The sequence below is a fragment of the Triticum aestivum genome, chromosome 5B (assembly GCF_018294505.1).
Source record: "Triticum aestivum cultivar Chinese Spring chromosome 5B, IWGSC CS RefSeq v2.1, whole genome shotgun sequence".
NCBI lineage: Eukaryota > Viridiplantae > Streptophyta > Magnoliopsida > Poales > Poaceae > Triticum > Triticum aestivum.
In genome coordinates this window covers 529,416,621-529,488,709 of record NC_057807.1, presented here as the reverse complement: position 1 = coordinate 529,488,709, position 72,089 = coordinate 529,416,621, and the positions used below count along the sequence as shown (strand labels likewise).

Here is a 72,089-nt window from a genome sequence, read left to right as displayed (position 1 = left end):
GTTACTGCGCATCGACCAGATTGTTGACTCCACAGCTGGATGTGACCTGTTATCATTCCTTGACGCCTACTCGAGATACCACCAGATCTTCATGATGAAAGAAGACGAGGAAAAGACAGCATTCATCACCCATGTGGTACGTACTGCTTTTTATGGATGCCTTTCGGGTTGAAGAGTGCTGGCTCGACCTTTGCAAGAGCAGTCCAAATTGGTTTGGAACCCCAGCTACATAGAAATATGGAATCTTATATGGACAACATAGTGGTCAAAACCAAGGACAAAGCAATGCTTGTGCAAGATCTGGAGGAAACATTCGGGAACCTGCGCAAGATCAACCTCAAATTGAACCCTAAGAAGTGTGTCTTCGGCGTTCTGTCCGGCAAGCTTTGCGGGTTCTTTGTGTCCCAGTGTGGGATTGAAGCAAACCCAGATAAGATCAAGGCCATCAAGCAGATTGAGGCACCCAGACGGATCAAGGATGTGCGCCGGCTCACTGGTTGCGTTGCCGCCATGAGCCGGTTCATCTCCAAGTCCGCGGAGCGTGCCCTCCCTTTTTTCAAGATCTTGAAGAAGGCAGGGCCAGTGGAGTGGACCCCAGAAGCCGAGGCAGCGCTACAGGATTTGAAGAAATACCGCTCCTCTACCCAAGTGCTGGTTGTGCCCAGACCACAAGAACCGTTGATGCTTTACCTAGCGGCAACAAACCAAGTGGTTAGCGCCGCACTAGTGGCGCAGAGAGAGGTCGACGAGAAGGCAGCAACAGCGGCAGAGCCAGCAGAAGGCAAACCAAAACCCTCTCCGACAGGGCTCGATCCCGGCAAGATTGAGTCCCCGGCAGGAGCCGGCGCGAGCACGACAGGACCCACACAACCGGGTGAAGAGGCGCAGAAAAAGAAAATGGAGCAGCACCCAGTGTACTTCATCAGCTCCCTCTTGCAAGGGGCTAGGTCGAGGTACTCAGGTGTGCAAAAGCTACTCTTCGGCCTCCTTATGGCTTCGAGGAAGCTGCATCACTACTTCCAAGCGCACGAGGTCACGATGGTCACCAGCCTCCCATTGCAACGGATACTACACAACCCAGATGCAACAGGGAGGATCGTGGAATGGGCCCTAGAGCTGTCTAGTTTCGGCTTAAAGTTTGAAAGTACCTTGATGATTCAGAGCAGAGTCTTGGCAGAGTTTGTTGCGGAATGGACCTCGACGCCCGATGAAGAGGTGCAAGAGACCACTCTCCCCAGCAGGGAAACGAGCCACAACTGGATCATGTACTTTGACGGTGCCTTCTCACTGCAAGGTGCCAGTGCTGGTGTGCTGCTTGTCGCACCCACCGGAGAGCACCTCAAGTATGTTTTCCAGATGCACTTTCCCCGGGAGATGTCGACCAACAACACCGTCGAGTACGAGGGTTTGCTTGCCGGTCTCAGGATCGCGGCAGACCTCGGAGTTAAGAAGCTCATCGTCAGGGGCGACTCACAGCTCGTCGTCAGGTAGATCAACAAAGATTATCAAAGCCCATTGATGGAAGCTTACGTTGATGAGGTGAGGAAACTGGAGGAGAGCTTTGACTGTATACAAGCAGAGCATGTCCCTCGGGCAGAGAACGACGTCGCCGACTACCTGTCAAAGCGCACTGCCCTCAAGCTACCTGTGGAACCAGGTACCTTTGTGCTTCAGTTAACCCAGCCATCCATTGAGCCGGCGACCGAGCAGAGCAAGCGGAGGAAGCTAGGCCCCAACAAGTACTTCCCCACCGAGCTCCCCGGAGCCGCTAGTGAAGATGTTGCCGTGGATGCCGAACCTGCCGCGGGGCAAGCGACTCCGGTAGGACCTCGGGTCATGGCCGTGGAGACGGTCGCTCCCGCGGCAGAAGAGATGCCTTTGGTCCTTGCCGTCGAGCCACAGGCTCCGGCATGGGCACAACACACCATCCGATTCCTTCAAAAATGGGAGCTTCCTGAGGAGCAGGAAGAGGCAGAAAGAGTAGCCCACCGGTCTACTCTGTACCAATTCATTGATAGCGTATTGTACATAAGAAGGCCGAACGGGGTGAAATTGATGTGCATCTCTCGGGAGGAAGGACTAAAGCTGTTGGCAGAGATACATGGAGGCATATGTGGCTCCCACATAGGGTCGAGGGCCCTTGCCGGCAAGGCTTTCCGGCAAGATTTCTTCTGGCCCACCGCCCTCCCGGATGCGACGGCACTAGTAACCAAGTGTGAAGCATGCCAGTTCCATTTGAAGAAGCTTCATCAACCAACTCAAGCCCTTCAAACTATCCCTCTCTCCTGGCCCTTCTCGGTCTGGGGGCTCGACATCTTGGGCCCTTTCCCCCGTGCAGTCGGGGGCTTTGAGTACTTGTACGTCGCAATCGACAAGTTCACAAAGTGGCCGGAAGTGGAAGCAGTGAGGAAGGTGATAGCACAGTCAGCCATCAAGTTTTTCAAGGGACTAGTGTGCCGTTTTGGGGTACCCAACAAGATCATCACCGATAATGGCACACGGTTCACGAGCCACGCCTTCATGCAATATGTTGAGGATCTCGGCAGCAGGGTCTATTTTGCTTCCGTGGCACATCCACGGAGCAACGGCCAAGCAGAGAGGGCGAATGCTGAAGTCCTGCGAGGCTTAAAGAAGAAGACTTTTGACAGGATGCGCAAGAGTGGAAGGCGCTGGATTGATGAGCTGCCGGCGGTTCTTTGGTCGATCAGAACGACGCCAAATCGAGCCACCGGCCAGACACCCTTTGCCCTGGTATATGGGCCAGAGGCAGTTCTCCCCACGGAACTCATATACGGGTCACCTCGAGTGCTCGCTTATGATGATCTTGAGCAAGAGCAATTGGGGCAAGATGACGCAACGCTCCTTGAGGAAGATTGTCTCCGGGCAGCTATGAGAGCAGCACGCTACCAGCAAGCTTTGCGCCCCTACCATAGTCGCAAGGTTGATGCCCGGAGCCTTGAGGAAGGCGGCCTTGTTCTTCGGCGCGTTCAGTCGGCCAAGAATTCCAACAAGTTGACGCCAAAGTGGGAAGGCCCTTATCGGGTAACGTGTGTCACCAGGCCCGGCGTAGTCCGGCTGGAGACCGAAGATGCCATTCCAGTGAGCAACTCATGAAACATCGAGCATCTTCGCAAGTTTTACCCATAAGGCGCGGCTGCCGGGCCTCCCAGCAAGCAACCCTTTTGTACAAGCCTTGCCGGCAAGGCATGTAACCCTTTGTACAAAGCCAAGCGCAGACCCTGAGCATAAATAAATGAAGCGCTAGCGCCCTAAGTTATAGCATGCATGCCAGGTCGAGTCTCTTCCTCGGTTAGGGTTGATAGTGCTTAGCAGCGGCTAACCCCTAGCTTAGAGGTCGAGTGCACGTTTCTCTGTTCTTCTCTATCTTCTTTGGCTCGCAGGGCACGTAAGCATTCTTGTCAAGCTATTTTGGAAGAAGGGAACAGACCGGCGTCCGAGCCCCGGCAAGCCTAAAGTTGTCGGGGGCTACAACAACAAGGATCCCTCCGCGGCAAGCCAAGGTCACAGGGGGATGCAGATCCAGATAAGTTCTCTATCCCCCATCATGCATTTCATTATGGACTGGGATGCGTGAAACCTCGTCCTGTCCCTGGGCTACCGTGCTCCCCCTTTTCGGCACCCAAAGGTTATCCCCTGGGTCTGAATTTGGTCGTAGCCATGGCATCAAAGAAAAGGGGCGAGGAGCCTAAGCCCACCACATCCCTGCCTCCGTCGAAAGCGTGAGAAAGGTCGAGCAAGGTGGGGGGACGGCAAGGCATGTTGTCGGGCTAAAAAACGTTTATCTTAAGGATGACAAGGACTCACCCCTTGTCGTGGGATCCTCCCACGAACGAAAATCCCAGCAAACATCCCTTTTTCATTAAAAAATATCCCGTACAGGTACAGTCCATATGAAATGCAAAACATGAAAAAGGAGGATTACAAGTTCTAAAACTAGCAAAGGCCCGAAGGCTTACAAGACTAAAAAGATATAAGGTGCCCGTAATCCCTCTCTTGTCCCTCTCCTCAGGAAATGGAACAAGAAAGCAGAAGGGCAAAAGGGGCTCCTAGGTGAGCTACGACTGGCAGAAGACACCAAGAGGACCGTCCGAGGGCTTGATGGAGATGGCGGCGCTGGAGGCAGAGCTCGAAGACGAGGCGGCAGGACGTCAACACGCGATGAAGGCGTCGGTGCCCGCGTACCCCGACTTGACGGGCTTGCTGCCAGCCCTCTTCCTCTTCTGCAGCCTCCCTACGCCAGCCGCCCAAGGAGACGACCCCGAGAAGTTCAAGGAGCCGGCAACATGGATGATGGGGTCGCCGGTGCCACCCAGAGCGGCGCCCGACACCTAGTCGGACCCGTCATCCTACCGCCCGATGCCCTCGTTGTCGTTGCCGTTGTCTTCCTCGCCACTCTCGCTTAAGGAGAAATCTTCATCATCGGAGGAGCTCTCCACGCAGCACCTCACGTGGGTCCCAAAGTGCCCGAAGATCTTGACGGAGAGGGGGCCACCCTCCATTAGTTTGAAATGGAGGGCGAGCCCATCCGTCAAGCTGTGGAGGCGAGTGAAAGTCTTCCACCCTCGGTGAAGGTACATGACATGAGGGGCGGGGAACTCGACATTGACCCAGGTGCGGCTGTTCCCGCAACCCCTCATGTGCAGCCGCAGCGCCTGCGGCGGATCCAGCTCCATCTTCCGCGCAAATGGAGTCGGGAGGCAAAGGCGACGACACGGTGGATGGCGCAGCCTAACAAAGAATTCACAGGGGTTGTCCCCAGCATGGCCCTCCATCGGAGGAGGGGTTGCTGGGGGAGGCGAGGCTGACCGGCCGCCCCGTCCTCCTCTCCCTTGGGCACCACGACGGCCTCGACCTCGCCCCTCCCCCTTCCTCTAGCAGCCGGCTCCGCCGGTATGAGATCTTGGGGAGGAGCAATGCGCTGCCTAGCCGAAACCCTCGCCGCCACTGATGAAGCATCACCACGCCCCCTCGCCATGGTAGAAGAAGAAAGAAAGCAGGAATGGGGAGAGGCAGATGGCAGAAGGATGAGGGGCACCGTTCCGCCCGCTCCCCTCTTTATAAAGAGGCGGGGGTGAGGCTCGGCCGCCCCCTCTCGACCAATCCAGCTTCTCAAAGTGACAGCAAGCAGGGACATCGACCGCCCTCCCCGCTCCATTGAAGGCATGTCGGAATAGACCCGCACGCGCGCGACTACCCACGTCCCCTGCGCCTGTCATTCGCTCCGCGTTATGCATGCAGCGAACACGGCGCAAGGGGCGGGCATAGTGGGACGCGTGGAACGATGGTTCCCGAGCAAGGGCAGTAAATGGGAGGCGGCCCCACGGTCTCGAAGAGACATGCAAGCCGCCTCTTTACTGTCCATTGAAAGGTGACGCCAGCATGCCCACGTCATGTGCACGCACGACCCCCACATCACGCGTTCCATGCAAGTCTTAGGGAAGCGTAGCGGATAGAACAGTGGACGCGGTAAGAATCTGCCCCAACTGCCCGTGCATCGTTCTGGGCCTGGCCCAACAATGTGCTGCGCTTATGTATGGCCCAGGCTCGGGGGCTCCTGTCGGTGTACAAAAGTAGGGGCCCTGCTTTTTACCCCTTTACTTATGCACGGGCAGTCAGAGCCTCCCGCCACAGCCACGCATAGACATGGCAAAGAAGGGAAGCCGGAGAAGAAGCCAAAGCCACAAGGTAAACAGAGCAACAACAAGGACCAAGGCCATGAAGACCGAATGGGCGGAGCAGGTTCCCCCGGCAAGGACCCTTGCCGGGGCAGCCTCAGTAGCCCCGGCAAGACCCTTGCCGGGGCAGCTCGCCCACACCAGCTGAGCGAGCCACCCTTGAGCCCACCAATGCTAGACAAATGCATTGGAGGGGCTCGGGAGGCACCCCCATGGTGGTATGCAGATCTTTGTGAAAACATAGGATGCTCAAGGTCAAATGGGGATAGGAAGGCAACCATCCTCACCAAAGAATTCCACGAGACCCCCAACAAGATCCTTGTCGGGGAAGTTAGCATGCCACGGCAAGGCCCTTGCCGGGCTACCCGGCAAGACCCTTGCCAGGCCACCCGACGAGACCCTCGCCAAGCGCACCGACAGGGCCACTGCCAGGCCCGCACCGCCAAGCCTTCACCGCCATTCGCATATAGCCGCCGACCCAGCCAGCTGGGCAGGCACCTGCGTGGCAACATGGAACCCTTCGAGGAGGCTTCGCCACCGTGCCACCTCAGCTGCTTGCCTACCTACATGGCACAGCATGCACTGGTGGCCAGGGCGCGTGTCGAAGCGAGGTGGAGCGATGACGGATGGGATGGGTCTTGCTCCCGTCCCCAATAAAACAAAGGGACACCTAAGCCTCGCATTAAATGCATCTTGTCCTGTAACACCAGCGATAAGCTCGCAACGCTGTAGCACTTTCCACCTCCTGTGTGCCACTGTGGCAACCCCTTTCATCTATAAAGGGAGGCCCATGACACACTAAGAAGGGATTCGTCTTTTCGAACCTCGGAGCACCTAGAGCTAGTTCGAGAACCCAAGAACACTAATACATCCACCAAAGCAGGATCGTAGGGTTTTACGCATCTTTGCGGCCCGAACCTGGGTAAATCCCCCTTGTGTTGTCTACTAGTCCTGCTCTCCTCACGATCCCCGTGCCCCGCAACCATAGAAGGGATTCCAGTGATCCCATAGGTGTCCTTTCCCACCGACAATTGTATAGAAAGAAAGTGTCATTTCCAACTTTTACATAGGTTTCGATCTTTTACATGGAATACAATCTGCCTACTTGCTTTGTGTCGCACTACCAACACTCCACCCTTGAAGCTAAACATTATGCCACTCATAATTCCTTAGTTTATTTGTTCAAATACGAATTTCATATGATTCTAATGTTCCTACTTCAGTTTTGAAATGTGTGTTTGTCAGTTATAGAGACATAAGGGGTTTGTATTTCTGTTTGTGGTCTGGTCAGCACGGTTGGGGGGTGAACTTTGCATATGCAGGGGTTTATAGGGAGACACTCTTCGATTTGAATCCGCAATGCATTCCATAGATAATCTGACTACTTTTTATGTTTTCATGAATCTTAGATTCTGAACAGCATCATAATGATTATGAGCTTGCGCGCATGAAAAGAATAAAGCAGAACAATGCCATGGCTGTCAAACTTGGCATTAAGGGACTGAAATCAAGTCTGGATGCAATGCAATGCAAATGCTCTCCACCTACAGATTCATGCTCAGAATATGATCCTAACAGTGATTCTGAGCTAGAGGGACACCTAAGTCAATGTAGCTCCCTAGTGGAGGAGTCAGAGGAAAATGCCCTATCTTATTCACCCATCAAGGTGCTTGCTCTAACTTTCCAAGGTTACATTGGTCGCACATATCTTGCAACTGATGCTTTGCATTGCTTCTACTATGTTTTTTTGACAGTGTTTGCTTCTACTATGTTGAACTGCCATTAGCTTAGTTTACACATCGTGTATGTGAATACGCCCTGCCTATCCATTTTCAGTACATATTCCATCTGTCATCATACCATATTTATCCATTCAAATGTTGTTCTTGTGTATCAGACGTTCAAAAGGAAGAGGGTGATTGCTGATCTTGGAGGAGCACAAGCAAAGTATTTGGAAAAGGTAGTGGCACCTGATAAATCAAATAGCCCATTAGGTGTAGTTGCAATATCACCTGACCCACAAAACACCCCAACTCTAGCAGACTCTAGCCCTACTACACTGGTCATTTCTGATGCCCCAACTCAGAAGAACCCAACTGCAACAAACAGTATGATTATGCCAATTGACATAGCACCAGCTCTACGACGCAAAACCCCCATTCCAACAAAGAGTACACCAAATCCAGTTGCCAAATCCCTTTTCGAAATAGAGAGAGCCCCAATTGCAGCCAATAGGACCGCTGTTCCATTTCTTCCCAGTTTAGAAGATGAAGCTTATGTTGTTGTGAGGAACTTTGTGCGCATCTTTCCTTCATGGAAAGATTATACTGCAAACACAGAACAATTTCCAGTCTTCCTCCGCAACTTATGCGTAAGTAATGTACTAATGTTATTCAATGTCATTATTGCATAAGTTTCTGCTGACAGAAGACACAAGATTTCATTCTTTTAAACAGACAGGAGCAAACTGGATTGTGAAGACGAGCAAGGGTTGGTTGCGCTTTTCAAGCACTCGTTGATGAAGTATCGTTCCTACCTGAGGCAAGCGCACTTCGATGGCAAGCCTCTGAACGAAATTTTTGTAAAGTCTCCGGTGCTACATTTATCCGACGGTGACTGGAATAATCTTGTTATACATTGGTCTCAGCTGCAGCGTAAGGTACTGTCTATGATATCACATCACAACTTGAACTACATTTCTGCATTTGCCTTAATGTCTCACTTGTACGAAAACTGTTAGCAGAAGAACATTCTGTTGGAAATATGCCCTAGAGGCAATAATAAAAGTATTATTATTATATTTCCTTGTTCATGATAATTGTCTTTTATTCATGCTATAACTGTATTATCCGGAAATCGTAATACACGTGTGAATACATAGACCACAATATGTCCCTAGTGAGCCTCTAGTTGACTAGCTCGTTGTGATCAACAGATAGTCATGGTTTCCTGGCTATGGACATTGGATGTCGTTGATAACGGGATCACATCATTAGGAGAATGATGTGATGGACAAGACCCAATCCTAAGCTTAGCACAAAGATCGTGTAGTTCGTTTGCTAGAGCTTTGCCAATGTCAAGTATCTCTTCCTTTGACCATGAGATCGTGTAACTCCTGGATACCGTAGGAATGCTTTGGGTGTATCAAACGTCACAACGTAACTGGGTGACTATAAAGGTGCACAACAGGTATCTCCGAAAGTATCTATTGTTTTATGCGGATCGAGACTGGGATTTGTCACTCCGTGTAAACGGAGAGGTATCTCTGGGCCCACTCGGTAGGACATCATCATATGCGCAATGTGACCAAGGAGTTGATCACGGGATGATGTGTTACGGAACGAGTAAAGTGACTTGCCGGTAACGAGATTGAACAAGGTATTGGATACCGACGATCGAATCTCGGGCAAGTAAAATACCGCTAGACAAAGGGAATTGTATACGGGATCGATTGAGTCCTTGACATCGTGGTTCATCCGATGAGATCATCGTGGAACATGTGGGAGCCAACATGGGTATCCAGATCCCGCTGTTGGTTATTGACCGGAGAACGTCTCGGTCATGTCTGCATGTCTCCCGAACCCGTAGGGTCTACACACTTAAGGTTCGATGACGCTAGGGTTATAAAGGAAGCTTGTATGTGGTAACCGAATGTTGTTCGGAGTCCCGGATGAGATCCCGGATGTCACGAGGAGTTCCGGAATGGTCCGGAGGTAAAGATTTATATATATGAAGTCCTGTTTCGGCCATCGGGACAAGTTTCGGGGTCATCGGTATTGTACCGGGACCACCGGAAGGGTCCCGGGGGCCCACCGGGTGGGGCCACCTGCCCCGGGGGGCCACATGGGCTGTAGGGGGTGCGCCTTGGCCTACATGGGCCAAGGGCACCAGCCCCTAGAGGCCCATGCGCCAAGATAAAGGAAAAAGGGGAGAGTCCTAAAGGGGGAAGGCACCTCCGAGGTGCCTTGGGGAGGATGGACTCCTCCCCCCTCCTTAGCCGCACCCCTTTCTTGGAGTAAGGGGCAAGGCTGCGCCTCCCCCCTCTCCCCTGCCCCTATATATAGTGGAGGGGAGGGAGGGCATCCACACCTGAGCCCTTGGCGCCTCCCTCCCTCCCGTGACACCTCCTCCTCTCCCGTAGGTGCTTGGCGAAGCCCTGCAGGATTGCCACGCTCCTCCATCACCACCACGCCGTTGTGCTGCTGTTGGATGGAGTCTTCCTCAACCTCTCCCTCTCTCCTTGCTGGATCAAGGCGTGGGAGACGTCACCGGGCTGTACGTGTGTTGAACGCGGAGGTGCCGTCCGTTCGGCACTTGATCATCGGTGATCTGAATCACGACGAGTACGACTCCATCAACCCCGTTCACTTGAACGCTTCCGCTTAGCGATCTACAAGGGTATGTAGATGCACTCTTCCTTTCTACTCGTTGCTGGTCTCTCCATAGATAGATCTTGGTGTTACGTAGGAAAATTTTTGAATTTCTGCTACGTTCCCCAACAATGGCATCATGAGCTAGGTCTATTGCGTAGATTCTTTGCACGAGTAGAACACAAAGTAGTTGTGGGCGTTGATGTTGTTCAATATGCTTACCGTTACTAGTCCAATCTTGTTTCGACGGTATTGTGGGATGAAGCGGCCCGGACCGACCTTACACGTACTCTTACGTGAGACAGGTTCCACCGATTGACATGCACTTGGTGCATAAGGTGGCTAGCGGGTGCCAGTCTCTCCCACTTTAGTCGGAACGGATTCGATGAAAAGGGTCCTTATGAAGGGTAAATAGCAATTGGCATATCACGTTGTGGTCTTGCGTAGGTAAGAAACGTTCTTGCTAGAAACCCATAGCAGCCACGTAAAACATGCAACAACAATTAGAGGACGTCTAACTTGTTTTTGCAGGGTATGCTATGTGATGTGATATGGCCAAAAGGATGTGATGAATGATATATGTGATGTATGAGATTGATCATGTTCTTGTAATAGGATTCACGACTTGCATGTCGATGAGTATGACAACCGGCAGGAGCCATAGGAGTTGTCTTTATTTTTTGTATGACCTGCGTGTCATTGAAGAACGCCATGTAACTTACTTTACTTTATTGCTAAACGCGTTAGCCATAGAAGTAGAAGTAGTCGTTGGCGTGACAACTTCATGAAGACACGATGATGGAGATCATGATGATGGAGATCATGGTGTCATGCCGGTGACAAGATGATCATGGAGCCCCGAAGATGAAGATCAAAAGGAGCAAAATGATATTGGCCATATCATGTCACTATTTGATTGCATGTGATGTTTATCATGTTTATGCATCTTGTTTACTTAGGACGACGGTAGTAAATAAGATGATCCCTTACAAAATTTCAAGAAGTGTTCTCCCCTAACTGTGCACCGTTGCTACAGTTCGTCGCTTCTAAGCACCACGTGATGATCGGGTGTGATGGATTCTTACGTTCACATACAACGGGTGTAAGACAGTTTTACACAGCGAAAACACTTAGGGTTAACTTGACGAGCCTAGCATGTGCAGACATGGCCTCGGAACACGGAGACCGAAAGGTCGAGCATGAGTCGTATAGTAGATACGATCAACATGAAGATGTTCACCAACGTTAACTAGTCCGTCTCACGTGATGATCGGACACGGCCTAGTTGACTCGGATCATGTAATCACTTAGATGACTAGAGGGATGTCTATCTGAGTGGGAGTTCATAAGATGAACTTAATTATCTTGAACATAGTCAAAAGACCCTTTTGCAAATTATGTCGTAGCTCGCGCTTTAGTTCTACTGTTTTAGATATGTTCCTAGAGAAAATATAGTTGAAAGTTGATAGTAGCGATTATGCGATCAGTAGAAAGCTTATGTCCTTAATGCACTGCTCAGTGTGCTGAACCCCAAACGTCGTTTGTGGATGTTTCGAACATCGAACATACACGTTTTGATAACTACGTGATAGTTCAGTTAAACGGTTTAGAGTTGAGGCACTAAAGACGTTTTCGAAACGTCGCGGAACATATGAGATGTTTCGAGGGCTGAAATTGAGATTTCAGGCTCGTGCCCACGTCAAGAGGTATAAGACCTCCGACGATTTTCTTAGCCTGCAAACTAAGGAGAGAAGCTCAATTGTTGAGCTTGTGCTCAGATTGTCTGAGTGCAACAATCACTTGAATCAAGTGGGAGTTGATCTTCTAGATGAAATAGTGATAGTTCCTCCGAAGTTATTACCACCAAGCTGCTAGAGCTTCGTGATGAACTATAATATATCATGGACATATATGATGATCCTTGAGGTATTCGCGTTGTTTGACGTCGCGAAAGTAGAAATCAAGAAGGAGCATCAATTGTTGATGGTTGGTGAAACCACTAGTTTCAAGAAGGGCAAGGGAACAAAGGGATACTTCATGAAACGGCAATTCAGCTGCTGCTCTAGTGAAGAAACCCAAGGTTGAACCCAAACCCGAGACTAAGTGCTTCTGTAATAAGGGGAACAACCACTGGAGCAGCATTACCCTAGATACTTGGTAGATGAGAAGGCTGGCAAGGTCGATAGAAGTATATTGGATATACATTATGTTAATGTGTACTTTACTAGTACTCCTAGTAGCACCAGGGTATTGGATACCGGTTCGGTTGCTAAGTGTTAGTAACTCGAAATAAAAGCTACGGCATAAACGGAGACTAGCTAAAAGTGAGCTGACGATATGTGTTGGAAGTGTTTCCAAGGTTGATGTGATCAAGCATCGCACGCTCCCTCTACCACCGAGATTGGTGTTTGCGTTGAGCATAGACATGATTGGATTATGTCTATCGCAATACGGTTATTCATTTAAAGAGAATAATGGTTACTCTATTTATTTGAATAATACCTTCGATGGTCTTGCACCTAAATAAATGGTTTATTGAATCTCGATCGTAGTGATACACATTTTCATGCCAAAAAAAATATAAGATAGTAATGATAGTACCACTTACTTGTGGCACTGCCATGTAAGTCATAATGGTATAAAACGCATGAAGAAGCTCCATGTTGATGGATCTTTGGACTCACTCGTTTTTGAAAAGTTTGAGACATGCGAACCATGTCTATTGGTGTATATGCATGAAGAAACTCCATGCAAATGGACCGTTTGAACTCACTTGATTTTGAATCACTTGAGATATGCAAATCATACCACATGGGCAAGATGACTGAAAATCCTCGGTTTCAGTAAGATGGAACAAGATAGCAACTTGTTGGAATTAACACATTTTGATGTGTCCAATCCAATGAGTGTTGAGGCATGCAGTGAATATCGTTATGATCTTACTTCATAGATGATTCGAGTAGATGTTGAGAATATTTACTTGATGAAACACAAGTCTGAATCATTGAATGGTTCAAGTAATTTCAGAGTGAAGTAAAAGATCATTGTGACAAGAGGATAAAATGTCTATGATATGATCATAGAGATGAATATCTGAGTTACGAGTTTTGGCACACAATTAAGACATTGTGGAAATTGTTTCGCAATTAATACCGCCTGGAACACCATAGTGTGATGGTGTGTCCGAACATCATAGTTGCACCCTATTGGATATGGTGCGTACCATGATGTCTCTTATCGAATTACCACTATCGTTCATGGGTTAGGCATTAGAGACAACCACATTCACTTTAAATAGGGCACCACGTAATTCCGTTGAGATGACACCGTATGAATTATGGTTTAGAGAAACCTAAGTTGTCGTTTCTTAAAAGTTTGGGGCTGCGACGCTTATGTGAAAAAGTTTCAGGATTAAGCTCGAACCCAAAGTGGATAAAATGCATCTTCATAGGACACCCAAAACAGTTGGGTATACCTCCTAATTCAGATCCGAAAGCAATATGGATTGTTTCTTGAATCGGGTCCTTTCTCGAGGAAAGGTTTCTCTCGAAAGAGTTGAGTGGGAGGATGGTGGAGACTTGATGAGGTTATTGAACCGTCTCTTCAACTAGTGTGTGGCAGGGCACAGGAAGTTGTTCCTATGGCACCTACACCAATTGAAGTGGAAGCTTATGATATTGATCATGAAACTTCGGATCAAGTCACTACCAAACCTCGTAGGACGACAAGGACACGTACTACTTCGGAGTGGTAAGGTAATCCTGTCTTGGAAGTCATGTTGCTGGACAACGATGAACCTACGAGCTATGGAGAAACGAAGGTGGGCCCGGATTCCGATAAATGGCTCGAGGCCATAAAATCCGAGAATGGATCCATGGACTTTGGTGGACTTTCCCGATGATCGGCAAGCCATTAAGATAAATGGATCTTTAAGAAGAAGACGAACGTGGACGGTAATGTCACCGTCCATGAAGCTCGACTTGTGGCGAAGAGTTTTTTCACAAGTTCAAGGAGTTGACTACGATGAGATTTTCTCATCCGTAGCGATGCTTAAGTCCGTCGGAATCATGTTAGCATTAGCTGTATTTATGAAATCTGGCAGATGGATGTCAAAACGAGTTTCCTTACCGGTTTTCATAAGGAAAGGTTGTATGTAATACAATCAGAAAGGTTTTGTCGATCCTAAGGATGCTAAAAGGTATGCTAGCTCCAGCGATCCTTATAAGGACTGGAGTGAGCATCTCGGAGTTGGAATGTATGCTTTGATGATGATCAAAGATTTTGGGTTTGTACAAAGTTTATGAGAAACTTGTATTTCCAAAGAAGTGAGTGGGAGCACTATAGAATTTCTGATAAGTATATGTTGTTGACATATTGTTATGGATCAGAAATGACGTAGAATTTCTAGAAAGCATACAGGGTTATTTGGAAAGTGTTTTTCAATAGAAAACCTGGATTAAACTACTTGAACATTGAGCATCATGATCTATAAGGATAGATCAAAATGCTTAATAATACTTTCAAATGAGCACATACCTTGACATGATCTTGAAGGTGTTCAAGATGGATCAGTCAAAGAAGGAGTTCTTGCCTGAGTTGTAAGGTACGAAGTTAAGACTTAAAGCTCGACCACGGCAGAATAGAGAGAAAGGACGAAGGTCGTCCCCTATGCTTAAGACGTAGGCTCTTCAGTATGCTATGCTGTGTACCGCACCTGAAGTGTGCCTTGCCATGAGTCAGTCAAGGGGTACAAGAGTGATCCAAGAATGGCTCACAGGACAGCGGTCAAAGTTATCCTTAGTAACTAGTGGACTAAGGAATTTTCTCGATTATGGAGGTGGTAAAAGAGTTCATCGTAAAGGTTACGTCGATGCAAGCTTAACACCTATCCGGATAGCTCTATCGGATACGTACAATGGAGCAATAATTTAGAATAGCTCCAAGTAGAACAGTTGTTTGGAATAGCTCCAAATAGAGCGTGGTAGCTGCATCTAGGAGATGACATAGAGATTTGTAAAGCACACACGGATCTGAAAGGTTCAGACCTGTTGACTAAAACCTCTCTCACAAGCAACATGATCAAACATAAAACTCATTGAGTGTCAATCACATAGTGATGTGAACTAGACTACTGACTCTAGTAAACTCTTGGGTATTAGTCACATGGCGATGTGACCTGTGAGTGTTAATCACATGGCGATGTGAACTAGATTATTGACTCTAGTGCAAGTGGGAGACTGTTGGAAATATGCCCTAGAGGCAATAATAAAAGTATTATTATTATATTTCCTTGTTCATGATAATTGTCTTTTATTCATGCTATAACTGTATTATCCGGAAATCGTAATACACGTGTGAATACATAGACCACAATATGTCCCTAGTGAGCCTCTAGTTGACTAGCTCGTTGTGATCAACAGATAGTCATGGTTTCCTGGCTATGGACATTGGATGTCGTTGATAACGGGATCACATCATTAGGAGAATGATGTGATGGACAAGACCCAATCCTAAGCTTAGCACAAAGATCGTGTAGTTCGTTTGCTAGAGCTTTGCCAATGTCAAGTATCTCTTCCTTTGACCATGAGATCGTGTAACTCCTGGATACCGTAGGAATGCTTTGGGTGTATCAAACGTCACAACGTAACTGGGTGACTATAAAGGTGCACAACAGGTATCTCCGAAAGTATCTATTGTTTTATGCGGATCGAGACTGGGATTTGTCACTCCGTGTAAACGGAGAGGTATCTCTGGGCCCACTCGGTAGGACATCATCATATGCGCAATGTGACCAATGAGTTGATCATGGGATGATGTGTTACGGAACGAGTAAAGTGACTTGCCGGTAACGATATTGAACAAGGTATTGGATACCGATGATCGAATCTCGGGCAAGTAAAATACCGCTAGACAAAGGGAATTGTATACGGGATCGATTGAGTCCTTGACATCGTGGTTCATCCGATGAGATCATCGTGGAACATGTGGGAGCCAACATGGGTATCCAGATCCCGCTGTTGGTTATTGACCGGAGAACGTCTCGGTCATGTCTGCATGTCTCCCGAACCCGTAGGGTCTACACACTTAAGGTTCGATGACGCTAGGGTTATAAAGGAAGCTTGTATGTGGTAACCGAATGTTGTTCGGAGTCCCGGATGAGATCCCGGATGTCACGAGGAGTTCCGGAATGGTCCGGAGGTAAAGATTTATATATAGGAAGTCCTGTTTCGGCCATCGGGACAAGTTTCGGGGTCATCGGTATTGTACCGGGACCACCGGAAGGGTCCCGGGGGCCCACCGGGTGGGGCCACCTGCCCCGGGGGGCCACATGGGCTGTAGGGGGTGCACCTTGGCCTACATGGGCCAAGGGCACCAGCCCCTAGAGGCCCATGCGCCAAGATAAAGGAAAAAGGGGAGAGTCCTAAAGGGGGAAGGCACCTCCGAGGTGCCTTGGGGAGGATGGACTCCTCCCCCCTCCTTAGCCGCACCCCTTTCTTGGAGTAAGGGGCAAGGCTGCGCCTCCCCCCTCTCCCCTGCCCCTATATATAGTGGAGGGGAGGGAGGGCATCCACACCTGAGCCCCTGGCGCCTCCCTCCCTCCCGTGACACCTCCTCCTCTCCCGTAGGTGCTTGGCGAAGCCCTGCAGGATTGCCACGCTCCTCCATCACCACCACGCCGTTGTGCTGCTGTTGGATGGAGTCTTCCTCAACCTCTCCCTCTCTCCTTGCTGGATCAAGGCGTGGGAGACGTCACCGGGCTGTACGTGTGTTGAACGCGGAGGTGCCGTCCGTTCGGCACTTGATCATCGGTGATCTGAATCACGACGAGTACGACTCCATCAACCCCGTTCACTTGAACGCTTCCGCTTAGCGATCTACAAGGGTATGTAGATGCACTCTTCTTTCTACTTGTTGCTGGTCTCTCCATAGATAGATCTTGGTGTTACGTAGGAAAATTTTTGAATTTCTGCTACGTTCCCCAACACATTCATTCTCAAGGGACCACAGAATCTCGCAATTGTATTGCACACTGCATTGCTCTTGTGAGTACCTCTTGCCATGTATGACCATACTTACTTTCATAGTTGTTTGATTATGTAGCATCACTGCACATGTTAGCCTCGTAATTGTCCATTTGGTGGACATTATAAGATCTGTATGGACTCTTACATAAATTTAGAATCAACCCAATGCTTTTGAAGAGGTTTAGCTCTGCAGTCCTCTTGTAAGGACTGAACGTGGTCTATCACTGTACTTACATTAACAGCTACTCCCTCCGTCCCATAATATAAGAACATTTTGTACAGTACACCAGTGTTCAAAACACTCTTGTATTATGGGAAGAGGGATTGGTTCATTCTGTAGCATTCTACATCTTATCTCCCTCGCCCACCATTTACTAAAAAAGATCAGATCTATATTTAATCTTACCAACAAGTAGAATACACAAACAATGCCAGTGCAGAAGTGTAGCCCATTGCTCTTGTTAGTACATTTTGTCCTGTAACGCTTGTACTTCCAGGGATTGGTAGTTAATTATGTAGCATCAATCTACATCTTATCTTCATTATCCTCTATCCCTTCCAGTATTATCATATCTATAATTACTCTCTATAAAATGTAGAGTACAGGACAGGCAATGCTTATGAAGACGATTTTGTGCTAAAATTCTTGAGTTATCCTTGCCTTGACATGGAGAAGGGCATTATAAAGCCGGTGTTAACTGTTAATGTAAGTCAGTCCTTCTAAAGCCTTTATCCTCAACTGTTGTTTAATTTTCTCATACTCCCTATCGTTTACTGCTGTTTAGTTTGCTGTTTCTACCAAAATACATGTTTGCAAGAACCGTAAGTTCTAGGTTTTACTTGTAAAACCAAATTCCTTATTCATACCATGCACATTACTAAATACTCCCTATATGTATGCTTGTTTTTGTGGATCTATAATCCAGTGTGTGCTGAAGTAGCCCACGTTTGCACCTTGTCATCTCCTGTTTTATCTTACTGATGTGGCTGATGTATGAACAACATGCCATGCACATTAACCAAAATAGATACAATGATTTTCTTTGCCCTTCATCTATGCTTGTTATGTTGACATGGTAATCCAGTAGTGTGGTGAAGCTCCCCGCATTGTGAACAATGCCAAATTATGCTATTGATATTTTGAACTTACTCTTTATTTTCTAATTTGAAATTGGATGGAATTAACAACACAATTATCATCTTTGTTTATACATGTGCAAAACCTGTCATCTCTCTGCTTTGTTTCAGGGTGATATGCCTGATGGCATGCACAAGTCTGCTGTAGGCTGTGAGACAAACCCAACATATATTGCAGCAAAGAAGGCAAAACATCTTGAAGATAGCGAGACAACCCCAAAGTTTTGTCTTGATGCAGTGTTCAAGTTACTTGAGACTAGCAGTCAGACAAGCTCACAGAATTCATTGTCTGAATCAGTTCGACTTCTTCAGTCCCAAGTTCTAGCAGAAAGGTATTCTGCAACTCAACTTCGACTTGAAGTCCTATCTCTAAGAAAGATTGCGGAGAACACCAATGAGAACCTCATCGCTAAACAGCTACACCTGGAAGCTATGACCGATATGCTAGGCCGGCCTCACAGCCGTGCTCAGCAGCTTGCGCAGCAGATCCCCCGCAAGCCTAGCCTTTCTTGAACTGTCTTGGAAGTGGTCTCGGTTCAATATTATTTTGTTACGCTGCAATGGTGCCCAGTTTTTGTAATCTGCTTCTTCGTTGCGCTTTATGATCACTGGTGGCAAACTTCGATGCCCAGTGGATGTAATATACCTTAAATCCTTTATTGTATAGTGTAGGTTTATTCTTAGTTACTATGCCGTAATTTCTCTATTGTATGGAGTAGGTTTGTTCTTAATTCCTACTAGTTACAGCCATCATTCGCTATCTGAAAAAAAAATCAGATGTAGTCGACCGGGCTGAAACATTCGACTCTAACAGGCCAGGTTTTTAGCGGGCCACAATTGGGTCGGCCTGCGTCTTTCTTGAGCCCGAATGATTGGGCCCTTCACACATTGCGCCAGGCCCACAACTTACACCGGCCTATATTTTAGTTGGGCCTTTTGTCGACTCAGCGCTTAGTTTGGCCCAGGTAGTGTTGGGCCATTAACAGGCTGAATATTGTACTGTCCTATTACGGCCCAGATGAAACCACGGGCCTTTAGAAGGCCGAAATGCATGTTGGGCCTCAATTTTCACTAGTCGTCGATGGGCCTTCAGCAAGCTGAAATGTAGACCGAGCCTTTTTGGGCCCAGTTAGCTCATGGGCCGTTACCAGGCCAAAACATATCTCGGGCCTTAGTTGGCCCACTGATATCCTGGGCCTTTAAGAGGACGAAAGCTTAGTACAGGCATCGATGGGCCAAATTACACGATGGGCCTTTAACAGGCCCAAAGTCACGTTGGGCTTAACTGTTGCCAACTTTAGCATGGGCCGTTAGTGGGCCCGATGTCCCGTCGGACCATATATGGCCCATGAATAGCACGGGCCATTCCCAGGCCGAAAGTCAAATCGGGCTAAATGGGCCCATGTCTACATCGGGCCTCTAACAGGCCGAAAGTCACTAGGCTGTAATTGGGCCAAAATATTCGGTGAACAATTAACGGGCCAGATCTGGCTTCGGGCCATAAATGGGCCCAAATATTGGGTGAAAAATTAACGGGCCAGATGTGGCTTCGGGCCGTAAATGGGCCTTTATTAAGCAGGCCGTTATTGGGCTGGCCCACTAGTACCTGATTAAGTACTGTGGGCCTTTGACTAGGCCGGCCTTTTTAACCTATATGGTCCTCTGTTGGGCCCAGCCACATGTCGAAGTATCATAGGCATGTCTCCTCCAATGGACGGGCGACATCTAGCCCACTGACGAGCTGACAGGTGTTCCCTCCGGCCAATCATAATTTTACACGTGGAAATTTCCCATTGGCCCGAGATGTTAACGGGTTATCGGATCCAAAACCTGACCCGATAGCTTAACGCCGTTCCGTTACGGTGGATGCCACGTGTCGGTCACCCTTGACGAAAGCACTTCTGTGACATACGATTTATTGTCATGGAAGTGGAGACTTCCGTGATGATAATTTTGGTAATGTGATGGAACACTTCTACGACAGCAAAGGTATGACTACCTTGATTCTTTCATAAAATCGTCATGGATGTACATGCATGACAAAAAGCGTGACCTACTGTGACAAACACGTATCATCACGGAAGTGTTTTTTTTGTAGTGCATAAAGTGCTCTAGTGCCTGATATAGCACACATGCACTTGGATACACAGTTCAAAGATAAACATTCAGTAGTTCCCACTGGCATAGAAGTACCCCTCCATCCTTTTGCTCATGTATTTTATCCTCTTTGGCCTATTTTATTTCGGCTGGCTACTTGAAGCTTCTGAAGTACTCCTTGGAGAATTGAAGCATGCTGCACATCTTCTTGCAGCAGCAGCAGCACCAGAAGGAGAAGACCTTGCACCAGCACCGGCTGGAGAAGATCTTGCAGCAACACCAGCAGGATAAGACTTTGCTGCTCTAGCAGATGTACCAGCAGTGGATGTACCCCTTCAAGCAGCAGCAGATGAACCCCTTGTAGCCCTAGTAGCAGATGTAGCACTTGTAGCCCTAGGAGTTGTAGCAGATGATAAGCTAGCACCATGCTGCCATGCAGGGGCACTTCTATTTTCCTGTAATTATTATTGTGGAAGTAATGTCAACTATAATTGATGAATGCTAAAACAGAGAAGGAAGTTGAAAAAGAACATACCATGTGTTTTTTCTGCCTAATTTTTAGATCAGGCCACAGTGGCTTTGAACAACTGGTGTATTTGTGTCCCTACAACTTGCAATTCCCACATGTTATAGTAGCCATCCTTGATGTATGCTTTGCTTGAGGTGGCTCAAACTTTCCTTTCTTCCTTTTCTCTTCAGCTGGTCCCTTGTCATCTTTGAACTGAGGTGGGTCAATGTCAGGAGTTGCTGTTTTCACCCAAGCATATGGACCAGGAATTAGGTAAATAATAGGCTTGTAGGACTCAAAGTACATAGGTTTTTTTAAGAACACATTCACATGGTCCTCTGGTAGCTGTTTAGACCTATAGATGGTAGAACAACCATGGTTTCAAAGGAATTCTAGTGATGTCCCATTTCGTACACCCACAGATTTTTAGGTTGGTGTCAACAAAATAGGTCTTGTCCCCACTAGTCACTTGGAAAAGACCTGTTCCAGCTATGCATGATTTGAAATCCCTTGCATATTTCTTGTTCATCTTCAACTTCTTAGCATAGGTTGGAAAATCTCCCATCTTGCAATTTTTCCAACCTCTCTCTTTTGGTGATACCTTACCAGAAACTTGTCCTTGATTCCATCGATCATAGTGACAATTGGATTGTTCCTTACATCAAGTATGTACTTATTAAAAAGTTCACTTAAGTTTTTGACCACCACATCAGTTTTGCAGTTAGTATCCATTGCAAGTCTTGACCAAGCTGTTGGGAAACGTAGCATGCAATTTCAAAAAAAATCCTACGCTCACGCAAGATCTATCAAGGAGATGCATAGCAACGAGAGGGGGCAGTGTGTCCACGTACCCTCATAGATCGAAAGCGGAAGCGTTTACTTAACGCGGTTGATGTAGTCAAACGTCCTCTCGAATCAACCGATCAAGTACCGAACGTACAGCACCTCCGAGCTCTGCACGCGTTCAACTCGATGACGTCCCTCGAACTCTTGATCCAGTAGAGGCATGAAGGAGTCGATGAGTTCCATCAGCAAAACGGCATGATGACGGTGTTGGTGAAGTGATCCACGCACGGCTTCGCCTAAGCACTACGACAATATGACCAGAGGAGTAAACGATGGAGGGGGGCACCGCACACGGCTAAACAATTGATGTGCTTTGGGGTGCCCCCTGCCCCTGTATATAAAGGAGGAGGGGAGGAGGCCGGCCACAAGGGGCGCGCCAAGGAGGGGGAGTCCTACTAGGACTCTACTCCTAGTAGGATTCCCCCCCCCTGTTTTTCCTTCTCATGGAGGGGGAAAAGGGGAAGGGAGAGGGAAGAGGAGAAGGAAAGGGGGCCGCACCCCTCCCCTAGTCCAATTCGGACTCCCCATAGGAGGAGGGCGCGGCCACCCCTTGTGGGCTGCCTTCCCTCTCCCATATGGCCCATGTAGGCCCAATAGTTTCCCGGGGGGTTCTAGTAACCTCTCGGTAGTCCAAAAAATACCCGAACCTTCCTGAAACCATTCCGGTGTCCGAATACTATCATCCAATATATCAATATTTACCTCTCGACCATTTCGAGACCCCTCATCATGTTCGTGATCTCATCCGGGACTCCGAACAACCGTCGGTCACCAAAACACATAACTCATATAATACATATCGTCATCGAACGTTAAGCGTGCGGACCCTACGGGTTCGAGAAATATGTAGACATGACCGATACACCTCTCCAGTCAATAACCATTAGCGGAACCTAGATGCTCATATTGGTTCCCACATATTCTAAGAAGATATTTATCGGTCGAACCGCAATGTCAACATACGTTATTCCCTTTGTCATGGGTATGTTACTTGCCCGAGATTCGATCGTCGGTATCTTAATACCTAGTTCAACCTCGTTACTGGCAAGTATCTTTACTCGTTCCATAGTGCATCATCCCGCAACTAACTCATTAGTCACATTCCTTGAAGGGCTTCATATGATGTGCATTACCGAGAGGGCCTAGAGATACTGCTACGATACTCCGAGTGACAAATCCTAATCACGATCTATGCCAACCCAACAAACACCTTTGGAGATACCTGTAGAGCATCTTTATAATCACCTAGTTACATTGTGACGTTTGATAGCACACAAGGCATTCCTCCGGTGTCCGGGAGTTGCATAATCTCATTGTCAAAGGAATATATATTTGACACGAAGAAAGCAGTACCAATAAAACTGAACGATCATTATGCTAAGCTAATGGATGGGTCTTGTCCATCACATCATTCCACTAATGATGTGAACCCGTTATCAAATGACAACTCATGTCCATGGCTTGGAAACTTAACCATCTTTGATCAACGAGCTAGTCTAGTAGAGGCAAACTAGGGACATGTTGTTTCGCCTATGTATTTACACATGTATAAAGTTTCTAGTTAATACAATTCTAGCATGAATAATAAACATTTATCATGAATAAGGAAATATAAAATAACAAGTTTATTATTGCCTGTAGGGCATATTTCCTTCAGTCTCCCACCTGCACTAGAGTCAATAATCTAGATTACATTGCAATGAATCTAACACCCATGGAGGCTTGGTGTTGATCAATTTTTGCTTGTGGAAGAGGCTTAGTCAATGGGTCTGCAACATTCAGATCCGTATGTATTTTGCAAATCTCTATGTCTCCCTCCTTGACCAAATCTCGAATGGAGTTGAAGCGTCTCTTGATGTGTTTGGTCTTTTTGTGAAATCTGGATTCCTTCACCAAGGCAATTGCTCCAGTATTGTCACAAAAAAAATTATTGGACCCGATGCACTAGGTATTACACCTAGATCGGATATGAACTCCTTCATCTAGACTCCTTCATTTGCTACTTCCGAAGCAACTATGTACTCCACTTTGCAAGTAGATCCTGCCACGACGCTCTGCTTGGAACTACACCAACTGACAACTCCACCATTCAATAAAAAATATGTATCCAGATTGTGACTTAGAGTCATCTGATCAGTGTCAAAGCTACTGTGATGCCCCCGATTCAATCATACACTAATCATACACGCAAATGTGTACGATCAAGATCGGGGACTCATAGGAAGATATCACAACACAACTCTAGACACAAATCAAAAATAATACAAGATTTATATTACAAGCCAGAGGCCTCGAGGGCTCGAATACATAGCTCGATACACAAGAGTCAGCGGAAGCAACAATATCTGAGTACTGACATAAGTTAAACAAGGATGGCTTAAGAAGGCTAGCACAAAAGCAACACGATCAAAGAGGCAAGGCCTCCTGCCTGGGACCTCCTAATTACTCCTAGTCGTTGGTGGTCTCCGCGTAGTAGTATCCATCGGCGGTGGCATCTGGCTCTAGGGATCCACCATCTGGTTGCATCGACCGAAAAGAAAAAAAGGGGGGGAAAGGGGGTAGCAAAGCAATCATGAGTACTCATCCAAATTACTCGCAAGCATCAGATCTATACTAAGTATGCATTGGTATCAAATGGAAGGGTTGCATCTATGGACTGAACTGCAGAATGCCAGAATAGAAGGGAAGTCCTAGCCTATCAAAGACTAGCATCTTCAAGCAGCTCCGAGCATCTTGTAGCATTTAGAAGAGTAAAGGATAGCATTTTAATTAACAAGCATGTTGTAGAAACAACGCCCAGAGATCCTTCCTCGACTCCCTATGAGAAAGCAATCTCGGAGCCACATATCCATCACATGTCTCAAGTATCCATTTCTAGTTATATAAGATCAGGATACAAGTCCGAACGTCTGTTACCGTGGACACGACTATTAATAGGTAATCTTCCCTGCAGGGGTGCACCAAGTTACCCAACACGCTCGATCACTCTGGCCGGACACACCTTTTTGGGGTCAATGCCCGGCCTTGGAAGATCAACACGTCGCAGCCCTACCTAGGCTTAGCAGAGAGGTCCCCGCCGGTCTATATCCTAAGCACTCCGGGGTCTTGGGCCCATCGCCCGCAGCACTTCGGGTCGTTGTGCGCAGGGTGAATACCAGCACCGCCTCGGATGGCCAGCATGATCCGACGGTGTCGCACTACTAAACTAGATGTCTGACAATGTTTCGGCTGATACTGCTACGTCAAGGCCCATAACTATTCTCGCGTGGTGGTTAGTGCGTAATGGCCAAAGGCCAACTCAGAACCAATACCAAACCTGTTAGTGCATTGGGGGCTCGCGGAGACGAATAGAGACTCATGATAATGTGACCCCGTCGCCCCGTCTTGTGGACTTACGGCAAGGGCCCAGACTGCCCGGCCGAGCCACGTGGAACACTCGTGGGTGCTCTCCGGGCCCGCCTGACTTTCACATCAACTCGCGGGTACCCCTCAAGGCCGACCCGACTTCAACAAGGGTCTCAAGTAAATTCAAGATAACCATGTGTCCAAACATCAAGGGGAAAACCCGAGGAATCACCCTCGGTGGATTCCACTCGATGTAATCATCAAGGTGAACGTAAGAGGAACCACCCTCGAGGTTCACACTTGAGGGGTTGCACAACAGAGTCGTATCGGAAGTGGTTAAGGAGGAATCACCCTTGATGACCACGACCGAATAGCTACACTATAGAGATCTCATCAGGAGTGATGTATGAGGTACCACCCTCGGCACTCCATGGTAACTCTGTAGAGTTGAACAACAAAAAGGGCGTGATGTGATGTGAGGTGTCGGGCTCTGGTCGTCGATCACGTTGATCGAGTCATCGATGATGAAGCAGGGGCAACAAGGACAAGGTGGGGGTCACTGATGGATCACTAAGAGAAGAGGGGGAAGAAACAGTAAATACACGCAAACATATGCATAACATGACAATAAGCGATGCTAGAGGTGTTCTAACGCGGTACTATGCGATGCCGGCGAAGGGGCAAAACATCCGGGAATGTTTTCCCGGTTCCGGACGTTTGTCAGGCAGATGAACCGGAGGGGAAAGGTTGCATGTTCACTATGCTAGGGGCATGTGACAGATGAACGAACTACGTATTTGGATTCGTCTCATCGTTCTGAGCAACTTTCATGTACAAAGTATTTTAGTCCGAGTTACCAATGAATTTATATGATTTTTCGAAGTTTTTAAAAGATTTCTGAAATTATTAACAAATCTAAATGGAGTTATTGCGTTAGCATGACATCAGTTGATGTCAGCGGTCAACATTGACCATTGACTGGTCAACTGACATGTGGGTCTCGCTTGTCTTTGACTCATCTAATTAACAGACTTAATTTAACTAACATAGTTGATTAAGCTAATTAAGTATAGTTAATCAAGTTATTTAATTATATTATTAATTAATTAGTTAATTAACATTTATACCTTTTTTGGGTGGACGGGCCCACATGTCATAGGGCCATGGGGCCAACCGGGTTAACGGGCGCGTGGTGTGGGTGTGGGCGCCTGTGCCCGAGGAGGGGTGAACCCGAGCGCATCGGGGCGCTCGCCCCGTGAGCCGGCCGGGCGAGGTCGCCGGCGACGGGGAGGACGGGCGGCGTGCAGCGATGCAACAGCAGCTACGACGGGAGGGCCAGGACGCACGAGCGGTGGGGCACCATAGGCGCGGCGCGGGCACGACTGGGTGGAGCCCGGCGTGGGGTGCAGTGGGGCTGGAGGGCTGCGGCGCCGAGCAGAAGCGGGGCAGCGGCGCAGGACGGGCGCACACCGGGGAGGCAGCACGGGGAGGTGGCCGGCACGCGGAGGTGGGTCACACGGGCACGACAGTGAACGCATGAGCGCGAGGGGGCAGCAAGGGGTCGCAAGCGCCCGCGGTAGAGGCTAGCGGAGGCGGGCGGCAGCACCCGGGTGAGGGCGCTAGGAAGAAGCGGGGAGCGCGGCTGCGGTCGCTTCGTGCGTAGGCACTACTACAAAAAGGGCTATAGATGGAATGGCCACTAATGGCGCACCTGTCATGTGCTGCGCCACTACTATATAGCAGTGGCGCACCATGTGCAGGTGCGCCATTAGTGTGGAAGACACTAATGGCGCACCATGCACACGGTGCGCCACTAGTAAAAAAAATTCTTATTTTTCCAAAGATTCTAATGGCGCATCATGGCAGGGTGTGCCATTACTAGTTTAAACTAGTAATGGCGCACTGTGCCACCGTGCACCATTAGAATATATACTTTTTTTATTTTTTTGCAAAACTTCTAATGGCGCACCAGCAGCAGGTGCACCATTAGTAACCAGGGTTACTAATGGCGCATTTGCAGGTGGTGCGCCATTAGTAACCTGGGACCAACAAGATATTTTGGACAGCCCACCTACCCACTCACTTTCCCCACTTTATTCTCTCCACCTCCTCCTCCAAGCTTGTCTCGGTTGTCTCCTCCTCCTCACCTCATTTGCACCATAGATTCATCCAAATTAAAGTGGTTAAATTACCTTTTTTTGATAGGTAAGTAAGGGAGAAGCTATCTTTATGGTATTCTCCCTCTCCAACAACGTGCACATGCACTTTTTGTGGCCTATAGCTAGATCTATGTATGTTCGTGGTGTTGCATATGTTTGTGGTGTTGCATATATGTTTGTGTTTGCAGGTACCGGTATTTAAAATGCGATAGTTGGCAATATTTTGCCGGAATGTTGATTCATTTCCGTTTCGGCGAGAATTTTGGCACTATGCATTCTTTTTGTTCCTATTTTTAGGGAAAGTCATGGCAAATTTTTTCTTGGTTCTAAAATATCGTTTTGCTCTACCCCGCAGGCGACCATGGTCTGCGCGATGACTGAAGGCATCGTGAATAGGTTTTTGAGCTCCGCGAAGGCCGAGATGCTTCAAAAGAACGAGACGGAGATAAGATGTCCGTGTCGAAGATGCAAGTTGAAGAGCCTTATTGCGGACCCGGATTCCGGGAAGGTGTGGGACCACCTACTCTTGCATCGTTTCATGGATGGCTATCGGTGGCAAGGTGATGAAGATGACTATGAAGTTGTCCATGGGGGTCGGGCGGCAAGAAATGAGCAAGACTCGGGCGGGCGAGAAGACGAAGAATCTCCAAGACATGATCACGACGGTGATGTCGTACATAGTCATCATGTAGAAGATGCAGGACATGATGATGAGGAAGATGCCGGAGCAGACGAAGGGCATGATCATGAAGATGAAGATGCCGGCGGAGCAGACGACGATGGACCATCGATGGGCTAGGTGCAGGACCCTCATGTTCAAGAGCTGCTTCTCAAGCAGACGGATAATGCAAGAGCTGCCGCCCGAGAGAAAGCCAAGCTGGATCAACTGGAGATAGACGCGGTTACTCCATTGTATGAAGGATGCAGGCCCGAGGATACCCGCCTGAAAGTAACGCTCATGGCTCTGGAGAAGAAGGTAAAACACAAAATGACCGACGCATGCTTCGACGAGAACATGTCATTCTGGCGCGAACGTCTTCCCAAGGGGAACAAGTGCCCGACCAGTCTCGAGGAGGTGAAGAAAATCGTGTGTCCTCTGGATTTACCCCACGTGAAATACCATGTGTGCATAAACAATTGCATCATTTATTGGGACAAGCACATGGAGTCTACCATATGTCCAGTGTGCGGCGTCACTCGATACAAGAAGAAGAAGGAAGCTCCTCGAAAAGTGGTGTGGTACTTTTCGATCACTCCTCGTCTGCAGCGGTATTTCGCGGACCCTAAGGTAGCAAAGCTCCTGCGTTGGCACGCGGATAGGGAGGAGAAGAAGCGAGAAGGTGATGCAAATGATCCGGAGATAAATAAAAAAGACAAGATGCTAAGTCACCCTAGGGATGGGAGCCAGTGGCAAGCGTTGAACTTCGAGCACCCAGAATTTGGAAAGGATCCAAGGAACATCGTGCTGGGCGCGAGCACCGATGGAGTCAATCCGTTTGGCAGCCAGAGAAGCACACATAGCACCCGGCCTGCGTTTGTGTGGATGTACAACCGCCCCCTGGTTGTGCATGAAGAGGAAGTACATTCACATGAGTATGCTAATTGAAGGGCCGAAACAACCAGGGAACGACATCAATCTGTATCTGGGGCTGCTGAAAGAGGAGCTAGACACGCTGTGGAAAACGCCAGCCAATATGTGGGACGCCGCACAGAAAGAATATTTCCCTATGAGAGCCACACTGCTCACGATGGTGCACGACTATCTCGGTTACGGATATCTCGCGGGGCAGGTGGTCCATGGATTTTCTGGATGCGTCAGGTGCATGGATGACACAACGTATCGCCAGCTAGATAAAGATCCCGGGTCATTGAAAACCGTGTTCATGGGACATCGAAGGTGGCTTCGCAACGATGACCTGTGGAGGAAACGCAAGGATCTGTTCGATGGTGAAACCGAACCCCGAAGTAGCCCGCGTACGAGGAGCGGCGAGGAAATAGACCAGCTGTTAAAAAATTGGAAAGATTGCCCACTGCCGGGAAAGAAGCAAAAGGCGCCAGAGCCGGGAAAGAAGCGGAAGGCGCCAGAGCCGCTGCTGAAGGTATGGAAAACGAGGTCTGTTTTCTGGGACTTGCCGTACTGGAAGATCCACTGTGTGCCTCACAGCCTTGATGTCATGCATATCACGAAGAATGTGTGCGAGAGTCTGCTTGGTACCCTGCTCAACATGCCAGAGAGGACCAAAGATGGGCCGAAAGCAAGGGCAGACTTGAAATTGATGGGCATCAGGGAGGAGCTTCACGCTAATGATCATGATGATGATGAGGCGAAGGAGGACACGGAAAGTCATTGCAAAGGCAAAAAGGCCAAGAAGACCGGAAATGACTACCCTCTCGCGTGCTTCACTCTAAGTCAGGAGGAGATCGATCAGTTTTTCACCTGCCACGTAGGAGTAAAACTTCCTTATGGTTACGCGGGGAAGATAAGCAGATACCTAGACCCAGCGAAGCAGAAGTTCAGCGGGATGAAGTCTCATGACTCTCACGTGCTAATGACGCAGATACTTCTAGTTGCAATCTGTGGGATCATGGACGCGCACGTCCGTGAAACGCTATTTGGACTATGCAAATTTTTCGACGTCATCTCTCGGAAGTTGGTTGGCGTAAGGCAACTCAGAAGGCTATAGGAAGAGATTGTGGTGATACTATGCGATCTTGAGATGTTCTTCCCGCCCGCATTATTCGACATTATGGTGCATCTACTAGTCCATATCGTGGAGGATATCATCCAACTCGTGCCGACGTTCCTGCACAGCATGATGTCGTTCGAAAGGATGAATGGTGTCATCAAAGGATACGTTCACAACATGTCACGTCCAGAAGGAATAATAGCCAGGGGCTTTCTGACCGAAGAGTGCATCTCCTACTGCACGAATTATCTAGGCATCAAGGACCCCATTGGTCTACCCGTCAATAGGCACCTCGGTAGGCTCGCTGGATGGGGTCACCGTGAGGGTCGTCGCGAAATGCATGTCGACTTCGAGGGTCAACTCGCCGACTTTGAAAGAGCAAACCTAGTCGTGCTACAACACATAGACGTGGTCGATCCTTGGGTGGTAGAGCACAAAACCTTTATTGAGAAGACGTACAATGACCGAGGCCAACAGAGGACGGACGGAGATATAATCAAAGAGCACAACTCATGTTTCACGCGTTGGTTCAAGCAGAAGCTTCTGTCGTACCCTTTACATGAGGATTCTTCCACAGAATAACAACTCATATTCACCTTGTCACAGGGCGCCGAGCACAACCTGATGACCTATGAGGCGTACGATATCAATGGCTACACATTCTACACCGAGGACAAGGACATGATAAGTGATGGTTATCAGAACTCCGGGGTAACGATGGAATCCTACACCGGTAACAACAAGGACAGATACTACGGAAGGATCGAGGAGATCTGGGAGCTGAGCTACGCTGGAGAGAAGGTCTCGATGTTCCATGCCAGATGGGCCAAGAGCGTCATAAAAGAAGACCGGTATTTCACCACCATGGTTATACCCGAAACCAAATCCAAGACCGCGGGCGCAAACGTCACCGTGAAAAACGAGCCATGGGTACTGGCTTCCCAAGTGGACCAATGCTTCTTCATTACCGACCCGCCAAAGCCAGTCGTGTTGTCGTGAGGAGAGGCAAAAGGAAGATCATCGGAATGGATGGAGTCGCCAATGAGCAAGACTTCGACAAGTACGGCGACCCGAAGATGGAACATGACGACCCCGATGAAGTATCAGCATACACCACAAGAAGAAGCAGGACCACCCTACCTAAAGGACGTCCGTTCAAGAGAAGAACTCCATTTACGAAAAATAAGGGCAAGAAGATTGTGAACAGATAGCTAGCTAAGATCGATTGTATTTAAATTGTATCATTCATTTCTCGATTGTATTTCATGGGCACTTTTTGAACTCATGAATGTTTTTAAATTTCATGGACACTCGATCTCGATCCCCCTCCATCTCGATCGCTATCCCACCTTGCCAGATCCGGTCCCCCTCGCCGCCGAGCACCCCCCGCACCATCTCCCCCGCTCCACCGGCCGCCGCCGCCGACCCCCGGCCCGCACCCTCACCCACTCCATCGCCACCGACGACCCCCCGCACCCTCCCCCATATGCATATTTTTTCATATTCATAAATATTTTCAAATAACAAATTTGAACATATTTTTTTAAAAAATATTACTGTTTTTATAAAAAAATATTATTGTTATGATTTAAACAAGTTTGAACATATTTAAACACAAATAAATATCAAACAGCATTTTAAATGCATAAAAATAAAAATTGGGGAGCCTGAGAATCAAACCCAGGACCTCCTAGTGTGTGTGCTGCGTGCTGACCAGTCGGGCTAGTGGGCGGGTTCTGATGTAGATAGGGTTAGGTGGAATATAACCTGACCAGTCGGGCTAGTAGTTAAAACAAAATTCTAATAGCGCACCAAGGGGAGGTGCACCATTAGAATAGTCGTACTTATGGCGCACTAGGGGGAGGTGCGCCATTAGAACCCTCCCCCCACTCCACCTACTGCCCTCGCACTGTGGCCTCCCTCCCTCCCTCGCCAGATTCCCCTCGATCGACCCCAACCATATGCCACCGCCGCAGCCGCCCACACGCCCCCGCCATCCGCCGCCTTCGTCCGCCGCAGCCGCCCACGCGCCCCCGCCGCCTTACTCTCCCCTTCCTCCCCCTCGAGCGCCGCCTCCCTCCCGAGCCCCGCCTCCCCCGCGAGCGCCACCTTCCTCGCCTCCTTCGCCCCAACCGTACACCGCCGCCCCGCCTTGCTCCGTCCCCTCCGTCCGCCGCTCCTGCATGCCCTAGGGTTCCGGCTACAAGGTGGGTGGCAAGCTCGACACGCCGCCTCCTCCTCGACGTGCCGCCTCCTCCTCGACGCGCCGCCTCCTCCTCGATGTGCTGCCTCCTCCTCGAAGTGCCGCCTCCTCCTCGACGCGCCGCCGCCCGCCGCCTCCTCGACGCCAGCGCCCTCCTACGGCAGCCTGCTGTTATCCCACAGGTGATTCCTCACCTCTCCCCCCTTCCCCTCCTTCCCCCTAGGCTACCTCCCGCGAGTACCACAGCCCTCTTCCCCCGTGTTCTAGGGTTAGCAAATTTGAGTGTCCTCTAGTGAGCCTCTCTTCAACTGTTTTTGTTGTTGTTTAGTTCTGAAGATGAGTAGCAAGTATAGTAGGAAGATGATGCATAGTAGGAAGATGATGAGGAGCTACATGTTGTAGTAGTTACATGGCTGTTTGGTGAGACATGCTAGTATGATGTGATGACTCAAAAGGTGATGTAGCACTATCTCCTACTAGATGTGTCCATGGGAATATATATGATGTTTTACAATTTATATTGCTGCATGGGCTTTAATTGATGAATTTTTTCTTATGAAACTGAAAGTATTAACTCCCTCTGTAATTTGTAAGACATCCACTAATTTTCCTAAGTAATTGAGAAGAATTTATATACCAGAACATAATAAGAAACCTAATTAGTACCGTTTCCGTTAGCACACTGGTAAGATATAACTTACAACTTTACAAGTATCTGTAGTCAAGTCTGACATTGCTTTTGCTTATATGCGGTCAATTTCTCAACTTGATAACTAGTAGATTAGTAGTTTATATATTGTCACATTGACTAGGTTTCATACAAAAAAATCCAGGTTACATAAATTTTTAATTTTACATGGAAATATTATATAGTGGTGAAAGGCTCAGCTCTATCTGACTAATGCTATGCAATGTTATAAAATGGCATCCATTTTGGGCTGAAAAAATGTTATTTCATGAGTTGACAAACTATCTGCTAATACTTCTTCATTGTGCGTACACTACTAGGGAAAACGCTGTACACAGAGGTATAGCAGTAGCGTTGGTCAAAGCTCGGCACTAGCGCTACTTAGTAGTAGCGCTTGTTGCAAAACCACGCTACAACAATTATTTTAGCAGCAGCGCGTCTTCACAGAAAAGCGCTACTACTAAAATTCCCTCACTAGTGCCGGTAGGCTAGCAATAGTAGCAGCGCTTCTCCCAGAAGCACGCTACTGCTAAAATATTGTAGCAGCGCGTTTCAGTTGTAGAGCGCTACTGCTATGTAAAAGAAAATAAATAGAAAAATAAGTAGAAAAGTAAGTGAAAATGAAAGAAATAGAAAAAGGAGAAATGAAAAAAAGAAAATGTAAAGAAAACAAAAGAAAAAGAAAAAGAAAACAGAAAGGGTTAGCTGCAGCGCGTTTCTCTGGAACACGCTGTAGCTACCTTAGCTATAGCGTGTTTCGGCAAAACGCGCTACTGCTAGTTTGACTCAAATCCCGGTAGCCCGGGCTCAAAATTTCGCTAAGTCCTTTTCCCCCCCTCTCTACTCCCCCCTGTCCCCCAACTGCTCCATCGCCGCCGTTGCCCTGCCGCCTTCGACCACACCACCACCGCCCGAGGCCGCCTTCGACCACACCGCCGCCGCCCGCCGCCTTCGACCACATCGCCGCCTCCCGAGGCTGCCCCCTCGACCTCACAACCGCCGCCCGAGGCCGTCGTCGACCTCACTGTCGCCTCCCTCGAGCTCGTCGCCGCCGCCCTCGACCTCACCGCTGCTGCCCGAGCTAGAGCCTGCCCTCGCCGCCGACTGTAAGGCTATGCCTCTCCTGTCCCTACCCTCCTATTTCTCTCTGCTAGGGCAATTATATATATGTTGATACTGTGTTGATGTTCATATGAACCCTAGGTGTTCATATGAACCTTAGATTTTTTTAGGGCAGTAGGCATTTTATAGCATTTAGAAAAAATTATTAGCAATTTTTTTAGGAAATTAGCTAGGGCAATTTTTATGAAAATCCTAAACAGTAATTCCATTTAGCTTTAAACTAATAGAGGGTATATAAATAATAGTAGCATTTGTATTTAAATTAACAGAGGGTATAAACAAAAAACACTTAGCTATAAAAAAATATTTTGACTACGGACCTGAATTTGTTCCAAATTTCATTCAAATGAAATTTGAATTATTTGGACTATGGACCTGAATATTTTTGAAGAAATTGGGTGTAGGTACTAAGGTCTTGCTGTGGAAATTCTGGTGAGGTCAAAAGGGTTAGAGAAAATGTAGTTCCTAGACTTTTAGCTTTAGACAAAAAACAAAAGTATTTAGCTATAAATAAAAAACAGTAGCTATGGCATTTAGCTATAAACAAAAAACAAAATTGTTTTTCTTTTCAAAAACTTGGTCAAACAGAACAGTAGCTATATGTCATTGATGTTCATTTGCATATTCCATTATTGTTGATTATATCTTTTCATAGAAGTGGCCATGTTATATGCAAATTCCTCAATAGTGTTTGCTCATGTTATATCTTTTCATTGAAGTTGTTCGATTGTGCCCAAGTGGCTTTGTTGTTTCCAGGGAATGATGCTGAGTGGCCTATGTTTTGCCGGAATGTTGATTCATTTCTGTTCCGGCAAATTTCAAGTTCTCGATTTGTCCACTTTTTAGCAAAGGTCATGCCGAAATTTTCCATGAATTTCGGCATGACTTGTGCTACAAACTAGGACATATCGAGTGCCCGGGATTTGCCGCACCAGGAAGGAGTCAACATTCCTGCAAAACAATAGTCCTTTTTTATGTCATTATTCATTTCATTAGGTCTAGAATTAATTGACTAGATTTAATCACAGGAAACATGGCTAGCAACGATGAAGGACAGGGTTCTGGTGATTGCGACGACGTCTACCGGGCGGTAGACGAATATTTTAGGCTTACCGACGATCAACCGATGTTGTTGCTGGGCCCACCGGTGGCATCGGGGACTGAGACCGACACGCAGACCGGTGCTGAGACTGAGACCGGCGCTGAGATTCAGACCGGCATCGAGACCGACGCTGAGACCGGTGCTTCCTCGGGGAGCGGAGCCGGTGTAGAACAGAAAGCAAAGAGGCAACGGGTTCCTAACAAACTCAGGACTACTAGATTGGTGGTCACGAAGGTGGACGGCGGCAATTTTGAGCCAAAGGCGCCCGAGGAAGCGCGCGCGTGCTACGGCAATCAAATAGGCTGCATCGTACGGACAACCGCCACCATCAACGATGAGAAACTACAGAAGATAGAAAATATGAGGAGCTCCCTCCTAAAGAAGTTTCACCAGATATTCTTGTTCCCGGGTCGGAATGAGAAGGATTATGAAGATCCAGATGACGACCCGGCAATGAAGAAGATAAACAAACACGCCATGACCAAGTTTAGCGACGCGTTGGCCGCCTGGAAAAATCAAGTGAAAACAAAGATCAACGACGGGGAACCCTACTCTGAGATTGTAAAGGATAATCCGACAATCACGGAAGAGCAGTTTCAAATATTCAAGGAGGCTTGTGAGGCCGAAGCTGCCAAAAAAAGTCTAAGTACATGAAGGGCTTCAAAAGAGGAACATTGGGAGCCACCACCTTGGAAGCCGTGGTTACGGAGGAAAGAGGTCCAAATGGGCAAAGATGTTGGTTCACAACCATAATTAGTTATGGAATGTTTGCCACACTTCGAACATTTTAATTTGCATGTTTGAGAATTTTGAATTTTGACTTTGTTTTTAAATTTAAATTTGGATCAAGTGAGGATTAGCAACAGTAATGTGATGACATGGCACCATTAGTGGGGGATTACTGTAGCTTAATTATCCGGGTGTAACAGCTAGCGTCGATGTAACCATTTACGCCAAGATCTTTGTCACCTCCATAAATGAGAAACATATCCCAAGTCCTTTTCAGGTACTTCAGGATGTTCTTAACCACTGTCCAGTGATCCACTCCTGGATTACTTTGGTACCTCCCTGCTAAACTTATAGCAAGGCACATCATGTCTGGTACACAACATAGCATACATGATAGAACCTATGGGTGAAGCATAGGGAATGACTTTCATTTTCTCTCTATCTTCTGCAGTGGTCGGGCATCGAGTCTGACTCAACTTCACACCTTGTAACACAGGCAAGAACCCTTTCTTTGACTGATCCATTTTGAAGTTCTTCAAAACTTTATCAAGGTATGTCCTTTGTGAAAGTCCTATCAAGCGTCTTGATCTAGATGTTGATGCCCAATATATAAGCAGCTTCACCGAGGTCTTTCATTGAAAAACTCTTTTTCAAGAATCCTTTTATGCTATTCAGAAATTCTACATCATTTCCAATCAACAATATGTCATCCACATATAATATTAGAAATGCTATAGAGCTCCCACTCACTTTCTTGTAAATACAGGCTTCTCCAAAAGTCTGTATAAAACCATTTGCTTTGATCACCTCATCAAAGCGTATATTCCAACTCCGAGATGCTTGCACCAGTCCATATATGGATCGCTGGAGCTTGCACACTTTGTTAGCACCTTTAGGATCGACAAAACCTTCTGGTTGCATCATATATAACTCTTCTTCAAGAAATCCATTAAGGAATGCAGCTTTGACATCCATTTGCCAGATTTCATAATCATACAATGCAGCAATTGCTAACATGATTCGAACAGACTTAAGCATCGCTATGGGTGAGAACGTCTCATCGTAGTAAACTCCTTGAACTTGTCGAAAACCCTTTGCAACAAGTCGAGCTTTATAGACAGTAACATTACCATCAGCGTGAGTCTTCTTCTTGAAGATCCATTTAGTCTCTATGGGTCGCCGATCATTGGGCAGATCCACCAAAGTCCACACTTTGTTCTCATACATGGATCCTATCTCAGATTTCATGACCTCAAGCCATTTATTGGAATCTAGGCTCATCATAGCTTCTTCATAGTTTGTAGGTTCGCCATGGTCATAGGATTACCGTACCACTCTGGTGCGGATCATGCTGTGCCAGACCTACGAGGTTCTGTAGCAACTTGATTTGTAGTTTCATGATCTTTATCATTAGCTTCCTCTCTAGTTGGTGTAGGCATCACGGGAACAGATTTCTTAGATGAGCTACTTTCCAAATTGAGAGCAGGTACAATTACCTCATCAAGTTCTACTTTCCTCCCAGTCACTTCTTTTGAGACAAACTCCTTCTCTAGAAAGGTTCCGTTCTTAGCAACAAAAATCTTGCCTTCGAACTTGTGGTAGAAGGTGTACCCAATTATTTCTTTAGGGTATCCTATGAAGACACATTTCTCCAATTTCGGTTCAAGCTTACCGGGCTAAAGGCTTTTGACATAAGCATCGCATCCCCAAACTTTTAGAAGCGACAGCTTAGGTTTGTTGCCAAATCATAGTTCATACGGTGTCGTCTCAACGGACGTTGACGGTGCCCTGTTTAAAGTGAATGCAACTGCCTCTAATGCATAACCCCAAAACCATAGTGGTAAATCGGTAAGAGACATCATAGATCGTACCATGTCCAATAGTGTGCAGTTACGATGTTCGGACACACCATTACGCTGTGGTGTTCTGATAACCCACAAGTATAGGGGATCGCAATAGTTTTCGAGGGTAGAGTATTCAACCCAAATTTATTGATTCGACACAAGGGGAGCCAAATAATATTATCAAGTATTAGCAGTTGAGTTGTCAATTCAACCACGCCTAGATAACTTAGTATCTGCAGCAAAGTATTTAGTAGCAAAGTAGTATGGAAGTAACGGTAACAGTAGCAAAAGTAACAGTGGCAACAGTAAAGTAACTAAGCAAAGAGCAATATGTGAAAAGCTCGTAGGCATTGGATCAGTGATGGATAATTATGTCGGATGCGATTCCTCATGTAATAGTTATAACATAGGGTGACACAGAACTAGCTCCAGTTCATCAATGTAATGTAGGCATGTATTTTGAATATAGTCATACGTGCTTATGGAAAAGAACTTGCATGACATCTTTTGTCCTACCCTCCCGTGGAAGTGGGGTCCTATTGGAAACTAAGGGATATTAAGGCCTCCTTTTAATAGAGTACCGAACCAAAGCATTAACACTTAGTGAATACATGAACTCCTCAAACTACGGTCATCACCGGTAAGTATCCCGATTATTGTCACTTCGGAGATAACGGATCATAACACATAATAGGTGACTATAGACTTGCAAGATAGGATCAAGAACTCAGATATATTCATGAAAACATAATAGGTTCAGATCTGAAATCATGGCACTCGGGCCCTAGTGACAAGCATTAAGCATAGCAAAGTCATAGCAACACCAATCTCAGAACATAGTGGATACTAGGGATCAAATCCTAACAAAACTAACTTAATTACATGGTAAATCTCATCCAACCCATCACCGTCCAGCCAGCCTACGATGGATTTACTCACGCACGGTGGTGAGCATCATGAAATTGGTGATGGAGGATGGTTGATGATGACGACGGCGATGGATGCCCCTCTCTGGAGCCCCAAACGGACTCCAGATCAGCCCTCCCGAGAGAGTTTAGGGCTTGGCGGTGGCTCCGTATCGTAAAACGTGATGAATCCTTCTCTCTAATTTTTTTCTCCCCGAATGTGAATATATGGAGTTGGAGCTGAGGTCGGTGGAGCTTAAGGGGGCCCACGAGGCAAGGGGCGCGCCCTGGGGGGCGCCCCCCACCCTCATGGACAGGGTGTGGGCCCCCTGATGTTTATTCTTTCGCCAATATTTTTTATTAAATCCAAAAAGTTGCTCCGTGGATTTTCAGGTCATTCCGAGAACTTTTATTTTTGCACAAAAATAACACCATGACAATTCTGCTGAAAACAGCGTCAATCCGGGTTAGTTCCATTCAAATCATGCAAGTTAGAGTCCAAAACAAGGGCAAAAGTGTTTGGAAAAGTAGATACGACAGAGATGTATCAACTCCCCCATGCTTAAACCTTTGCTTGTCCTCAAGCAATTCAGTTGATAAACTGAAAGTGATAAAGCAAAACTTTTACAAACTCGGTTGGCTCTTGTTGTTGCAAATATGTAAAGCCAACATTCAAGTTTTCAGCAAAGATTATGAACTAACCATATTCACAATAGCACTTAGGTCTCATGTTTACTCATATCAATGGCATAATCAACTAGCGAGCAATAATAATAAATCTTGGATGACAACACTTTCTGAAAACAATCATAAGATGATATAACAAGATGGTATCTCGCTAGCCCTTTCTGAGACCGCAAAACATAAATGCAGAGTACCTTTAAAAATCAAGGACTGACTAAACATTGTAATTCATGATAAAAGAGAACCAGTCATAGTCATACCCAATATAAATTAATAGTAATGCATGCAAATGACAGCAGCGCTCTCCAGTGGGTGCTTTTTAAATAAGAGGGTGATGACTCAACATAAAAGTAAATAGATAGGCCCTTCATAGAGGGAAGCAGGGTTTTGTAGAGGTGCCAAAGCTCAATTTTGAAACAGAGATAAATAATATTTTGGGTGGCATACTTTCATTGTAAACATAACAACCAAGAGATCTCGATATCTTCCATGCTACGCACATTATAGGCGGTTCCCAAACAGAATGGTAAAGTTTATACTCCCCCAGACCCCCACCACCAACAATCATCAATCCATGGCTTGCCCGAAACAACGGGTGCCTCCAACTAACAACAATCCTAGGGGAGTTTTGTTTGCAATTATTTTGATTTGATTTGAGCATGGGACTGGGCATCCCGGTGACCAGCCATTTTCTCGTGAATGAGGAGCGGAGTCCACTCCTCTTGAGAATAACCTTCCTAGCATGGAAGATACAGACATCCCTAGTTGATACATGAGCTATTCGAGCATACAAAACAGAATTTCATTTGAAGGTTTGGAGTTTGGCACATACAAATTTACTTGGAACGGTAGGTAGATACATCATATAGGAAGGTATGGTGGACTCATATGGAATAACTTTGGGGTTTATGGAGTTTGGATGCACAAGCAGTATTCCCGCTTAGTACAAGTGAAGGCTAGAAAGAGACTGGGAAGCGACCAACTAGAGAGCGACAACAGTCATGAACATGCATTAAAATTAATAGACATTGAGTGCAAGCATGAGTAGGATATAATCCACCATCAACATAAATATCGTGAAGGCTATGTTGATTTTGTTTCAACTACATGTGTGAACATGTGCCAAGTCAAGTCACTCGAATCATTCAAAGGAGGATACAACCCTATCATACCACATCACAACCATTTTAATAGCATGTTGGCACGCAAGGTAAACCATTATAAACTCCTAGCTAATTAAGCATGCCATAAGCAACTATAATCTCTAATTATCATTGCAAACATGTTTATTCATAATAGGATGAATCAGGAACGATGAACTAATCATATTTACAAAAACAAGATAGGTCGAGTTCATACCAGCTTCTCTCATCTCAATCAATCCATCATATATCGTCATTATTTCCTTTCACTTGCACGACCGAACGGTGTTGATAATAATAATAGTGCACGTGCATTGGACTATGCTGGAATATGCAAGTATTTAATTCAAGGGAGAAGACAAGGTAATATGGGCTCTTGGTTAAGTCAAGAATAATCCATATGAGAGCCACTCAACATTTTCATCATGGTCTTCTCCTCTCGACCCCCAAAGAAAATAAAAGAAATGGAACTATTTACACGGGAAAGCTCCCAACAAGCATAAGAAGAACGAGAAATCTTTTTGGGTTTTCTTTTAATTACTTCTACAAACATGGAAAGTAAACTAACTAATTTTTTTGATTTTCTTAAGGTTATTCAAACACACAAGAAGAAAGCAAGAGAATGAAATAAACTAGAATGGATAGTACAATGAAAAAGTATGAGCACCGAAAACTAAGATGGGTGTGTGAACATGAATGTAATGTCGGTGAGAAATACGTACTCCCCCAAGCTTAAGCTTTTGGCCTAAGTTGGTCTATGCCCACGGATCAGAGCTACTCTCTCCGGTGTACCAAGGAGTGTCATCTGAGTGCCACTGGCTGGCGATCTCCTTCGGATCCCACTTATAAAAGGACGGTCGATAAGGGTCAAGTGGTGGTTCCGGCTCAGGCTCTGCAGCTAATGTCTGGCCCCGGTACACATAAACAGCCTCCGGCAAGACGAGAAACGTGCCTGAAGATAAGTCAAACAAAGAGGGTGCAGGTAAGATAATAGTCTCACTGTGAGTTTTATGAAATCTCAAATTATACTTAAGCATCTTCTCATCATTTTTAACAATAAACTCATGCGCTACCATACTCTTATAATCTAGAAAAGTAGGGGGCAGCAGCTTTTCCTCTTTCTCATAATGCCTAATAGGTATCCTAAAGTGTTTAGCAAGGCGTGAAGCATAGATACCCCCAAAGATAGGTATCCTAAAGTGTTTAGCAACAATAGCGCCTAAACTAACAGTGTTATCACGAAATAAAGCATGGCACAAAATAAAAATATCAGGAACACTAAGGTTTCCACAGTTCCCGCGGCCAATTAAGCATATACTAGCAAATATTGCAAAGTAACATAGAACAAGAAAGTGTATGCTAGTAATTCTTGCATCAGAAACCTTCCTTGTTTCCCCTACGGTAATCATATCAATAAATCCATCCACATCTCTACGATGTGGTTCCTCTATGCTGCCCCTGAAGGGTATCTTGCAAACCGCACAAAATTCCCATAGTGACATCTCCCTAACCTCATCATATAAATGAAACTCCACTGAAGGTGGTGATTTCTTAGCATGAAAGTAAAAAATTTGCACGAAAGTATTAGTGAGTAAGAGATACTGTTCGAACTGGTCGTGGAGGAAGTCGGTGAGGCCCGCATTATCAGCCAAGGAATAAAAATCATCATGAATACCCGCTGCTCTCAAGAACTCATCACAAGGCCATTCACATGGCCGAACTTCCGCGATGCGAGGGAGATTGTACTTGGGCTTTTTATTCTCCTTACTTTGTTTATCCTTCGAGCTTTGGCTAGAAGATCCCCTCAAAAATCTCTTCATCATTTTCTGAAAATTCTGAAATTTTTAGTAACTCAAAATAAAAGTAAACCAAACTCAACAAAATTGATAGCAACTACTCCCACAAGTGCTTAGATACTATATCATGCATTTGAACTACTTGGGACCATATAAATTTTACATGCAAGCTCAAGAACAAGGTCACCTTGGCAGCAAAAATTTGCAATGAATAAAACACTAGAACAAAAACTAATTGGGCCATTGGAGGAGTCACATACCAAAGAACAATCCCCCAAAGCAGTTTTGTGAATGGAGCTTTGAGCAAGGAGATCGAAAATGGCAGCAAGATGAGCCGTCGTCACCTCATCTTGCGCCGCCGTCACCTCATCCTCCTCGCTGGACTTGGTACCGGCCTCCTCCTCCGTCCTCCCTCCACTCATAGCTGGCCGACCCCTCCTCGCTCCGCCTTCCTCCTCCATTCTCCCTCCACTCGCCGCCGGCCAGCCTCTCCTCGCTCCGCCTTCCTCCTCCGTCCTACTCTCTTCTCCCTCCTCGAGTCGCCACTCCTTCTCCCTCCTCCCTGCTACATTTTGATTTAGTAGGCTAGTTCATATGCAACATTCTGATTTAGTTGATATGATTCAGTTGATTTAGTAGGCTAGTTGATTTAGTTGATTTAGTTCATATGCAACATTTTGATTTAGTTGATTTAGTAGGCTAGTTGATTTAGTTGATTTAGTAGGCTAGTTGATTTAGTTGATTTAGAACATTTTGATTTAGTTGATTTAGTATGCTAGTGGATTTAGTATGCTAGTTGATTTAGTTGATTTAGTATGCACCATTTTATTGTTATTTTTTCGGCATTAGGTGCCACCGAAATGCTTTGGTATGTGGTACCTTGTCATCTAATATGTTATTAGATCTTAGGATTATAATTGTCCATAAAATTGCTTCTCGCGAAAGAACCAAAAATATCACATGCTACTGTTTTTCTTTCCTATGAAGTGAATCATTAATCCTTTGCTCATATTTCTTTAGGAAAATGGCGCCACCACCACCACCACTATGTCGACTGTGCAAGTCAAGGTGCGCCAGCAGCCTTGCAACTGGCAAGCTGTTTGGCATCTACTTCCAGCTGAGTTTTCGTCATGCGGCGGTAAGAAATTAGATGAAATGTAACAACTATTTTATTTTTAGTGTTGGCATTACTGCATTGTGTCATTTTTCTTTTCTTACACAGACTGTCCCATGCAATGTGAGGTTGAAATTCAACAAGCTGACGGGAGACACTGTGACATTTGAGGCTCCTGGGGGGCCGTACACTATGGAGGTCGAGAAAGGACGCAATATGTCGCAGATTGGAGGAGATGGATGGGCCCATTTCCTCGCCCGCATGTGTCTTACTAGTGGTGAGTTGATCAGCTTCTCCTTCAGAGCAGAAAGACCCAAGCTAGCTGTCATTTATCTCAACCTGGTGGAAGATGATGAAGATGACGAAGATGATGAAGATGACAAAGATGATGCAGATGAAGAAGATGATGAAGATAATGAGGACCCACTCGATGAAGATGATGAGAACCCACTTCATGAAGCCATCGTAGCTCAAAGAATGAGGCTGAGCGAGGAGGAGGTGTGCAACCTATGGGACATAATTCCACCACCTGCTGACTTTGTCGGGGTGCCATTCGTGACCCGCCTGACAAGTAGCATGGTCGATCGACATGATATGGTATGTTATACTTACAAATGCAAATTATCCGATGATATGCTTACTGTAGAGTCCAATGATATGTTGTGTGGAATCTAGTCGTTGATATGCTTTAGTGTAGAGTCTGATCACATGCTTATTAGTGTAGAATCCAAGGAACTATTAATAGTGTAGATAATCCATATATACTTATTAGTAGAATTCATGATTAATTAGTACAAATGCGTAGTACTGTGTCTTTTGATAGTGTAGAAATCTAGACTTAATAGAAATATATTTGCAAGAGTATGTGTGAGGCTATTTATTAATTGATATGTTTTTCTTATTCAGAAATTTCCAAAGAACCTATCTGTGAGTTGTGGTATCGAGCCTGATGAAGAAGGTTCAGCTGGACTACACCTTACCGCAAGGGGCTCCGTCACCACCTGTACTTACCGCATGGACATAGACGGTCGCACACACTTAAACTCAGTTGGGTGGAAGAGATTCCTCGTTGGCAAGAATCTTCGTGTTGGAGCGGCCATCCTAATTACTATCAGGAACACCCACCGCCCAGGCTTGAGGATGACGATCGTTGTTGATATCATCTAGAACTACATATGTGTGTGTGGCTATATCATCTAGATCTACATATGATGATCGTCGTCGATATCATGTAGAACTACATATGATGATCGTCGTCGATATCATCTAGAACTAAATATGATGATCGTCGTCGATGTCACCTTGTACTGCTTGAGGATGCATGTTGAGTATATATGAAATTGTTATCTAGTACTCCCTCGGTTCCAAATTACTCATCTTGGTTTTAGTTCAAATTTGAACTAAAACCATGACGAGTAATTTGGAACCGAGGGAGTACTACCTAGTACCTATAATGCTTTATGAAATTGATATCTAGTAGTACCTAGTATCTGGAAATTGTAGTTTATTGAAGCTGGAATGGGGAAATGGTGAAAGATATAACAGTAGCGCGGGCTCAGGAAATCGCTACAGCTAACTAATAGCAGCGCGTTCCTAAAATGCGCTGCTGATATAGTCAATAGTAGTAGCGCGGGTAAAGACAGCGCTACTACTAACAGTTAGCTATAGCGCTTTATTGGTAGCGCGTGTGCCTGTGCTGCTGATAGCCTCAAAACCCGCGCTACTACTAGGGTTTTCCCTAGTAGTGGGGGGCACCAGGGGCCCACGAGGCAGGGGGGCGCCCGGGGGGCACCCTGGACCCTCGTGGTCAGGTGCTTGCTCCCCCTGCTGTGTTCTCAGTGCCAGATATTCTCAAATATTCCAGAAAAAATCACATTTAATTTTCAGGGCATTTGGAGAAATTTTATTTTCGGGGTAATTTTTATTGCATGAATAATTCAAAAAATAGACAAAAAATACTATTTTTACTTTATTTAATCTAACTAACAGAAAGTAAAAGGAGGGTACAGAGAATTGTGCCTTCTAACTTCATCCATCTCATGCTCATCAAAAGGAATCCATTAACAAGGTTGATCAAGTCTTGTTAACAAACGCATTCCGAATCGCATGAAACCGGAGAAATTTGGAAATGACACTAGGGTACCTCAACGGGGGATATGTACATCCCCAATAATAAGAATATCATATTTCTTCTTGACAGTAGGAAGAGGAAATTCAAAACCTCCAATAATAATCAATGGAATTTTTCCAATAGAATTGATACTGTGAACTTGAGGTTGTTTCCTCAAAAAGTGTACCGTATGCTCATTACCATAAACATGAAAAGTGACATTGCCTTTGTTGCAATCAATAACATCCCCTACAGTATTCAAAAAGGGTCTACCAAGGATAATCGACATAATATCATCCTCGGGAATATCAAGAATAACAAAGTCCGTTAAGATAGTAACATTTGCAACCACAACAGACACATCCTCACAAATACCGACATGTATAGCGGTTGATTTATCGGCCATTTGCAAAGATATTTCAGTAGGTCTCAACTTATTCAGTTCAAGTCTACGATATAAAGAGAGAGGCATAACACTAACACCGGCTCCAAGATCACATAAAGCAGTTTTAACATAGTTTCTTTTAATGGAGCATGGTATAGTTGGTACTCCTGGATCTCCAAGTTTCTTAGGTATTCCACCCTTAAAAGTATAACTAGCAAGCATGGTGGAAATTTTAGCTTCCGGTATTTTTCTTTTATTTGTAATAATATCCTTCATGTACTTAGCATAAGGATTCACTTTAAGCATATCAGTTAAACGCATACACAAAAAGATAGGTCTAATCATTTCAGCGAAGCGCTCAAAATCCTCATCATCCTTTTTCTTGGATGGTTTAGGAGGAAAAGGCATGGGTTTCTGAACCCATGGTTCTCTTTATTTACCATGCTTCCTAGCAATGAAGTTTCTTTTATCATAATGTTGATTCTTTGATTGTGGGTTATCAAGATCAACAGCGGGTTCAACCTCTACATCATTGTTATTGCTAAGTTGAGCATCAACATGAACATTATCATTAACATTATCACTAGGTTCATGTTCATCACCAGATTGTGTTTCAGCATCAGAAATAGAGATATCATTATGGTTCTCAAGTGTGTCTACAATACGTTCACTAGAAGCATGCAAAGTCCTACATTTTTCTTTTTCTTCTTTTTAGGAGGACTAGGTGCATCTACATTATTTCTCTGAGAATCTTTCTCAATTTTCTTGGGGTGGCCCTCAGGATACAAAGGTTCCTGAGTCATTTTACCCGTTCTAGTTGCTACTCTAACAGCAAAGTCATGTTTATTATTATTTAATTCAATGAACAAATCATTCTGAGCCTTAAGCACTTGTTCTACTTGGGTGGTAACCATAGAAGCATGTTTACTAATGAGTTTAAGTTCACCTTTAACTCTAGCCATAAAATCAGTCAAGTGTCCAATCATATAAGCATTACTCTTCAATTGTCTACCAACATAAGCATTGAAATTTTCTTGTTTAGCCATAAAGTCATCAAATTCATCCAAGCATTGGCTAGCAAACTTAGAAGACAGGATTTCAACTTTATCATATCTATAGAGAGAATTTACCTTTACTACCTGTGTCAGGTTATCAAGACCATGTATTTCTTCAATAGGAGGTATATTAAGGCCATGTATTTCTTCAACGGGAGGTAAATTCTTAACATCTTCAGCTTTAATACCTTTCTCTTTCATAGATTTCTTTGCCTCTTGCATATCTTCAGGACTGAGAAATAGAACACCTCTTTTATTTGGGGTTGGCTTAGGAGTTGGTTCAGGAAGTGTCCAATTGTTTTCATTAGTCAACATATTATTCAATAGCAATTCAGCTTGATCAACAGTTCTTTCCCTGAAAACACAACCAGCACAACTATCCAAGTGGTCTCTAGAAGCATCGGTTAGTCCATTATAAAAGATATCAAGTATTTCATTTTTCTTCAGAGGATGATCAGGCAAAGCATTAAGTAATCGGAGAAGCCTCCCCCAAGCTTGTGGGAGACTCTCTTCTTCAATTTGCACAAAATTATATATTTCCCTCAAGGCAGATTGTTTCTTATGAGCGGGGAAATATTTAGCAGAGAAGTAATAAATCATATCCTGGGGACTACGCACACAACCATGATCAAGAGAATTAAACCAAGTTTTAGCATCACCCTTTAATGAGAATGGGAAAATCTTAAGGATATAGTAGTAGCGAGATTTATCATCATTAGTGAATAGGGTGGCTATATCATTCAATTTAGTAAGATGTGCCACAACAGTTTTAGATTCATAGCCATAAAAAGGATCAGATTCAACCAAAGTAATTATCTCAGGATCATCAGAGAAATCATAATCCTTATCAATAACACAGATAGGTGAAGTAGCAAAAGCAGTGTCATATTTCATTCTAGCATTCAGAGACTTTTGTTTCAGCTTAGCTAATAATTTCTTAAGATCGGATCTATCATTGCAAGCAAGAAAATCTCTAGCAGTTTCTTCATCCATAACATAACCCTCAGGCACAACAGGCAATTCATATCTAGGGGGAGAATCTTCATCATCACTTTCATCAATATTATCAGTTTCAATAATTTCATTCTCTCTAGCCCTAGCAAGTTGTTCATCAAGAAATTCACCTAATGGCATAGTAGTATCAAGCATAGAAGTAGTTTCATCATAAGTATCATGCATAGCAGAAGTGGCATCATCAATGACATGCGAAATATCAGAATTAATAGCAGAAAACGGTTTAGGTGTCGCAAGTTTACTCATAACAGAAGGAGAATCAACTACAGAGCTAGATGGCAGTTCCTTACCTCCCCTCATAGTTGAGGGATAAATCTTAGTTCTTTCGTCTTTCAAGTTCCTCATAGTGACCAGCAGATATAAATCCCAAGTGACTCAAAGAATAGAGTTATGCTCCCCGGCAACGGCGCCAGAAAATAGTCTTGATAACTGACAAGTATAGGGGCCGGGATCGCAACAATTTTCGAGGGTAGAGTATTCAACCCAAATTTATTGATTCGACACAAGGGGAGCCAAAGAATATTCTCAAGTATTAGCAGTTGAGTTGTCAATTCAACCACTCCTGGATAACTTAGTATCTGCAGCAAAGTATTTAGTAGCAAAGTAGTCTGGAAGTAACAGTAACAGTAGCAAAAGTAACAGTGGCAACAGTAAAGTAACTAAGCAAAGAGCAATATGTGAAAATCTCATAGGCATTGGATCAGTGATGGATAATTATGTCGGATGTGACTCATGTAATAGTTATAACATAAGGTGACACAGAACTAGATCCAGTTCATCAATGTAATGTAGGCATGTATTCCGAATATAGTCATACATGCTTATGGAAAAGAACTTGCATGACATCTTTTGTCCTACCCTCCCGTGGAGGGGGGTCCCATTGGAAACTAAGGGATATTAAGGCATCCTTTTAATAGAGTACCGGACCAAAGGATTAACACTTAGTGAATACATGAACTCCTCAAACTACGGTCATCACCGGTAAGTATCCCGATTATTGTCACTTCGGGGTTAATGGATCATAACACATACTAGGTGACTATAGACTTGCAAGATAGGATCAAGAACTCACATATATCCATGAAAACATAATAGGTTCAGATCTGAAATCATGGCACTCGGGCCCTAGTGACAAGCATTAAGTATAGCAAAGTCATAGCAACATCAATCTCAGAACATAGTGGATAATTGGGATCAAACCCTAACAAAACTAACTTAATTACATGGTAAATCTCATCCAACCCATCACCGTCCAGCAAGCCTACGATGGAATTACTCACGCACGGCGGTGAGCATCATGAAATTGGTGATGGAGGATGGTTGATGATGACGACGGCGATGGATCCCCCTCTCCGGAGCCCCGAACGGACTCCCAATCGGCCCTCCCGAGAGAGTTTAGGGCTTGGCGGCGGCTTTGTATCGTAAAACGAAATGCATCCTTCTCTCTGATTTTTTTCTCCCCGAACGTGAATATATGGAGTTGGAGCTGAGGTCGGTGGAGCTTCAGGGGGGCCATGAGGCAGGGGGTCGTGCCCTAGGGGGGGCGCTCCCACCCTCATGGACAGGGTGTGGGCCCCCTAACGTTGATTCTTTCGCCAATATTTTTTATTAAATCCAAAAAGTTGCTCCGTGGATTTTCAGGTCATTCCGAGAACTTCTATTTCAGCACAAAAATAACACCATGGCAGTTCTGCTGAAAATAGCGTCAGTCTGGGTTAGTTCCATTCAAATCATGCAAGTTAGAGTCCAAAACAAGGGAAAAGTATTTGGAAAAGTAGATACGACGGAGACGTATCATGTTCTAGGTGGCGTGAGCTGTGAAACTATTCCACATTGTTTTAAATGAAGGCCAAACTCGTAACTCAAATATTCTCCTCCACGATCAGATCGTAGAAACTTTATTTTCTTGTTACGATGATTCTCCACTTCATTCTGAAATTCTTTGAACTTTTCAAACGTTTCAGACTTGTGTTTCATTAATTAGATATACCCATATCTGCTCAAATCATCTGTGAAGGTCAGAAAGCAACGATACCCGCCACGAGCATCAACACTCATTGGACCACATACATCGGTATGTATTATTTCCAATAAGTCACTAGCTCATTTGTTCCGGAGAGCGGAGTTTTAGTCATCTTGCCCATAAGGCACGGTTCACAAGTATCAAATGATTCATAATCAAGTGATTCCAAAAGTCCATCTTTATGGAGTTTCTTCATGCGCTTTACACTGATATGACCCAAACAGCGGTGCCACAAATAAGTTGCACTATCATTATCAACTCTGCATCTTTTGGCATCAATATTATGAATATGTGTTTCATCACGATCAAGATTCAACAGAAATAGAAGATATTACTTGTATAAATAGAACAACCATCATTCTCTGATTTAAATGAATAACCATCTTGCACTAAACAAGATCCAGATATAATGTTCATGCTCAATGCTGGCACCAAATAACAATTATTCCGGTCTATAACTAATCTCGAAGGTAGATGTAGAGGTAGTGTGCCGACGGCGATCACATCAACCTTGGAACCATTTCCGACGTGCATCGTCTCCTCGTCCTTAGCCAATATTCATTTAATCCATACTCCCTGCTTTGAGTTACAAATATGAGCAACCAAACTGGTATCAAATACTCAGGCACTACTACGAGAATTAGTAAGGTACACATCAATAACATGTATATAGATTATACCTTTGTTCACCTTGCCATCCTTCTTATCTGCCAAATACTTGGGGCAGTTCCGCTTCCAGTGACCGGTCCCTTTGCAGTAGAAGCACTCAATTTCAGTCTTGGGTCCAACTTTGGGTTTCTTCCCAGGAGTGACAACTTGCTTGTCAGTCTTCTTGAAGTTCCCCTTCTTTTTACCCTTGCCCTTCTTCTTGAAACTAGTGGTTTTGTTAACCATCAAAAATTGATGCTCCTTCTTGATTTCTACCACCGCGGCCTTTAGCATCGTGAAGAGCTCGGGAATAGTCTTTTCCATCCCTTGCATATTGTAGTTCATCATGAAGCCTTTGTAGCTTGGTGGCAGTGATTGAAGAACTCTGTCAACGACACAATCATCTGGAAGATTAACTCCCAGCTGGGTCAAGTGTTTATGGTACCCAGACATCCTGAGTATGTGCTCACTAACAGAACTGTTCTCCTCCATCTTGCAGCTATAGAACTTGTTGGAGATTTCATATCTCTCAACTCGGGCATTTGCTTGAAATATTAACTTCAACTCCCGGAACATCTCATATGGTCCATGATGTTCAAAACGTCTTTGAAGTCCCGATTCTAAGACGTAAAGCATGGCACACTGAACTAACGAGTAGTCATCAGATTGAGCTTGCCAGACATTCACAACATCAGCTTCTGCTCCTACAGCAGGCCTTGCGCCTAGAGGTGCATCTAGGACATAATTCTTTTGTGCAGCAATGAGGATAAGCCTCAAGTTCTGGACCCAGTCCGTGTAGTTGCTGCCATCATCTTTCAACTTAGCTTTCTCTAGGAATGCATTAAAATTAAAAGGAACAGTAGCACGGGCCATTGATCTACAACATAGATATGCAAAAACTATTAGGACTAAGTTCATGATAAATTAAGTTCAATTAATCATATTACTTAATAACTCCCACTTAGATAGACATCCCTCTAGTCATCTAAATGATACGTGATCCAAATCAACTAAACCATGTTCGATCATCACGTGAGATGGAGTAGTCTTCAATGGTGAACATCACTATGTTGATCATATCTACTATATGATTCACGTTTGACCTTTCGGTCTCCAGTGTTCCGAGACCATATCTGTATATGCCAGGCTCGTCAAGTTTAACCCGAGTATTCCTCGTGTGCAAATCTGGCTTGAACCCGCTGTATTTGAACGTAGAGCTTATCACACCCAATCATCATGTGGTGTCTCAGCATGAAGAACTTTCGCAACAGTACATACTCGAGGAGAACACTTATACCTTGAAATTTTAGTGAGGGATCATCTTATAATGCTACCGCCGTACTAATAAAAATAAGATGCATAAAAGATAAACATCACATGCAATCAAAATATGTGACATCATATGGCCATCATCATCTTGTGCTGATGATCTCCATCACTGAAGCAACGTCATGATCTCCATCGTTACCGACTTGACACCTTGATCTCCATCGTAGCGTCGTGGTCGTCTCGCCAACCATTGCTTCTATGACTATCGCTACCGCCTAGTGATAAAGTAAAGCAATTACATAGCGTTTGTATTTCATACAATAAAGCGACAACCATATGGCTCCTGCCAGTTGCTGATAACTTTTACAAAACATGATTATCTCATACAACAATCTTTATATCACATCATGTCTTGACCATATCACATCGCAACATGCCCTGCAAAAACAAGTTAGATGTCCTCTACTTTGTTTGTTGCAAATTTTACTTGGCTGCTACGGGCTGCTAGCATGAACTGTACATACCTACGGCACAAAAACCACAACTGTGATTTATCAAGTTTGATATTTTAACCTTCACAAGGACCAGCCGCAGTCAAATTCGTTTCAACGAAAGTTGGAGAAACAGACACCCGCCAACCACCTTTATGCAAAACTAGTTGCATGTCTGTCGGTGGAACAGGTCTAATGAACGTGGTCATGTAAGGTTGGTCCGGGCCGCTTCATCCAACAATACCGCCGAATAAAAATAAGACATTGGTGGTAAGCAGTATGACGATCACCACCCACAACTCTCTATGTTCTACTCGTGCATATCATCTATGCATAGACCTGGCTCGGATGCCACTGTTGGGAAACGTAGCATGCAATTTCAAAAAAAATCCTACGCTCACGCAAGATCTATCCTGGAGATGCATAGCAACGAGAGGGGAGAGTGTGTCCACGTACCCTCATAGGCCGAAAGCGGAAGCGTTAACTTAACGCAGTTGATGTAGTCAAATGTCTTCTTGAATCAACCGATCAAGTACCGAACGTACGACACCTCCGAGTTCTGCACACGTTCAACTCGATGACGTCCCTCAAACTGTTGATCCAGTAGAGGCACGAAGGAGTCGATGAGTTCCGTCAGCACGACGGCGTGATGATGGTGTTGGTGAAGTCATCCGCGTAGGGCTTCGCCTAAGCACTACAACAATATGACCGGAGGAGTAAACAGTGGAGGGGCACCACACACGGCTAAATAATTGATGTGCTTTGGGGTGCCCCTGCCCCCGTATATAAAGGAGGAGGAGAGGAGGCCGGCTACAAGGGCCACGCCAAGGAGGGGGAGTCCTACTAGGACTCTACTCCTAGTATGATTCGACCCCTCTCTTTTTTCCTTCTCATGGAGGGGGGAAAGGGGAAGGGAGAGGGAAGAGGAGAAGGAAAGGGGGCGCGCCCCCTCCCCTAGTTCAATTCGGACTCCCCATGGGAGGGGGGCGCGGCCACTCCTTGTGGGCTGCCTCCCCTCTCCTCTATGGCCCATGTAGGCCCAACAATTCCCCGGGGGATTACGGTAACCTCCCGGTACTCTGAAAAATACCCAAACCTTCCTGAAACCATTCCGGTGTCTGAATACTATTATCCAATATATCAATCTTTACCTCTCGACCATTTCGAGACTCCTCGTCATGTCCGTGATCTCATCCGGGACTCCGAACAACCTTCAGTCACCAAAACACATAACTCATATAATACATATCGTCATTGAACGTTAAGCGTGTGGACCCTACGGGTTCAAGAACTATGTAGACATGACCGAGACACCTCTCCGGTAAATAACCAATAGCGGAACCTGGATGCTCATATTGGTTCCCACATATTCTACGAAGATCTTTATCGGTCGAACCGCAATGTCAACATACGTTATTGTAGGGGAACGTAGCAGAAATTCAAAATTTTCCTACGTGTCACCAAGATCTATCTATGGAGAAACCAGCAACGAGGGGAAGGAGAGTGCATCTACATACCCTTGTAGATCGCTAAGCGGAAGCATTCAAGAGAACGGGGTTGAAGGAGTCGTACTCGTCGTGATCCAAATCACCGGAGATCCTAGTGCCGAACGGACGACACCTCTGTGTTCAACACACGTATAGCCCGGTGACGTCTCCCATGCCTTGATCCAGCAATGAGAGAGGGAGAGGTTGAGGAAGACTTCGTCCAGCAGCAGCACAATGGCGTGGTGGTGATGGAGGAGCGTGGCAATCCTGCAGGGCTTCGCCAAGCACCGCGGGAGAGGAGAAGGGAGAGAGGTAGGGCTGCGCCAGGGAGAGGTCAAACTCATCTATTGGCAGCCCCAAAGTCCTCAAGTATATATAGGGGAGAGGGAGGGGCCTGCGCCCCCTCTAGGGGTGGCGGCAGCCCACAACCCATCTAGGGTGCGGCCAAAGGGGGGGAGACGGGAAACTTGCCCCCCAAGTTAGGTGGGTGTGCCCCCCTCCCCAAACCCTAGGCGCCTTGGGCCCTTGTGGGGGGGGCGCACCAGCCCACCTGGGGCTGGTCCCCTCCCACACTTGGCCCATGCAGCCCTCCGGGGATGGTGGCCCCACTTGGTGGACCCCCGGGACCCTCCCGATGGTCCCAGTACGTTACCGATAAAAGCTGAAACTTTTCCGGTGACCAAAATAGGACTTCCCATATATAAATATTTACCTCCGGACCATTCCAGAACTCCTCATGACATCTGGGATCTCATCCGAGACTCCGAACAACATTCGGTAACCACATACAAACTTCCTTTATAACCCTAGCGTCATCGAACCTTAAGTGTGTAGACCCTACAGGTTCGGGGACCATGCAGACATGACCGAGACGTTCTCCGGTCAATAACCAACAGCGGGATCTGGATACCCATGTTGGCTCCCACATGTTCCACGATGATCTCATCGGATGAACCATGATGTCAAGGACTCAATCGATCCCGTATACAATTCCCTTTGTCTAGCGGTATCGTACTTGCCCGAGATTCGATCGTCGGTATGCCGATACCTTGTTCGATCTCGTTACCGGCAAGTCTCTTTACTCGTTCCGTAACACATCATCCCGTGATCAACCCCTTGGTCACATTGTGCACATTATGATGATGTCCTACCGAGTGGGCCCAAAGATACCTCTCCATTAACCGGAGTGACAAATCCCAGTCTCGATTCATGCCAACCCAACAGACACTTTCGGAGATACCTGTAGTGCACCTTTATAGCCACCCAGTTACGTTGTGACGTTTGGTACACCCAAACCATTCCTACGGTATCCGGGAGTTGCACAATCTCATGGTCTAAGGAAAAGATACTTGACATTAGAAAAGCTTTAGCATACGAACTACATGATCTTTGTGCTAGGCTTAGGATTGGGTCTTGTCCATCACATCATTCTTCTAATGATGTGATCCCGTTATCAACGACATCCAATGTCCATGGTCAGGAAACCATAACCATCTGTTGATCAACGAGCTAGTCAACTAGAGTCTTACTAGGGACATGGTGTTGTCTATGTACCCACACATGTATCTGTGTTTCCTATCAATACAATTATAGCATGGGTAATAAACGATTATCGTGAACAAGGAAATATAATAATAACTAATTTATTATTGCCTCTAGGGCATATTTCCAACAGTTATTCCCTTTGTCATCGGTATGTTACTTGCCCGAGATTCGATCGTCGGTATCTTCATACCTAGTTCAATCTCGTTACTGGCAAGTCGCTTTATTCGTTCCATAGTGCATCATCCGGCAACTAACTCATTAGTCATGTTGCTTGCAAGGCTTCATATGATGTGCATTACTGAGAGGGCCCAGAGATACCTCTCTGATACTCAGAATGACAAATCCTAATCTCAATCTATGCCAACCCAACAAACACCTTCGGGGATACTTGTAGAGCATCTTTATAATCACCCAGTTATGTTGTGACGTTTGATAGCACATAAGGCATTCCTCCGGTGTCCGGGAATTGCATAATCTCATAGTCGGAGGAATATATATTTGACACGAAGAAAGCAGTAGAAATAAAACTAAACAATCATTATGCTAAGCTAATGGATGGGTCTTGTCCATCACATCATTCCACTAATGATGTGATCCCGTTATCAAATGACAACTCATGTCCATCGCTAGGAAACTTAACCATCTTTGATCAACGACCTAGTCTAGTAGAGGAATACTAGGGACACATTGTTTTGTCTATGTATTCACACATGTATCAAGTTTTCGGTTAATACAATTATCATGAATAAGGAAATATAAAATAACAACTTTATTATTGCCTCTAGGGCATATTTCCTTCACAAGCTTTTGGAGGAATCCTTAACATCCACTCCCAAGCAGCCTTGCACTCAGCCTTCATGCTCACCATTGCCAACTAAAACTCATGTTCAGTGTGAGCATATATGCAACTGCATCCATGGATTTCTTCAAATCCTCTCCACTAAATCCAGCTCTCTGAAAGTTGGCGTAAATGTGCCTCAAGCAGCACCTATGACGGCAGTTTGGAAAGACTGTTGTGACTGCATTTAGTAGACCCTGCATGGACAAGGTAGGCATTTAAAAGACTTTTACATGATTTTAGTTTTTTAAATGATTGAAAACAAATTTAATCTCTAGTATGATTTAATTTTTATACTAATTGTAACTTTACATGAATTTATACTATTTTGGATTTTTTTTATGATTTAGTTCAATTAATACTACCATTTTACATGATTTTAAATGTTTTAAATGATTAAAACAAATGTAATCTCTATGATGATTTAATTGTTCTACTAATTGGAATTTTTCTACATGATTTTAAACTATTTTAGATATTTTTAGGATTTAATTCAATTAATACTACCATTTTAAACGATTGAAAACAAATTTTAAATGTTTTAACTTAACTTTAGTTTCATTTTGATTTCATCAAATCTAGCTATGTTGACCCAAAAGGGTAACCTAGGGCTTTCTTGTCTGAAGTGTTGACTAGACGCGTTACGACTTGACACACACCAACTAGGGTAGATGGGTTCAATTTGAGGTAGTGTTATGTTGACCCAAAAGGGTCACCCTAGGCTATCTTGACCTAAGCGTCGACAAGACACGTTATGACTCGACACACACCAACTAGGGTAGATGGGTTCAATTTAAGGTTGGGTAGGTTATGTTGACCCAAAAGGGTCACCCTAGGCTAGGTTGGCTCTAAGTGTCGACAAGACATGTTACGACTCGACACGCACCAACTAGGCTAGATGGGTTCAATTTTAGGTTGCCTTCCCAAAATGGTCATCCTAGGCTATTTGCATTCAAATGAAGAACTAATGAAGAACAATTAAATAAACTAAATTTACTAACTACAAAAAAAATAATTCAACAAAATTAACTAAATGCAGAACAAGTAAATGAACTAAATTTACTAAATGCAGAACAAGTAAATAAAATAAGTTTACTAAATGTAGAACAAATAAATAAACAGAATTAACTAAATGCAGAACAAGTTAATGAACTAAATTTACTAAATGCAGAACAAGTAAATGTAGAACAAGTAAATGCAGAACACTAAATGAACAAGTAAACTCACCTTCTGTCTATCAGACATGAATGTGTACTTCACAAATTTTTCATCCTCAGTTCCTCCTGGGGCATACTTCAGTTGAGTCAAGAATCAGGACCAATTTGGTGTATGCTCAACTCCAACCACTCCAAATGCAATGGGGTACATATTGTTGTTTGCATCCCTTCTAGTAGCTGCTAGTATTTGTGCCCCACTAGTCAATTGAATGAAGAAACCATCTAGGCCTATGAATGTCCTACATCCATTCAAAAAGCCCTCAACACATGCATTCAAACAGAAAAAAGGCCATGGAACCTTGCTCCTGCAGTTCGATTTTCTCTTGTTTTGCCACTAACAGTAGTGACAATGCATCTAGATCCAGGATTTGTAATTTTGACAGTCTCCAAATAATCTCTCAGCTCTTGTATTGCCTCTTGTGATCTCCAAGTACAATATCCTTTGCTTTCCTCTTTGCTCTACATGCCAACATCCTGGGGACCTCAAGACCAAACAGCCTCTTTGCCTTGTCAACTATAGAAGGTACATTAGTGTTGGGGTTTGATCTGATAGTTTCAAGCATTTTGTTGCCAAGCCACTTTGAGCTAATCATTGTCTTCTTAGATTGGGTGGGACATGTGTGCTCCAAGATCATCTTCTTAGTGCGGAAAGTGGGCTCATTACTGATCTTTGCCGCCACCATGTGGAACTGACAACCCTCTCCATCACAACACACTATAATCCTATCACTGCAGTTTCTGTGATATTTGTATATTCTATGTTGTTTGACATGCAAATTCATAAGAGCTTCTCTGAATTGGTAAAGATCTCTGAAACACAACCTTAGCTAGAATTGCTACTCTGGATGCATCCTGTCCTCATCATACCAGACCCTAGGAGGTCTTTTCTTAGCTCTTCTCCTTCTCCCAGAGGGGAGATAACAAAGGACATTGGTTCATTGCCATCATCATCTGCTTCAAAGCTTGTATCTTCCTCTTCTGAAGATGGATACCAATCCTGATTAATGGTTCAGGAAGCACTAGAGTGGGACCTACTTGTATGCCCAGGCCTTTTTGCCTTCATCTCAATAGGCCTAGGAACTGGAATCTCTTGACCCTCATCACCCTCTTCCTCCATGTCTATGTCATATAAATCTTCAAGGTCTGTGTCCCCATCACAGTGGGTACTACTCATGTATTCATCTCTCTTCCTCTTAATCAGAAATTGTTTCTTTCAGATCACTATCCTCTTTCCTCCTCTATTCTTCTCCTCTAGTTGCACTATCTTCTTCTTCATACTCCATTGAATACTCCATTGAATCTGATTCTTCTTCTTATGCATCTAAGATGTCCACATCAGCTACAAAATCTTCATCACATACTAGAGTCATCCTCTTCATCAGTTGTGTCCTCATTTGCATCATGTTCCTCCTCATTTGTATCAAACTGGAAATCAGCATAATTAACACTAACTTGAGTGTTAACCTGCTGCAATGCATCATGTTCCTGCTCTACATCTGGCATCTCTGGCTCAATTGGGTCATCCTCTAAATTGTGCACACTATCATGTATCCCAAGAAGTAACTGACATGGTGGAGGAACTGATTTTATTGGCATATAGTTCACACTTCCCCGTGTACCAACAACATATGATGAGCCAACATAATCATCGGCTGCTTTGTGCACAACACCTGACTCATTAACAGTAAAAACAACATGTGGGTCCACTGTTACATCTTCAATTGTTTCAGGTGGGTCCACTTCTTCATCTTCTCCTTTTTTTGTTAACTAGGATTCCTTAGTAATTAACTACCCCTCTTTAACTGTCAAACATAATGTCTGAGTGTATTTAAATTGATTAATAATGTGATCTACTTCAATATTTTTCTGATGACAGAAACCCCTTGCAGCCATATGCCTTCCATCCTCAAATAGCATAGACTGTCATCACTACCATATCCATTTCTGACCATTACATTAAGCAAACTACCATAAATGATGCCTCTCTCATTCAACATTACAAGGGAAAAATTTCTTCCAGGAAACTAGAAATATAATGACCATAGATCTTCAGGCCTAAAGAGGAAAACAAAGTAACAACATTTTGAATACAATATCACAATAAAATATATGACAGATTCAATAATTCAGAGGAAAACTGACACTACAAAATACAAGTAAAGTAGCCCAATTACTTCACAGGACTAAATTAGCAACTAAATGAAGGGCATGAGAAACTTCAGAGGATAGCTACAGCTTCACATGTCTAAATTCAGACTTAATTTAACTAAGTTTAGGTAGCTACAACTTCACAGCTATGAGATTTATGACAGATTCACTAATTCTCATCAACTAAATTCAAACATAAATTAGCAATTTGCTAAGCTACACAGTATAGAAAGAACTAAACCTAGATTATCAAGAGGAGAAAATCAAATAACCAATCTTCGCAGTTATTGCTAGACCTAATCCTAGAATTTGGTAGATTCAGATTTACCTAGGTGGACATGGAGCAAAGGGGAGTACTCCCTTCCCCAACGACTAAGCCGGCGCCTCGACAGCACTCTGCGCTGCAGCCTCCGCATCAGCCTTCTCAACCACCTCTACACGCGAAGACAGGAAAGCTTCCTCCTCCGCCGATGAATCTGAATCGAGGTCGCAGACGCCATTGAGGTTGGGGCCCAAGCCGCCAACGGTCACAAATTGCGGGCGGCGACCAACGGAAGAACGCACACTGCCGCCATCGAGTCTGTTCCTGCCATCGCCGCTGGTTGCCATGGGTAGCGTGGGAGAAAAACTAAATCAGGGGGAATGGAGGGAACGGGTCGAAGCGGCCAGAGGCATGACCTAATACACGGGTCTGGAACGGTCGTGTGTCACCGTCTAACCGGGTTCGTCAACCCACGCCATGTCGGCCTGACAGGCGGGACCCACCTATCGGTCTAGCTATTTTCGCAGCTAAATCACAGAGTCTGTGCTCCACATTATAGATTTGGCGCACAACCGATGGTTATTTGTGCCCTGGCTCAAATCTGGTACTGGGTTGTTACCCTAGCCCAAAGTGTAGTGGTTTTGGGTAAATAACTCAATATAAGTAGTGATTCCTGCAGATTTTTTAAAGTTTTTTCATAATATTAATATTTTGGAGTTCAAGAGTTAGTGTGCTTCAAACTTTGCAAAATAATAAGCCAACTCAAACGCACCCACACACAAAAAACGCCCATTTTGTCCAAATTTTGTCCATTGGGGTAGGGCAATGGGGCGCCATCCAGACAATTTACTTGATGTTTTGGCCGTTCGCCCAAATGAAATTATGTCAGGGCGGTTGTAGTTCATGCCAGTGGCCGTAGTTTACACCGGCAACAAAGCCAACGGCTGTAGTTCACGCTGGCAATAAAGTCAGCCTATAGAATGATCAACCCCCAAACCTCTCACTGGCAACATAGCCAGTGGCTGGCACCCTTGGTAGCCTTCAAAATGCCCCCCCCCCCTCAAGTTTTGTCACCGGCAACACAACCAACGGCCGGCACACTTGCCAACCTTTAGAAAGAACGACCATAGTCCACAGTCGAGCACTCCCTAGTTCATGCCATCCCGGTCGAACATCTCCTTTTGCCGGCTCTTGAACCAACTTCTTCTCTTCGAGGACATGTTAGTCAAGTCCACGCTCATGATTTCTGGTGCCACCTCTTTTGGTTTGGTGTCGGCATTGGTGGCCTCGATCGCGAGCTTCTTCGTTTGGGCAACCTCCTCAACGTCGAGCTTCCTCTTCTTTGCGGCCTCCTCCATGTCAAGCTTCTTTGTATGGAGCTCCAAGTATATCTTCATTTGCTCCTCCTTTCCTTGGCGCTTCGTCTTCTTGGTGACCTCCTCTATGTCAAGCTCCTTTGTTTGGAGCTCCAAGTATATCTTCATTCGCTCCTCCTTTCCTTGGCGCTTCCTCTTGTCCCTCTCTTCCTTTTGAGTCATCATGTCGTGCAAAGTTTCTTGCAAGGCGAAAGATGCCGCATCACACTTCTCGTCAATCTTCGAGTTGGTCTTGCCCCTCGGCCTCTTCACCAAATATCCATCCCCAGCCACGACCGCCTTCCCTCCTTTCTTCTTTAGGGTGGCATATTGATCTTTGAACCTGGGGAAATTTTTGATGAGCGACCAACAATGTGTGAGAGTGAATGGCTTGTTCTTATGCCGGACTTTGAAGGCTTCCAAAGATTGGAATGCCTACACAATCAAAGAGAAGGCCACAAATGTAATAGCATTGACACAACATACAACAAACATAAACATGTCATAGCAATGAAAGAGGAGAGGTCATACCAGGTCGCCCACGCCTAGGCCACTCATGGGACGGGCTTCAACACTCTCAAGCGCGGCACAATACTTGTTGCATTCTTGTTGAATGAACCCCCATCTCTTTTAGATTGAGTTGAGGCCACGGTCGCTCGCAAACTTGTAGGGCGCAAAATTCCTCCGTTCGTGAAAGGTTTTATGAACTCTCGTCCGAAAAAACAGATCCTTTTTGCTCGACACCGGTCTTGGGATCTTGCCCTATCTCCATCCAACTCTCTCAAATCAAAGTGTCCTCATTGTTGGTGTATGATCCCGTGCAAATGCTTTACCTCCTCCTTTGTGCTTCGGCTCTTTGGGTGAGCTCATCAAGAAAGAATGACTCCTTCCCAATGTCGACGCCCTCTTCTTCCTCATCTTTGCAATAGATGTCCTCATTTCATGCCATGAGTTGCCATGGTCGTCGACCTCATCTTCTTCGTCGACACCATCTTGGTCGTGGCCGTCTTGGCTTTCGGTCGCATCGGGATCGCAGCCTTGGTCTTGGACCTTCGTGTGGATGGCTTGGCCACGGCCCTCGTAGACGCTCTCCATGAAAGCGTTGTAGTCAGGATTGTTGACCGTTGGCATAGGGATTGGCATTTCGTCGAACAGGTTGCGGCCCTTAGGAAGGTTGGCCATAGGATTCGATCGGGGTTGCTTCCTTTGCATCCCAGCGGACGACTGGTCGACGCCACTGTACACCGGCGCGAAGTGATGTCGATGACAAGCGCGGTGTCGAGGGTGGCCGGCGGGATCATGCCGCCCTCCGGCGACATGAAGAACCGAGTCTTAGCATGGTACCTGGCGGATGAAAATTGACTGCCTCCGGTGTTATAGAGGAGCTGGGCAACGGGCACTGCCACGGCCTACGAGCCTGTGCTAGCCGCGGCCGTGGCAGTGATCGAGAGAATGGCCGGCAACGGTCAGGACAACCCTAGCATGAGCAAGGCGTGGGCCTTGGCGACGATGGCCTCCTTGTCCTCGATGGTGGCCTTGTGTTGCGCGGCCTGCAGCGCGGCCGCCTCGGCGGTGAAGTCGGCAGCGACTTTCTTCTCCGCTGCAATGGTCTGTCAGGCCCTCCTCTTGGCCAATTCATGGTGCTTGGCGAGCTCCACCGGCGTGAGCTCCGACCGCGGCTTCTTCGGGCCCTTCTTCTTCGCCATGTGGCGCGCGGTGGCGGCCGGGTCGCCGGGTTTCTTCGGGGCACTGGCCATGGGGGAGGGAGGGAAAGTGGGCGCGTTGTGTCCCTGACGGGCGGGCCAGGGGAGGACAAGGGCGTTGGGTCGGTGTCCGACAAAAAACAGATATTTGTCCATTTGCTCCCGTGCGTTGGGCCACGTTTTGTGTTCGTTTACCCCCAAACGGACGCGGACGCGGCCGGACTATTTGGGGCCGTGCATTGGAGTTGGCCTAAGCTCGTTAGTAACCTGATGATATGGAGGCTAGGTTTGAAACATTGTATCACGCAGGCCAGTAGAGGAAAAGGGGTTAGCATTGCAGAAGCAGCGATTTGATGCCCAGGTGCAGTGTGAACAATAAAATCATTTAAAACAACAAAGAAAATCGAAATTTGAATTTTTTGGCATCCAAGATGTTGAATGTGTGATGTGCGCGCAAATGTTTTGTGAAATTTGGACATTCGAAAGGCCATGGCAAAAGAACTAAATTTTGGTTGTGAAAGAAACTTTTAACAAAGACACGGTTTGGACTTGGTTTTATCTTTTTTTGCCTGGAGCTCCTCCATTGTCCAAACATCATGGATTTTTGCACGCTCCTTGTGCACTCGATCATCTTCGATGCCAAAAAATGTTTCAGATTTTTTGTTGTTGCTATTTTCTAAGAATTTACTGTTCATCAGATGTAGATGAGTCCAGGCTCAGACTTGAATTGCTGTTAGCATTGCGCCCTTTTATAATTAAAGTGTTGAAGTAATAAAGATTGTCAAGGGTTTGAGATGTGTTGATACGTTTGAACTCTCATGGCCAACATTAGGGCGGTACCTTTGTAATTAGAAGAATAAAAGGTTTTGCCAATGTGCCTTGGTTGGTCATGGTGATTTCAACGAAACGATGTGACAATCTGAGCACATAGCGGTAGCAAGATAAGTAGCAGTAGGTTAACTATCATGACGGAAGAGTGAGACTGGCATATAGTGGACCAACAAAAGGATAAACAGAGTGGACCTAAAGTGCAGACTAAGAAGCAGAGCACGTATCGGGCAGAGCAAGATATAGGAAGGTAAAACTCATGCCTTTGTATCTCGCCAACTAGTCGTACTGACGGCTACACCATCAGACAAACTTATGGCCTACAGACACGAACACATTCAGCAAAAGCACGTCTAATTGGAAGAAATAAACTCACAAGAGGTTAGTTCAACAGGCAAAGAAGAGGCTGACGATGGTGGTGGCCATCAAAAGCGCCGACCTACACAGCGCATCAGACATCGCAGACACGGGCCACTGCATCATCTACACGGCTGGTGGAGAGTGGTTTCAAGAGCAATGTCTTCATGGTGTATATGCACTTCCTTTTTGGTTAATCTTCATCAGGTGCAACGTGTAAATAGATGTATTCACAGGCCCAGTTTATAATATGTAAAGGATCATAAGTTTGCCGATGGTTTTGTATTCTAATATTGATATTGTACTTGTGCAGAGCTGAGACAGTTCATAATAGGGATGAAAGATCACATTGCCTAGCAAATCGTTCCCTATTCATCACACAATAAGCACATACAAAGAAATCCTTGTAAGAAACCTAGACCGTACCTTATTCATGACGTAACAGTATATTTCCGCGTGCAAGATTATAGCAACACAAACATGCAAAACCACTGCTTAAGGAATGGCCTGCAAATTGAGAATGCACCTACCTTGTAGCCTTACAATAGATATCAGATTATCAATACTCAATGGGAGAAGCTTTCAGCGGAGACACACCTTGTGTCATCCAAAAAGCATCCTTGGATATGACTGCACACAGTTTTGTCTCCATTGTCCAGTGGAAGAATTCGGCATTAGATATCACGAAAGAAACAAACCGGAAGATTCCGCAGGAATTACTGCATCGATAGACAACCGTTCTATTAGAAAACAACAGAACGATTGTCTCATGATCATCTACTCAAGTAATCATATCAGCACTATCAGGTTTACAGGCAGCCATAAACATCCATGTGCAAAATTAAATGGACACATGGGGAGGCACAATTCTATGATATACTCCAGTTCCGGAGCAATCTATTGTAATCCTTCAGAACTAAATTGCATAGTGATATAACTTTTACTTGTATGCTTAATGTTTCATCAGTTTTAATATCTTAGTTTTCAAGGTATGCGAACAAGCTCAATTCTCTGTCTAGTAAACATCAAACGGGTTACTAGTCAGCTTAAAACAAAATCGCTGCACCTTCAGCGGCAGAGTTACCCGTTTCAGATGTAAAATCAACCAGAAGGAAACTGACTACCATAATGTAAAAGCAAAGTCACAAAGGACATAAGACTGAGACAAGCAATAAAAAGACAGGACCAATGAAAAGATAAAAAGGGTAGACCTACAACAGAGAAGTACTCAAACTAAATATCAAAGTGGGTCTCAACTCAATGATGTAAAGTAAAATAGCAACCTCCAGGAAGATAAAGCTCATGGTTTGATCTCTTGCCAAAAAAAGGGCAACCTGGTGCATGTAGCTCCCGCTTGCGCAGGGTCCAGGGAAGGGTCCGACCACTTTGGGTCTATAGTACGCAGCCTTTCCCTACATTTCTATAAGAGGCTGTTTCCAGGACTTGAACCCATGACCTCATGGTCACAAGGCAGCAGCTTTACCACTGCGCCAAGGCTCCCCTTCGGTTTGATCTCTTGCCAAATAAAAAAAAAATAGCCATACTAATGGTTACACTCATTGTCCCCAGTGTTCCCCTGTTATCCTATGATCCAAAAACTAAAATATCAACGCATATGATCAAAAGTTCATGTCATCAAAACATGGTCACTCTAAAGAGGTAGTTCAACTGGCAAAGTGGTACTAGACTCATTTTCCCCATCCACATTTGTCATCACCTATCTGTTTCTGCCCTTCTCCTGTGGTCATTGCATTCGGCACTTATCTTCAAGATATGATCTCTCGCATTTGTTAATTCTGCATCTAGAGTAGTGATTTTTCTCACAAGAGCATTCTTCTCATCCTCGATAGAAAGTAGAAATGCCTCTATCTCTGCAACTTTTGCCCCATCGCCATTAATCAGAGCTTCTTTATATGATTGCAATGCTGTGAGAATAACAGAGGGAGTTTCTTCTGTGCCCACATGATCATCATCCACTACACTGTCTCTCGTAACTTTGGTTTCTGAATCCTCCTGAGACATAAAATTATTTCAGTGCAACTAAGGATGCAAGGGTTTGCATGGACAAACTGTGCAAGGTTATTGACTCCAATGTGGTACTCCCTCCGTTCCGATTTACTCGTTGTGGTTTTAGTTCAAATTTGAACTAAAACCACGACGAGTAAATCGGAACGGAGGGAGTACAAGTCAGAGCTAATTAAAAAATGGTATATGACAGATTTATTTAGCAACGACCGAAATAACAGAAGTGAAATAACTACACCAACACCTTTATAGTGGTCAGTATTACAAAGCATTGCGTAGACAACATTTTAGTGGCGAGAGATTCCTAGATTAAGATACTGTGAATGCAGATATCATAAAATCTGTACAAACCATATGGAAAAAAAACTTAAATATTGCATTAAACATGAAATTGAAGACTTGTATTGTGATTTACGTGAATCAGTGTTAATGTAACTAGACCAAGAATTAAGTCGTTGCTGTGTAACCAGCTCAAAAAATAGTTGACCAGACTTGTACAACATCTTCTTTCTCTCAATGCATGAGAATTAGCGATGCTATAGCGGGCTATTTAAAACTTTGATCGAGACGCAAGGCTTTTGCGTTTTCTCAAGAAAAAATAGTAGCAACATATGAAACCGATGGTAGATTTTCACAGTCATACCATAATCAATTGATCACAAGTAGCTCGAATGCATGACACAGGGACCAAACGTGGGTAGAATTTTACCAGCATCCTAAAGCAAGGGCTCACCTTGTTGCATACCAAAGAAGGAGGCCATGCCATGATGTAGGGCTGGACACTGCAGTCAACTCTATTATCGAAGAACTCGTTTACCTTCTCTGTTTCCAGGCAGAAGGATAGGAAGCACAAGGTAGACCCATCATAAATGCATAGGTACAAAAAGCCACCTATGACGTCCACAACCTGCGCTGCGACATCATACTCTTCTGAATGCACGGTGAAATCAAGAAATTTGTCCAGTGGGAAAGTCTTGTGCGGCGCCCATTTCTCAGCACCGTCACCAATACCATCGGCTCTCCAAAACCAAACAGAGAGCATTCCTTTGTCTGCAAATTGATCATCTATGAAAAACATAGAGAGCTTACCATCCTTGGTCGGACCAAGCCTAAATTGTGCGTTGTCTATATCTTTCAAGGGTGGCGGCAAATCGATTCGAGATAACTGCAGCGTCGCAGCATTGAGGACGACTATATATGGTTGGCTTCTGTGTTTCCAGTAGACTAATCTATCAAATTCATCCGTCGGCGTAGCAGTGTAAGGCGAGAGCATGGTCTTATCACCTCCATCAACCCCGGGCTGCGGCATTGAGGTGTCCAACCACGAGAAACCCTGCCACTCCCTGCTGTCTGACGAGAAGACAGAGAAGCGAACCATGGTCCGCCGGCGCCGTCTGCGGCGACGAACACATACCACGCGGAACGACCTCCGGTCCTCTCCCGAAAAGATGATGCGGAAATCAAGATAGTGGGGATTGCAGGCCTCCTGAGGCGGGTAGGGGAAGATCTCCAGCGCCTGCGTGAGGGGGTTGTAGACAGTGATCTGGTCCGAGTTCTCGTTCTGTAGGATGGCGTAGCCAGAGCTGCAGTGGTTGATCTCCCACAGACAGTCGTCGCCGTCTTCCGGTAGGCGGGTGAGGGCGAAATCGGCGCCGCGGACGGCTGCCGCGAGGTCGGGGTCGCAGCGACTTCGCAAGGGAACGAAAGCAGGGACGGCGGTGCGGAAGGGGTTGCTGAAGAAGCCAAGCAGCTGGGGGGGGTGGAGCGCCTGGAAGCGGCGGCGGAAGGCGGGGGACGAACGGACGGCGCGGAGGAAGGTGCGGCAGGAGAGGGCGGCGCGGACGAGGCTCGGGAGGGTGGGGAGGCGGAGGAAGATCTCGCGCAGGAGGTCGTCGCCGATGGCAGCGATGGTGGTGGCCGCTGGATCATACTTCGCCGGCGCCTGCGACGGCGACGGTGGCCCTAGTTGGGAGGCCATGGCTTGATGGCTGTCGAGTCCGAGCTCGGCAAGGCGGCGGCGGATTTTGGTTTCCGGAGTAGACGGCAGCGGAAGGGGAAATTTGTGCGGGCAAATCGCGGGGGTCAACTCGGAACCGATACAAACTAAACTTCTTTCAGCTTGGAACCCCCTAAAAGCCATTTACTCTCGCGTTCGAGTTAAATACATTGGAGATGCCTCAACTTGTCCTACGGGATCAGTTTAGTTTAGTGCCTAAAGTTGTAAAATATAAGAAACTGATGCTCAAACTTGTCTGTTCGTGCAAATACGGTGCCTCCATCCGTATCTGAATGTCCGTCCTATCCGTATGGCGTGCCAGCATGGCAGTGCCCCACCTATCACTTGCTGAGAGTTGGGAATGTGCTGGGTGGCCCGCGTGTGAGGACATTTTTAATAGAAAACCCACTCATATTTTATTTAATCACGTAGAAAAACAGCCACAAATTTGAATTTTTTTTTTTTGCATGATGTCGGATCGAACTTGAGACCTCATGATAATGAATTGCAGTGCACGCACGGGTTGTCCGCTTGGACATACTCTGCTCAATAGATATTGCCAAGGTCGAACTCTATATATTGCATTGCTATGCAAAAGGTAATTTTGGAGCACCACCGCATTGTGTCCTTTTTTTCCGAAGTTCAATGAAACGGTTTTTTTACAGCTACAAAAATTATGAATTGATTCGTACGTGCACATAAAGAAGTGTAATAGATCTGTGTGATTTTCATCAAAATCTATGTTTGTACGTGGGAAATAAAAACGACAAATACATCCAAAAATCAGCTTTGGTTTGTGGCTGGATTTTTGTATCTTTCTGCAGGGTATAATATAACATAATTTCGTACGAAATTTGAAAATCACTTGGAGCACATGCATATGTTTTTGTGTGTGAAAACAATCAACTCTTTTTTAAACCTTTAAGTGACACTTTTTAGCCTTTTAAAAAAAGCATTCTTAGTGGCCACAATGCTCCAAAAATCCGCTTTGGTTACTATGTACCTCTTCAAGTGATTTTTATTTATATATGGTGCTTCTATGGACCTGCACAAGTTTTATTTTTTCATGTTCTTTATTTTTAGTTTTCATATTATTTTTATCATGCGAGAAAAAAGAAATATAAGAAAAATTACAACTGCCATAAACTTAAAGAAAGTGTTAGTGCATTTGAAAAATGGTCAACATGTTTTTAAAAAATGATTCACATGTTTTAAAAACTATAACATGTTTTTGAATTTTTTTGCATTAAAAAGTATTTTCTAAAAAGTTCAACGTGTATTAAAAAATAATTATGTAACATTTTGAATAATTGTATTAAAAAGTTCAACACAATACTTTTTAATGCATGTTGAATAGTTTACAAAATATGTTGTCAATTTTTTACTAATTAAGTATTTTAGAAATACAACGAAGATAAACAATAATAGTGTGTGCTTGTTGTCCAGAATGAACGGACATAAATTGACACAGTAATTTGTAATATAGGTTGAACTATTTCAGTTCCCATAAATTTTTGAAAAAGTTCCTGGCTACCCCTTCAAAGTACACAATAACTAATATTAAAAAATATATTATATAAGAAATAATTCATATTATATTTTATATGGGGAAATTTACGTGTCACGAAACTAAACAGAAACCTGGAAATAACATAAAAACAAAACCGATAGGTAATGCATTAGGAAAATTGCAGAGCAGTATGTGGAAAGTGTTTACATAGCTTTCTAGCTAATAGGTGAACGCATGTCATGTTTCTGCCTGGTGGACAGTTCCAGCAGTATACACTGTATTTCATGTCTTTTCTATGCGAATAAATAAAATACGAGCGGGTTTTGTAAAAAAAAATCCTCAGGCGCGGAGCTATCATCACTTTTCCTTCTCAACCACTGACAGATGGGTCACCGCCATGTTGGCATGCCACATGGGCTCGACGTACATTTGAATACGGAAGGAGACACCGTATTTGCACGCCCAGACAAGTTTGTGCACCAGTTTTGTGTATTTTACAACTTTAGGCACCAAACTGATCACGCAAGACTAGTTGAGGCACCTACAACGTATTTAACTCTTCGCGTTCCGTTCACAACGTGTATCTTGACCGTCTAAATCTATCTATGATGCATGTGAGAAAGCTAAGAAGGGCCCCGCTAGGACTCAGACTAGTCTTGCCTAGTAGTAGGTGACGCTGTTGGCTAGTCTTGTCCAGTAGTAATTAGATTCGCTTTACCCTTCCGATTATGGAATTAATTCATGTGATTATCTCTCTAGCCTATGATGTTGGAAGTAATTTAAACATCACAAAATTAAAATGTCATGTTATTGAAATTGTTCTCAAAGAATGTTCTTTAAATAGTTTTAAATAGAACCAAACTTTGTTAAACTGGTATCTGAACTTTGTCATGACAAATAGAAGAACTTTTGGAAAACTCCGACATAGCTTGCAATTTTTGAAAAATAGGTAGAGAACTTTTTAACCATATTTTTGGAACTTTGTCGCCAAAACTCAAAGAACTTTTCAATTTTTATTGGTTTTCCCAAAAGTCCTCCTGATTTTCACGGCAAAGTCCAGGCACATCCTTCATAAAGTCTGACAAAGCCTTCATAAAAATTGCATGTGCGTGATTTTTTAATGAGGTTGTGGGTTAACATGTAATAATCCTACAGTAACTAGTGACATTATCCTGCAAAAAAAGTAACTAGCGATGTTAATTATCCAGGCCAGATATAATTATGAGGCTGGCCTGCCACTAAACAGGAGCATGGGAGGGAAACGTGCGCAGAGCATGCACAAGACCTAACTAGAGAAACGAATCTACTAGCCTGTGGCTGGTGCATGGCTGACCAAACGGCGGGCCTAACTGATTGGACATCATGCATGATGACCGGCTCGGATTCGCGCTGCATATGAAACGCGGACGTAAAAAACCGCGTCCCTCTAAGAGCATCTACAACCGGACATGCAAATCCAACCCCCAAATGCCTATAGACGCGCTCGGGCAATTTCTACGGACACTGACCAGTCAAGTCTCAAGTTTCTCTTCTCATAACCAAACACCTAAATTAGCATACCTCAAATCCATACAAACTCGTGCAACTACATGAACGATACATTACACATCTCCGGTTGCTACATTACAACATATGACATTGGACTCCCAAAATTTAGCATGTTTGACTATGGTGGAGAAGACCATCTCCGACTTGCTACATTACAACATATATGCCATTGGACTACCAAAATTTCACATGTTTGGTATGTGGAGAAGACCGTCCGCGACTGCCCTTGCCCTTCTCGGCGCCATTGTCGTCCTTCTCGCGGAAGTACCGGTCAAAGACGCGACATGGATTGAGTGGATCTGCTCGCCGCGGGAGCTGTCTTCCTTCTCCTCCTTTGGTGGCAGTACGGCCATGGCACGGATCGCCCGATTCTACTCTTGGGGTGAGGGCGCGCATGTTCCTGCGCTGCCGCTTCCTCACACTGTGGGTGCAGATGACTTCCTCCTCTATGGTCGCCCGCGCCGCCGCATCCGCCTCCGCAGCTGCCATGTCGGCAGCGAGTCGAGCCTTGGCGGCCCTTATCCTCTTCTTCCCACGGCAGGCACATCGATCCTAGTGGGACTCATACTCCGCCCGATCCGTGATGGGGAAGGAGAGATTTGAAGGCTGACGACAGCTGTGGTGGCGTGCATGGGGTGTGTCGGTGCTGATGATGCTTGGTTGCGTTCTGGAACCATGGTGGTTCTTGGCTTCGGGCAGCGCTCCTCTGTTCCTTGTCGACATGCTGATCGACAGGGCACGGCGGCTTTGCGCTGCGTCCGGTGGCTCTGCGTTCGGATGACCGTTGTGGGATCTGGTGCCTCGTTCTGGAGGTTGGCCGACGGTGGTCTTTGCTAGGTGCGGTTGACTGTGGCGGATCTCAGTGCTTCTTCTTCATCGATGGGCAACTTCGATGGTGGTGATGGTTGGTGGGCTTGCCAAAGCTGGTGTAGGATGATGTGCGGCTGAGGTGGTGTGGGAGCTTGGATCTGTCTCGGCTTTGTGCCATGACCAATGATGGCGGCGCTTGTGGCCATCGTTTACCTTCTTGGAGGCATTGTTGCTTTGCTGCCGCATACCTCCCGCATGGATCCAGC

The 72,089-nt window shown here is 45.4% G+C and overlaps 1 protein-coding gene across 1 annotated transcript; it reads right to left on the bottom strand.

The window, feature by feature from the left end:
- Nucleotides 1-65,647: 65,647 nt before the first annotated feature.
- On the bottom strand, nucleotides 65,648-67,937 carry LOC123114965 (uncharacterized). The gene is made up of 2 exons (XM_044536306.1): nucleotides 66,693-67,937; nucleotides 65,648-65,947 (listed from the first exon to the last, which is right to left on the bottom strand). Exons 1-2 carry the CDS (start codon nucleotides 67,935-67,937, stop codon nucleotides 65,648-65,650), a joined length of 1,545 nt encoding a protein of 514 aa, XP_044392241.1.
- Nucleotides 67,938-72,089: the final 4,152 nt, after the last annotated feature.

Coding starts and splice junctions, on each gene's coding strand:
- LOC123114965 (XM_044536306.1), bottom strand. CDS start 67,937: ATGGCCTCCCAACTAGGGCCACCGTCGCCGTCGCAGGCGCCGGCGAAG. Junction 65,948..66,692: donor CTTCTTTGGTATGCAACAAG/GTGAGCCCTTGC, acceptor TTTATGTCTCAG/GAGGATTCAGAAACCAAAGT.